Here is a 69,500-nt window from a genome sequence, read left to right as displayed (position 1 = left end):
AGGTCCTCGTGTAAGTGGAATCATACGGTGTTTGTTCTCTTGTGACTGAATTATTCACTGCACAATGCCTGTAAGGTTCATCCACATGGTAGCCTGTGTCAGAATTTCCTTTTTTTAAGGCTGAATAATACTCCATTGGATGACTATACTACGTTTTGTTTATCCACTCATCCTTTGATGGACATTTAGGTTGTTTTCACCTTTTGGCTATAGTGAATAAGGCCATGGCGTCATCAACACGACGGTGTAAATACCTGAGTCCCTGCTTTCAATTCTTTTGGGTACATACCTAGGAGTAGAATCGCTAGATCATATCATAAGTCTATGTTTAACTTTTTGAGGAATCACCAAACAACAGAAGCATTTTACATTCCCAGCAGCAGTGCACAAAGTTTCCAATTTTTCCACATCCTTGCCAGTACTTCTTATATGTCCTCTTTTTTAATGATAGCCATCCTAACAGGTATGAAGTGGTACCTCACCATGGTCCTGATTTGCATTTCTCTAATGGCTATTGATGTTGAGCATCTGTTCCCGTGATAATTAGCTGTTTGCATATCTTCTTTGGAAAAATGTCTATTCAAGTCCTTTGCTCATTTTTGAGCTGGGTTGTTTGTTTTTTGTTGTTGTTGTTGAGTTTTCGGAGTTTTTTTTGTTCTTGTTGTTGTTTTTTTGCGGTACTCAGGCCTCTCACTGTTTTGGCCTCTCCCGTTGTGGAGCACAGGCTCCGGACGCGCAGGCTCAGCGGCCATGGCTCACGGGCCCAGCCGCTCCACAGCATGTGGGATCCTCCCGGACCGGGGCACGAACCCATGTCCCCTGCATCGGCAGGCGGACTCTCAACCACTGCGCCACCAGGGAAGCCCAGGAGTTCTTTTTTTAAAAATTTATTTATTTATTTGGCTTCGTTTCTGTGCGAGAACTCTCTTTAGTTGCGGCGAACGGGGGCCACTCCTCATCGCGGTGCACGGACCTCTCACTGTCGCGGCCTCTCCCGTTGCGGAGCACAGGCTCCAGACGCACAGGCTCAGTAGTTGTGGCTCACGGGCCCAGTTGCTCCGCGGCATGTGGGATCTCCCCAGACCAGGGCTCGAACCCTTGTCCCCTGCATTGGCAGGCAGAAGGAGTTCTTAATATCCTGAATATTAATCCCTAATCAGATATATGATTTACAAATATTTTCTCCATTCTGTGTTTGTCTTCTCACTCTCTTGATAATGTCCTTTGATGCAGAAAGGTTTTAGTTTTGATGTAGTCCAATTTATCAATTTTCTTTTGTTGCCTGTGCTTTTAGGGTCATATCCAAAAATCATTGCCAAATACAGCATCACAAGGATTTTCCCCTAATTTTCTTCTAAGACTTTCATAGTTTTAGCTCTTACATTTAGGTCTTCGATTTATTTCGAGCTAATTTTCATATATGGTGTCAGATAAGAGTCCAACTTCACCCTTTTGCTTGTGGATATCAAGTTTTCCCAGCACCATTTGTTGAAAAGCATCCTTTCCCCTATTGAATGGTCTTAGCACACTTGTCAAAAACCAATTGACTGTGTGTGCCAGGGCTTATTTCTGCACTATCTGTTCTATTCCATTGGTCTACGTGTCTGTCTTTATGGCAGTACCACAGTGTTTTGAGTACTGCAGCTTTGTAATAAGTTTTGAAATCAGGAAGAATGAGTCTTGCAACTTTGTTCTTCTTTTTCAAGAGTAATTTGACTATTCCCTTGAGATTCCACATGAATTTCTGTATGGATTTTTCTATTTCTGCAAAAACACCATTGGGATTTTGATAAGGATTACATAAAGTCTGTATATCTCTTTGGGTAATATTGTTATCTTATCGGAATTAAGTCTTCAAATCCATGGATATGAGATATTTTTCTACTTATTTATGTATTCCTTAATTTCCTTCAGCAATGTTTGTAATTTTTAAAATAAATTTATTTGTTTAATTTATTTATTTTTGGCTGCATTGGGTCTTTGTTGCTGCACGTGGGCTTTCTCTAGTTGTGGCGAGCGGGGGCTACTCTTCATTGCAGTGTGCAGGCTTCTCATTGCGGTGGCTTCTCTTGCTGTGGAGCACAGGCTCTAGGCTCATGGGTTTCAGTAGTTGTGGCACTCGGGTTCTAGAGTGCAGGCTCAGTAGTTGTGGCGCACGGGCTTAATTGCTCCGCGGCATGTGGGATCTGCCCAGACCAGGGCCTGAACCTGGGTCCCCTGCATCAGCAGGAGGATTCTTAACCACTGCGCCATGAGGGAAGTTCCAGTGTTTTGTAATTTTCATTGTACAAGTCTTTTGCCTCCTTGCTTAACTTTAATCCTAAGTATTTTATTATTTTTGATGCTACTGTGAATGGAATTATTTTCTTAATTTTCTCTTTGGGTTGTTCCTTGCTAGTGTATAGCAACTTGCTGAATTCATTTATTAGCTCTGTCTTAATCCATTTGGGCTGATATAACAAAATGCCACAGACTACGTTGTTTATGAACAACAGAAATTTATTTCTCACAGTTCTGGAGACTGGAATTCAGCCAGCATGATTGGGTTCTGGTGAAAGCCCTCTTCCTGGTTTCAGACTACCCACTTCTTGCAAAGTCAACAGGGGCTAGTGATCTCTCTGGAGCTGCTTTTATAAGGCACTAATCCCATTCGTGAGAGCTCCACTCTCATGACTTAAGCACCTCCCAAATGCCCCACCTCCTAATACCGTCACCTTTGAGGGTTAGAATATCAACATATGGATTTTGGATGGAAACACACCATAGCAAGCTTGAATAGTTTTGGTAGAATTTTCAGAAATTTCTACATATAAGATTAGGTCATTTGGGACCAGGGATAGTTTATTTTCCAATCTGGGTGCCTTTTACTTCTTTTTCTTGCCTAATTGCTTTGGCTAGAACTTCTAATACTGTGTTGAATAGAAGCAATGAACGTACGCATCATTGTCTTGTTCCTGATTTTAAAGGAAAAGATTTTATCTTTCACCATTAAGTATGACATTAGCTGTGGGCTTTTCATGTATGGCCTTTATTATATTGAGATAGTGTCTTTCTAGTCTTAGTTTGTTGAGTTCCTAATCATGAAAAGATATTTAAATTTGGCAAATTCTTTTTCTGCATTAATTGAGATGTGGGTTTTTTCCCTTTTCAATCTATTAATGTGGTGATTGGTTGGTTTTTGTATGTTGAACATCCTTGCATTCCTGGAATAAAACTCACTTGATCATGGTGTAGAAACCTTTTAATATACTACTGAATTTGTTTGCTAGTATTTTGTTGAGGATTTTTGCATAACTATTCACGAGGGATATTGGTACGTAGCTTTCTTTATTTGGACCAAACATAGTTTCTTTTGTTGTTTTTTTTGAGGTTTTTGATTACTGATTTGATCTCCTTCCTAGTTAAAGGTCTATTCAGTTTGTCTGTTTCTTCATGAGTAAGTTTTGTTAGACTATGTGTTTCTAGGCATTTTTCCATTTCTTCTAGGTTATCAAATTTGTTGGCATGCAATTGTTCATACTATTCCCTTTAATCATATTTTTTAGTATTATTTGTATTATATTTATTTCTTTGTGATTTTAGTTTTTAATATACTATATTGCCCTCGTTAGATTATACCTTCATATTCATAGAACAATATAAACTAATGCCAGTAATAATAATATTGTGGTACAAAAGATCCTGAAGCCTTTTTTTTAACTGTTTTGAGCAACCATACATGGTATTATATTTATTTCATTCTGTTATTTTAATTTTTTATTTAAATATAGTTGATACACAATATTATACAATTTACAGGTGTACAAATAGTGATTTACAATTTTTAAAGGGTATGCTTCATTTATAGTTATTATAAAATATTGGCCATATTCCCCATGTAGTACAATATATCCTCATAGCTTATTTGTTTTATACATAATAGTTGGTACCTCTTAATCCCCTACCCCTATGTTGCCCTCCCCCCTTCCTACTCCCCACTGGTAACCACAGTCTTTTCTCTACAACTATGAGTCTGTTGTTGTATTGACTAGTTTGTTGTATTTTTTGGATTCCACATATAAGTGATATCATCAGTATTTGTCTGTCTCTGTCTGACTTATTTCACTTAGTATAATACCCTCCAAGTCCATCCATGTTGTTGCAAACCTTTAATCACATTTATCTCTATAAAATTGACAGTAATGCCCCTTTCATTTCTGATTTTAAATTTTGATTCTCCTTCCTTTTTTTTCTTAGTGCATTTAGTTAAAGGTTTGTCAATTTTGTTGATCTTGTCAAAGAACCACCTTTTGGTTTTGTTGGCTCTCTGTTGTTTTTCTATTCTCTATTTTATTTATCTCTGCTCTAACCTTTACTTTTTCCTTCCTTCTGCTAGATTTGAGTTTAGCTTTCTCTTCTTTTTCTAGTTCTTTAAGGTGTAAAGTTAAGTTGTTGGTTTGAGATCTTTTTTCTTTTTTAATGTAGGTTTTACAGCTATAAATTTTCTTCTTAGCACTGCCTTTGCTGAATCTCCTGTTTTGGTATGTTGTGTTTTTGTTTTCATTCATCTCTAAGGATTTTCTCATTTCTTCTTTGACCTATTAGTTGTTTAAGAGTGTGTTGTTTACGTTCCATGTATTTGTGAATTTTACAACTTTCTTTCCATTATTGATTTTTAGCTTCATTCCTTTATGGTTAGAAAAGATACTTTATATGATATTAATCTTTTAACATTTACTAAAGCTTGTTTTAGAGCATAACAATTAGTTTATTCTGGAGAATACCCCATGTGCACTTGAGAAAATGTGTATTCTGCAGTTGATAGGTGGAGTGTTCTGTATATGTATGTTAGGCATAGTTGGGTTTTTTTTGTTGTTTGTTTGTTTGTTTTGCGGTACACGGGCCTCTCACTGTTGTGGCCTCTCCCATTGCGGAGCAAGGCTCCAGACGCGCAGGCTCAGCGGCCATGGCTCACGGGCCCAGCTGCTCCGCAGCATGTGGGATCTTCCCAGATCGGGGCACGAACCCATGTCCCCTGCATCGGCAGGTGGACTCTCAACCACTGCGCCACCAGGGAAGCCCCCTGTAGTTGGTTTATAGTCTTGTTCAAGTCCTCTGTTCCATTATTGATTTTCTGTCTTGTTGTTCTATACATTATTGCAAGTGTGGTACTGAATTATCCAACTATTATTAGTAGTTTTATTATCTAGCTCTCCTTTCAAGTTGGCCAATGTTTGCATCATATATTTTGGGACTATACTGTTTGGTGCATATATCTTTATGATTGTTATATATTGTTGAATTTTTTTCTTTTATCAATAAATAATATCCTTCTTTGTCTCTTATAAACTTTATTTTAAAAAACTTAAAGTCTATTTTGTCTGGTATTAGTGTAGCCACCCCAGCTCTCTTTTGGTTGCTATTTGCGTGAAATATCTTTTTCCATCCTTTCACTTTCAACCTATTTGTGTCTTTAGTTCTAAAGTGAATCTCTTGTGGACAGCATATAGTTGGATTTTTGTTGTTGTTGTTGTTGTTGTTGTTGTTTGCGGTACGCGGACCTCTCACTGTTGTGGCCTCTCCCGTTGCAGAGCACAGGCTCCAGATGCGCAGGCTCAGCGGCCATGGCTCACGGACCCAGCCGCTCCACGGCATGTGGGATTTTCCCAGACCGGGGCACGAACCCGTGTCCCCTGCATCGGCAGGCAGACTCTCAACCACTGCGCCACCAGGGAGGCCCTGTTGTTGTTGTTTTTAATCAATTCTGCCTTGTGAATGGAAAGTTTAAATCGATTTACATTTAAATTGATTACTGATAAGGATGGACTTACTTCTGCCATTTTGCTATTTGTTTTCTGTATGTCTTCTAGCTCTTTTGTTCCTCATTTCCTCCATTACTGCCTTCTTTTGTGTTTAGTTGATTTTTTGTAGTGACAAATTTTGATTCCTTTCTCATTTCCTTTTGTATATATTATGTAGATATTTTCTTTGTGGTTATCATGGGATTACATATAACGCCATAAAGTTAAAACCATCTAATTTGAATTGACACCAATTTAGTTCCAACTGCATACAAAACTCTAATCCCATATAGTTCCTTTCCCTCCTAATGTTATTGTTGTAACAGATTAAATCTTTATGCCTTGTGTGCTAATAACATAGATTTGCAATTATTTTCATGAATTTATCTTTTAAATCATAGAAGATAAAATGTAGAGTTACAAACAAAAATTACAGTAATACTGGCTTTTATATTTGCCCACATATTTAGCTTTATTGGATATCTTTATTTTCTTATAGAGCTTTGATTTACTGTCTAGTGTCTTTTCATTTCAACCTGAAGGGCTTCTTTTAGCATTTCTTATACGGTAGGTTTAGTTTTTGTTTATCTGGAAATGTCTTAATTTTGCTCTCACTTTCGAAGGGCAGCTTTGCCAGGTAAAGAATTCTTGGTTGATTGTTTTTTCTTTCACCCTTTCAGATGTATCATTCAGTGCCTTAATGGCTTCCAAGGTTTCCAGTGATAAATCAGCTGATAATCTTATTGAGAATGAATTCTCTTGGTACTTTTGAGATTTTCTTCTTTGACTTTCAACAATTTAGTTATAATGTATGTCAATGTGGACCTCTTTGAGTTTATTCTACCTGGAGTTTGTTGAGCTTCTTAGAAGTTTTCAGCCATTATTTCTTCACATAATATCTCCGCCCCTTTCTCTTCTCTGCAGGGACTCTCATTATGCATATGTTGGCCCACCTGATGATGCCTGACAAGTCCTTTAGGCTCCATTCACTTTTCTTCATTCTTTTTTTCCTGCTCCCCAACTTTGATAATTTCAGTTGTTCTGTCTTCAAGTTCGTTGAGTCTTTCTTCTGCTTGCTCAAGTCTGCTATTGAGCCCCTCTAGTGAATTTTCCATTTCAGTCACTGTATTCCAGAATTTCTATTTTTTTTAAATAATTTCTATCTTTGTGTTAATATTCTCATTTTGTACATGCATCATTTCCCTGATTTCCTTTGGGTTTTGTCCATGTTTTACTTTAGCTCTTTGAGCACACTTAAGGCAGTAGTTTTAAAGTCTTTGTCTAGTGAGACTGATGTCTTGACCTCCTTATGGATGATTTCTATAAATTTATTTTGCTCCTTTGAATGGGCCATATTTTCTTGTTCTTTGTAAACCTTGTGATTTTTTGTTGAAAATTGGGAGGTAACTCTGGAAATCAGATTCTCCCCTTCCCAGCGTTTGCTATTCTTTTTCTTTTCTTTCTTTCTTTTTTTGTTGTTGAAGGATGTAGCGGTCCATCTGTTTTGAGACTTCTCCAAAGTCTTAATTTTTACAAAGACTATTCCTTGTTGTGTGTGATCACTGAATCTTTGCTGGTTTAGCTTGTGTTCAGCTGGTGTTTGGGCAGAGTTTCCTTGAGTAGCAGGAGCCTTTCCAGTCTTCACAGCCTAGCTCTGTCTTTCAACACTTAGGCAGGCTTGCTCTGAGCCTGGGGACCAGCCCAAGATGAAATCTTGCCTGGGCATGAGTGTGTCTTTCTAAATTCCTGCATGTGCATGGCTGCTTTTGAATGCCCAAATTTCTCAAAGGGTCCCACTTCAACTCCTCCAGGTCTTAGATGGTCCATTATATGTCTCCAACTGTAATCTCTTGCCCCAGGAGTCTGTGGGTCTGTAGTCACTTCGCAGGTTTTATGAGCAGTGTCTGCCACTTTTGCCACTTGAATTCCAGGTTAAGCAAAACAGAGATGCGTGCCTTGCATCATTCCTTCATGAATCCACCAGATGTTCACAGTAATTTGCAAGTATGGTATTCTCTGCTCCTTCTGGCTTGGGGTGGGGGAGGGGAATGGAACTGGGCTGGCAACTCAAGACCAAAACTGCCACTGCACTGGGGAGGGGCAAGGGTGAGTGAAAATGCCACAAAACTTTCCTATCCTTCTGAAGATGGCCTTTTCTGGATTGGACATTAGCTTGGTTGCTGTAAACCTCTGACTATCTTCTAGAGCTCTGAAGACAGTTATTCCAGACAGTTTCTCCTTGTCCTTTTCAATGTTTCTGTGGAAAACGAGACCTTAGAGCTTCCCAGCCCACCACAGAGTCATTCTGAAAATACAAGTTCGTGAGGCTAAATGGATATAAATGAATAAATGAAAAATAAATAAATGGAAGAAAAGAGATATCTCTTCCTACTGCAGAATGAAGGTAAGAAGAGTGGATGTGATTAGAAAAGCATCAGTGGGTGCTAACACTAAAGGGAGTGGGATCCTTACATGGTCCCAAGCCTCTCCCACAAGACCCTTATTAATTCCAAGGGGGGAAATGGCTACTTTCCAGTGGAAAACTTGACAGACCCACCCTGAGCCAAAGTGAACTCCCAGTGGTGGATCCAACCGACATCACGTGCCTCCAGGTATAAGGAACCGAGAAGGACACAGCTTCACTCCTGCTGAGTGTGTACTCCAACCTCGACACAAGGAAGCCACAGACAGACCCAGATTTGGGGATGCTGCACCATGTAACCGGCCCACACTACTCAAAAAGGGCATGGTCAAGAAGCCCAGAGAAAGGCTGGGGACAGATTCCAGGTTAAAGATGACCAAGAAGGCTGCACTCACGTGACACGCAGTCCTGGGTCAGACCCCAGACTGGGAGGAATGGACACCAGCAGGACAAGCGAGGGGTGTAGCGGCCTGAGGACGGCAGGTGGTGCTGCATCTTCACAGACCCCACCCTACTTCTGGGAGACACACCCCCATCTATTTAGGTTGAAGGGGCAATCTTCTTAAACTCCAGTGAAACAGAGAAAATATGTAGACAGAGAGAGAGGGGAGGGCAGGCACAGCACAGCCCAAGAGCAAACAGTACAGCAAAGGGAGCAAAATACAAACCCTGGAGAATCTGGGCTAAAGGCAGACAGGAGCTCTTTATACTATTTCTGTAACTTATCCATAAATTGGAAATTGTATCCACAAGTTCTCCAGAAAGCTCCATGCTGGCTGTGATTTGGGGAATGGACTAGAGGGAGGCCATTGGGGGACCACTGCACCTGTACATGGCAGGGACACAGTGGTGAGGTGGGGGAGGGCCAAAGGGAAAGGGGGGAAGGGGGAGGGGCAGGCACCCTATCTTCTGGGCAGAGCCAGCCTGAGCAGGGGCCCCGTGACGTGGCAGGTCCCCAGGCAGGTGCAAGAGGTGCCTCCCTGTCTCCTTCTCCCCCCTCCCTCTCCACCCCTCCCCCCTCCTCTTCCCCAGCCCTGTTGTGAATCTCCTGGAGAAGCAGCACCCCCATACAGGGCCAAGGTCTTGGGGAGGGTCACAGGACCCCCCGAGGGGGCAGAGCCTGGGCGAGGGGGCAGGCATGGCCCGGCATGGGCAGGCAGATGTGGACAGAGGAGAAGCTTGGGCCTCGGGGCCCACGTTTGCTCAGGATTAAGGCAGCGTGAGGGAGAATAAACAGTAGCGGGTGGGGTGTCCTGGCCGCCAGCAGAGGCGACCAGGTGTCAGTGGGCAGCGTGCCCTCCTCCCTCCAGGAACCCCAGTGTTGACTCAACACCACAACCTGGCAGAGGGGCCCGACGCAGCCCCACACAGCCCGGGGCCACACCCCCCAGCCAGTGCTGAGGGGCGCCTGGCCCTGAGGCTACGCAGGCCGGTCATCCACATCCAAGCCCCGCCTGCTGCCCTCTCCACCGGCCTCAAGGCCCCAGCAGTGACCAGTGACCGGAGAGGGCGGCCGGGGGACACACCACCGTCCTGGGCCATGCCGCCCTCGTCTGGGCTCAGGCCCCGGGGTGGGGGAGGCCCAGCCCTCCTGGGGGTCACAGGCCCAGGCCTGATCTCTGACCCCTGGAGGCCCCGACTTCACTCTGCTGCATTTTTTTGGGGAGGCTGAAGGGGTTCCCTCGTGTCTGGGTATCTTGTTCGTGTTCTGTCAGGGCCCCCGCCTAGCCCCACGTCTGGGATGTGGGTGATGCAGCAAGTGGGGTACACCCCAGCGATGGGTGAGTTTGAACTCCGGACTGTAACAGGAGGGCGGGGAGGATGGCTAACGGCAGCGATCCTGGTGGCCAGGAAAGTCCTCGAGGCACGAGCTGGACTAGCGGGCTGTGGGGGGGTTGGATGGAGGCTTCTTGGAAGCACCAGCCGGGGGAGGAGGCGCTAGAGCCGCCTCGCCATGTCTGCCCCCACATCTGCCCAGCAGAGCTGCTGCCAGGCCCCTCAGAGCTCAGGACCGCTCGGGATGGACCTCGCTGGCCAGCAGGACGGTGGGACCCGCAAGGGACAGCAGTGGCCAGAGCGCCTTGCCCACAGCCCCCTGCCCCAGCCCCCTTCCCCGGGAGGCTGCCTGGCCTCTGCAGGAGGGGTTTCTGCCAGCATGTAGTCCCTGCCCTCCGTCCCCAGGGCTCTGGTGTCCACGTCTGCAGGTCTGGCCAGGGACTGTGTGAGTGACACGCACACCCGGGTGCCACGTGAGCAGAGACATAGGTGCCGTGGCTGGAGAGACACCGTCTCCCTGATGCCTAGGGTTAGGGGTGTGGCCGCCACCCCAGGGGCAGCTTCTGCAGGGGCCCTGGGAGGAGACGGGGGCCGGGGGGAGCTCGCTGGGCCCCACCAAGCATGGCTTAACCTGGAGCAGCAGGACAGGGTCCCTGCTGGTTCCACACACGCTGAACCGCCCCCTCGTGGAACCGTGGAGGCTCGGCCGTCAGCTGAGGACACAGCATGGATGCAGCCAGCAGGAGGCAGAGACCCCACCCCAGGGACGGAGCTCCAGGCCCCACTTCCTGGGGCTGGAGGCTAAGGGCCGGGAGGGTGTCCAGGAAAGGACAGGTCTGGAGACAGGGCGCGAAGTCCCTCCACCCGAGGGCTCAGCCTGTGGCCTGCGAGATTGAGTCTAGGGTCCATGAGGCCAGGCCACCCTTCCCACCTGGGGGACAGTCTCCAGACACCCAGGCTGCCATGGGGCCGCTGGCTCTGTGGACTCTGTGTGCCCCCAGGGCTGGCTACCCTGGTGGAAGCAGGAAGGGCCGGGGCCCAGGGCGGGGAGGGCCCCCCGGGAGGGGCTGGGCGGGAAGGGGGCCACCTCATGCCCCCGGGGATTTCGCGCCCCTCGCGTCCTCCAGTGGGCCGGGTGCCTTGCTCTGAAAGGCCTCCTGAAGTGGGCAGCACCCGCTGACAGTCTGTGTCCCCAGAGGGCACCGTACCTGCTCCTTCGTTTCATGGGTGTGGGGGGCTGTGGCACTCACAGGACAGGGTGGCCCTGAGCTTGGCATGGGTGCTGGGGTCCCCTCAGGGCCTGTCAATCTGGGAGTGAGGGCGCCAAGTTCCCTGAGCCCTGCGGGGGCTGGGGGCGCCCAGGCTGTTTGTCTTGGTGGAGGGGCGGTTCCCATTCAGCTGCGTCAGCTCTGACCTGCCCTGGCGACCCTCCTGCCCAGCCCCCCAGGCAGCCCCCTGCTCGGCAGCTGGACACCCCTGGGGTGGATGCTGGGTTGTGGGGGTGTCCTGAGTCCCAGGCTGATCACTGATCGTGCAGAGCCCCCCGCTGCTGTCAGAAACACACCTAATCGTGCCCATCATCCGAGTTCCACGCTGGCTTTCCATCTTTGTTTTTGTTTGCAGCTCTAGGCATCTTCCACATCCCTCTGTCCATCCTTGCTTGGCTCCGGGAGCCATGCTCTTTGGAACATCAGTCATAAACACATTTTCTTCTGGGAGCCGGGACACAGGGGCTTTACAGTGGTAACACGATGATGTTTTATTTTTATTCTGTTCTGTAAAGAAAGAAAACCCTGGCGTGCCTCTCTATAGGTGGGTTCTATGAGCCACGAGAAAGCCACGGGTGCAGACAGCGACCCCAGGTATGTCACCCTGTCCACGGACCGCGGTGAAGGGGAGCCACAGAGTTTATGTCAGCGAAGCCCAGGGCTGTTGCCAGCATCTACTGTTTTACATCTCGCGGAAGGGCTCCCTCCCCACTTCCCGTCACAGAACCATCTCCCACAGCTTCCCTGGGGCTGCAGGGTCCTCACCTGCGAGGTCTTGAGCCTCCTGGAGTCCAGAGGAGAGGAGACCTACCTCCCGCCTCCCTCCCCCCGCTTCCCCTCCCTTTCTTTTCTATCTGCACTCACTCCCTTGACAATCTCCCGAGCTGAAGAGCTGAAGCTCCGACTTCTCCCATCTTTGCCTCCCGGTGAGGGCAGGCTCCAGCCCTGGCCCCCCCGACTCACATGTCCACCTACCACCCTGACCTCTCCACCGGGCATCTAATGGTCAAACACAGTGTGACCCCACCAAGCTCCTACCCACCCCAATGCCCTTCCCCAGCCACCCCATCCTTCCCCGGCCCCCCGATGGAGGGTGCTGTCTATTCACCCACACTCCACAGCCGGTCCATCGCCAAACAGTCACCTTCACCACTGACCTACCCCCCAGCTCAGTCTCCTGCTTCTCTCAGCCCGTGTGTCCGTCCTCACCCTGCAGTGGGGCCTGAAGGGAAAGGCAGGGCTCTACAACCTCTGCCCGGCCCCCCAGGGCCCTTCACTCAGGGCTAAGGCCCGGTTCTGGCTCACCCTGAGGCCCCTCACCCCGCCCACCTCGGGCACAGCCATGTGCCTGCAGCTCCGCTCTCCGACCCCGCCAGGCCCTGCCGGGGCACCTCCCCCAGACATGCGTAGGCTCCCTCCTTCCCTTCCTCCCTCCCTCCCATGACAGCCACTGAGCAGGACCCCACCAGCAGAAAGGGGTTCTCTGCTTTACTCCCCCGTGGCACTAACGCGTGGCCTCATTCCCAGTGATCTGTCCACTCTGTCCGCCGTCGCCAGGCTCCCGCTGTGCGTGGCTCTGCTCATGGCCCGGTCCCTGAACGCGGCTCGCCCTGGGTCCCGGGCTGCCACGTGGCACAGCTCCTGGCGCAGCCCTGGCCCCGAGATCGCCGCGGTACTTCCCACGCTGGCGGCAGCGCCCTCACTCTTTGTCAGTTGACCCGGATATCAGGACCTTTGACGTCCATGCAGATTCTGCAGTGAGTTTGCTGACTTCCTCTGAAGACCGGGCCACGAGGCTGTCTGGGCCACGCTCACGGAGACGCCTGTGTGATGGCCCAGGCCCCACGTGTCCCCACGGGGTTGGCTGTGAATCGCCAATCCGCTGCCCAGGGCCCAGGTCAAATAGGTCAGAGCTGTGACCTGCATGTGCCCAGGACCAGGCCGGCCGCTGGCGCCCAGCTCTGGCCTCAGACCAAGCAGCCCTCTCCAGTGGTTCGGGCCTGGGTGGGAGTCCAAGTGTCCCTGGATGGGGTGGGCTTGCTGGGGGCAGAGGTCAGGAGAGGGCTGCAACCCGACCTGCCCACCACGGTCACAGGCTCCCCAGTGTCCTGTGTCCCTGTCCATCTCCTTCCCCATATCCAGGAGCCCCCAGCGCCCTTTATCTGGAAAGAAGCTGCCCCCAACCAGGTCCCCCCAGCATGAGGGTGGACGCCCCTTCCCCATCTGCCTGGGGCAGGACCCAGAAACGAAGGGGTGGCCCTGCCAAGGCCAGACTCCACGGGGGCCAAAGGGGGTGGGGTGTGAGCCGCAGAGGCCAGCCCTGGCCCCGGGACCTCTTCTGGCCATATGTCCCCACCCCCGTGGTGACAAATCATCCCCCCTCCCCCCCCAGCATCCAGCAGGTGGGGGCCCCAAGCACAGCCTGGAGGAGCCGCCCTGCAGGCAGAGCCGTGGACGCCTCGGTGGGCCGAACCCAGCCCTGTTGCTCTTCCTGGCACCACCTGGCCAGGGCTGCGGGTCTGGGGTGGCAGCAGGGACCCGTTATCTGGTTACTCTTGCTGCCTGGTCACAGTTCCCGGCAGGGGAGGGGTTGTGCACTCCTTGGGGGGTGGAGGGTTAGTCACTGTGTTGGCGTCCATCCCAGCCAGAGAGGAAGAGGGGCCTCCCTCCGGCACCCGGTCCCCCCGGGGGCACTGGCACTGACTAGGGTACCACCTGCGGCTACAGGGCCAGCCAGTCTCTGGGGCAGCAGCTCCCAGAGCCAGAGGGCCGGGAACTTCCTGCTCCCAAGGAGGGCGTCCCATGGGGGGGGCAGTGACTTCCCTGCCCGGACCTCGTTGCCACGCCCATCCACCTCCCACTCAGGCTGTCTCCTGGGCCCAAGGGGTCGTGGGGTCATGGCTGTGGGAGCGCCTCGGCCCCTACCTGGTCTCTGACAGGAGAGGTCAGGCTGTGAGGTCAGCTCCACTGCCCACACGGCCGGCCGGAGCAAACAGCCGGGTCAGGCGGGCCATGGGGGGCTGGACCAGGGCACCGGGCACTTGGCACTCAGGACGGGGCAGACAGGGGTGGGAGTGGGCAACGCCGGCCAGAGGGGTGTAAACTGTAAAGGGCAGTCCTCGCCCTCATCCAGGGTCCTGGCGGCCCTGTGGACCTCAAGGGGCGGCCCAGCCTCAGAGGACGTAAGCCGCCTCCCTGGACCCCTGAGACCCCTGACTCTGCTTCCTGAGCCCCTGGCCCAGCCGGAGGCGCCAAGACCACTGTGCTGCCACCTTGTGGCAGTTCAGGGACTGCAGCCGGGTCCTGGAGGTGGGACTTTTGGTGCCACCAACCCCGGACCCACCCGGCCCCGAGACCCAACTCAGCCTGGCCCTGGTTCTTGTGACCAAGGCAGCGTGAGGTGGACGCAGTGGGCATGTCTAATTCCAGGAGCCGCAGCAGGGACATGAGGACATGAGTCCAGCTTCCTGTGTTTCCACAGTTGACCTCCAGCAAGCTGCCCTCCCCAGGCCTAGATTCCAGCAGGACAGAGAGCCTGCTCCCATCCCCCATGTCGTCGTGGAGGACAGGTGGTGAGGCATCCGCCCCTGCCCTGCATCCACGCCTGGCCACTCGAGCCCACTGCCCAGTGTCCTCAGGTCCCCGAGGCCTTCTCTGGGCCAGCAAAGGGGGGCCAAGATGCGCGGAGCGGTGGGAAGCTCGGCAGGACTGTTAGCTCCAGGCGACCCTGGTGGCCGGCACGGTCCAGCCTGGCAGCACCCGCCCCGTCGGGGTCCAGGCCAGGCTGGCCTCCCAGCAATGGCTGGGGTGGGCGGGCTGGCACCTGGCCCCGTGGGCTTGTCTGCTCTGGGTGCCCCTTCCTGGCACTCAGGCTTGGGGAGCTCGGGACACCCTGTGCATTCCTGTGCTGGACAGGCAGCCCCCCTCCGCTGCCCTGTCTGGGCAGCAGGCTCCCTCCATGCCTGGAGAGGGACATCCGCACGGCCCTTGCCCACCCTCCCAGTGCTGTTGTGGAGCTGCGTCCAGCCTGAGGCCAGTGTGTCACCGGGGGTGTCGGGGACTCCCCTGGGGCCTCTGAGGAAGAGGGGGCTGGGCTTTCGAAACTTGGAGGTTCTCAGGGCAGGGGGCAGGGGTCACAGAGGGGAGGGCAACAGCACTTCTGGGGGATTGGTCTCCCTTGGGCCTGCGTGCACACACACATGTGCACACACGTGCACAGACACAGGTGCACCACACACCGAGCTTGACTTTGGTGTGACGGGAGAGTCCAGAGATTTGTAGAGAGAAGATGGAGCCTTCCCAGTCTGACGGCTCAGCTGGGTGGACCCACGGGACTCCCGTCCTCCGTCCGGCCAAGTGCACAGAAGACCAGGCAGCTGGCCTGCCCCGCCCCGGGCCCACGTCTGCCCTCTGACCTGCTCCCAGCTTTTATGGACAAGCTTAAAAATCACACGGAGCCCACGAATTGCAAATGCTCCAAGTTTATTTCCGAAACCGACGGCCCTTTCCTGAGGCCCAGGGCGGGGCAGGGGTGAGGCTCTGCCTCCCAGTGGCCGGCCGAGCAGTCAGTTGCTGTACCTGAGGGACCGCTGTGGCTCAGGCCCTTACGGGATGCTGAAGGCCGGGGCCAGCAGGCCGGACCCACAGAGGAGCCTCCCCCACCCCCTGCCCCCCGGGCTGGTCCCGAGCAGGCGGCTGCGAGCCCGTCAGGGCCGCTGCACACCCGGGGCCGCGGGACTCGGAGAGGGACGAGAGGGGTGGACCACGCGTCCTAGGCTTGGGTCACCTGGACCGGGGCTCAGGTTCCACCGGCCCTGGGGGCCGAGATTGCAGCGAATACAACCGTTCTCGTGGGCCTGTCCTGGAGGGACAGGGCGGGGCTCCAGCCCGCCTACTGCAAAGGCCGGGGAGCCAGGGCGCCTCTGCTCCAGCGCCTGAGCCCCGCCTCCCGGCTGTGCTCAGCACCCTGCACCTCCCCTGAGCGGCTGGGGCCCCCGTGGGAGTCGCAGGGCAGGTCCACGCAGCCGCACTCCTGCACCTCGGTGTAGCTGAAGGCCTGGCTGGAGCCGTCCTCACAGCGCAGGGTCACGTGCCGCAGAGAGGCCCGCAGCTCCCAGCAGCACCTGCACCTGTGCTCCACGGCGCGGGCCTCCAGGGAGTACCTGCGGGCAGGGGCCGCCTGAGCCAGAGGTCGCGGGGGCGTTTAACAGTGGCTCCCGCGGGCCAGTCACGGCAGCTGAGGGCCTGTGGTTCCTTCTGAGCCCCCAAAGGCTGGGGGGGGGCCCAGCAGCCTCTCAGCAACCACTTGACCAGCAGGTCGCCAATGGGGACCCCGAGTCTGGGGTCTCAGTAAAGAGAAGAGTGTGAGCCCAGACAGGCCGCGAGCCGTCCTTGGCCCCCGGCCCCCCATCCTGCCCCTGTCTGCCCGCCCCAGGCCCTGCCCTGCGGGAGCCCTCTGTGGGCCGGGGGTGCGGGAGTTGCGGGTCTGCCCTGGGCAAGTCAGGGACTCACGTACATGGAGGTGGTGTCCCCACAGTTGCCCCGGCAGTAGGTGAGGCGCACGGGCCCCACGGAGCTGCAGCCTGGCTGCCGGAGGACCTGAAGCTCGTGGTACACGGCGCAGGTCGACCCTGAGGAGGGACACAGGAGGCGGCGCAGAGGTCAGCCCTGGCCAGGCGCCCCCCGCCCCCCGCCCCCTCCTGCGTCCCCCGCCCCTGGCAGACACACCCACTCACTGTTCTGGGCTGGGGGTTGGGGGCAGGAGAGGCAGCAGCCGTCCTCGCTCAGCCGAGCCTCGTCCTGTGAGGACAGAGATGCCGTTGGCGAGGGCAGGGACGCAAGACGGTGGCGCCCACTCCCATGCAGGGCCCCATCCTCCCGTGGCCACTGTCGACCCCCCTGGGCAGGGCAGGCGGGCTCCCAGGACTCACCGCTGGACAGCCGAGGGGGGCACACGCCTTCCTCGTGGTCACCACCACGAGCCCATCCCGCTGCTTCTCACACTTGTGTGTCACACAGCGGCTCCCGGGGTCTGACCAGGACTCGCCGGGCTGCAAGGAGGCCCAGCCAGCAAGTGAGTGGCCCTCCCCAAGGCCCCCCTTCCAGCAGGGGAGGGTGCTGCATCCGTCTGTCTGTCAGCCCCCAGCCCACGGGCGTCCAGAGGCTTCCGCGGCCTCTGCCCTGCGCCCGCCTTGCACTGACGGCTCCCCAGGGGCCCCAGTGCACCAGGAAGCCATCCACCCAGCACCCCAGCTGTCGCTGTGTGCTCCCGGCGGCCTCCCTGTGCAGGGGTGGGGCTGGCCCCCCTGGAGCCTGTGGCCGGCCCCGCCCGGAACTCACCCCAAGGCCCCGTGACCGCTACTCACGTAGAAGAGGTGAGCAGAGCTGTTGCTGGTGTTCGTGACACAGGCCACCTGCACGCACTCGCCACAGCACTGCCCGCTCTGTGTCTGGTACTCGAAGCCCTGGGAGGGGGGCAGGGTGTGTGGCCTGAGCCCCGGCTGGGCGCTGCGTCGGGGTGGGAGTGTGAGGGGGGGGCACTCACCACGGGGCAATGGGTGCTGCAGATCTGGGTCTCACAGCTGATCACGACCGTGTCCGACTGGGGGCCACCGGGCAACTCACACCAACACTTTTCGCACAGGTTCGAGGAAACTATGGCACCAGGCTGGGGGAGTCAAGGCGACAGTGTCTTCCCAGCTGGGCCTGGTGCCCCCGCCCTCCCGGACATCCCCTCCAGGCCTGCCCCCGCCAGGCAGACTCTTCCCCTGAGGTGACCCTCAGTAGTGCCTCCTGGTTGGGGTCCCGGTCTTGGGGACAGAGCCCCAAGGCTGCTTCTCCAGGGAGGTCAGATGCTCTGGAGGACCCGGCATGGGGAGAGAGAGGCTGGGGACCTTCTCAAGTTCAGGACAGGGGTTGTGGTCCCAAAAGAACCCACTGCTGCTCCAAAGGCCACCCAGGCCCGCAGGGACGCAGCCTCGGGGAGAAGCTGGCAGGACGGGGGGACTCTGGTCCCTGTGCACCAGGGGGCCTGACCTTCGGCTGGTTCTTACCTGGTACAAGGTGCCGTTGATGCTGCAGACGGTCCGGCCTGCTCAGGGGAGAAGGCAGACCTGCAGACCCACCGTCCCCTTGTCCCGCCAGCCTCCCGAGTAGCAGCTGCCCGCGCCACCACTACAGCATCCCAGTCCCGGGCGACGGCCCATGTTCCCCCCAGCCTGGCCGCCGCTGAGCCAGGACACTCACTGCAGTTTTGGGTCGGGCAGCAAGCCCCTTCCTTATAGGCCAGGATGGAGCGCGAGCCTTCCGGGCAGTCCACGGGCGCGGGGCAGTGTGTGGTGTTGCAGACTGCAGCAGACGGAAGGGGGCCGTCAGGGCACCTGCCTCCCTCCCAAGCCTGAGTGTCGCCTCTCCCTGGGGGTCTCCAGGAGTACTGACTACCCAGTGGACAGGTGGTAGGCTCTCCAGGGGGTGCCCACCGCCACGGGGGACGAGGCTTCTGCTCGGTGCTGACCTCCGTGGTAGCCCTCACCCTTGAGCCTTCCTGCTGGGGGTCAGCAGCTGAAGCCGCATACAGGGAGGGTATGCCCACCACCCGCCTGGGGTGTGCCGCCAGGTGCCAGCACCTCGGGACCCTTCAGAGGCAAAGCTGGCCAGCCCTGAGCCTGTGCATGTGCGCCCCCGCCCGGCCTGGGGCTCACCGCAGGTGTACTGGGGACAGCACTGGCCGGTCTGCAGGGCCGCAGGCACTGGCACGAAGCCGGCCTCGGGGCAGGCGGGGGGCGGGGCGCAGGGCCGAGTCTGACAGCTCAGAGTCCAGGTGCCGCCCTTGCAGGTGCACTCCTGGCAGCCCACGCTGACAGTGTGGCCAGGCTGTTAGGGGAAGGACATGGGACCCCCGGGCCCACGGCTGAGGGCCTGCAAGGGGTCTTCCAAAGTGTGGGCGGGGCTGAGGGCTGCTGGGGCTCTGGGAGGCCCATGGGGGCCAGGAGGCGGGGTGGGAGGGGGTTGTGCGGGCGACCGGCCTCCCTCCCCACCATCCCCACCTTCACTGTGTGGGAGCAGGGTGGGGGGTTGTCTCCAGGGAGGGCGGGATGCGGCCAGCCTTGGGGCCAGCACCCATCCTCCTCCAGGACCATGCAAGGAGGCCTCCTGAGTCTTTGCTCAGGAAAACCTGGCCCCTCCCTTCCCCTCCTCTGAGTCCCCCGAGAGTGCCACACTCACCTCCACAGGCTCCCCGTCGGGCCCCATGCAACCTGGAGGAAAAGAGAGGACGTCATTGCTGGGCTTCCATGGCCCCCAGCCCGTCACGGGCAGACCCGGTGTCGGGGGCTGGGGGAAACCTAGGCTGTGGTGGAAAGCCCTGGGGTCTGGCTGAGAAGTGCAGAGCCCGAGGGGCCAGCGCGTGGAAGCCCCAAGCCCAGCCCCAGGGACGTACTGCTGCAGTTGGCTGGCACGCAGACCTCCGAGCTTGAGCTGAACAGCGTCATGTCCTCCGGGCAGAAGCAGCCTTCTGTGATGGGAATGGCTTCCGGGAGGGCCCTGTGGGGAGCGGAGGGTGAGCGGGGCCGTGACCTCCAGGATGGGGAGAGGCGGCCTGGGGACACAGGGCGGGGTGGGTGTGTCCCAGAGGGAGAGGGCAGGTGCTTACAGGGTATTGGCACTGTCGTTCATGTAACAGTAGGAAGGATTGGACGGGCCGCAGGGCCGGTACACCTTGTCAGCAGGGCAGGTGAAAGCTGTGCGAAGGGTGAGGCCACACCTGAGGCCGGAGGGCACGAGAAGCGAGCCCTGGCCTGGGTCCCGCTGGCTGGAGCTCTTGGCCCAGGCACCTGCTGTGTGCCCTGCACCGCCCAGCCTGTCCGAGCCCTGGACCCCTGCACCCTGGGCCCAGGTGCTCTGACCTGGATGCCCCCTCTTGTCCCTCCAGGAAACAAATGCACTCCATCCTGGTCTCAGGCCTCCTCCTCCCGGAAGCCCACCCTGACCACCCAAGCCCACCCATGGATTGCCCAGTGTGTCTGTCCCCTCGAACATGCTGATTGCCACCGCCCAGCGGGACGGGGCACTCTGGGGCGGGGGGGAGGGGGCACTCACGGCACTCGTGGGTGGTCAGGCCCCGCCAGTCGATGCACACGCTGAGGGACGCACAGAGGGCGGCGTACAGCTCCAGGCTGGAGCACCCCATGTCCACCGCGGGTGCGTGGCACTGGTCAAAGGCGCAGGCTTGGTAGTATGGCCACGGGGGGATCACCGAGTGACACGGCTTGAAGACCCTGCAGCACAGAGACACACGGGTCATGGGGCAGCTCCGTGGTAGGGTTGCCAGGCTGTAGGCTTTCCCTAATGAAAGGCCCCGAGGGAGAGGCGTCACTGGGCCGACCTGTGTGCTGAGGGACCCCAGCCTCTTGGGCCATCTGTGTGCGGCGGGGAGGGTGTCTGGCTGCAACACAGCTTTTCTTTCTGCAAATTATCCGCTGGGCTCCCCCCGTGCCCTGCACGCCCGGGTGCTGCCACTGGCTGAGGACTTATGCCCGGAGCCACCATGAGCTGCCTCAGCACCTCAGAGGCCGACCCGCCACGAGCCCCGCTGGGCTCTGCGCCTGGCATTCCAGCAGCTGTGGCCCCTCTCCCTTGGAGCCCCCTGCAGGCCCGCCCACTTCTTCCTATCTCCCAGGCAGCGTGGGATCAGCAGGGCTACTCGACACCCCCCACACCCCAGCCCTGTCAGGGAATCTCACTTGCTCAGAATTAGCTGGCAGACTGGCGAAGGTAGGCACGAGGTGGACGTTTTCTTGGGCTCAACTGTGGTGGGCGTCAGGGGAGGCCTGCTGCAGGATGGCTGGCCAGGGCGTGTCACATTCCAGTGGCCGGGCATGTCGGAGCAGGAGGGTACCACCGCCCCCCCGGGCAGGCGGCACTCGTCCTTCTGGTCATTGGTACAGGTGCCTGGGGCATGGAAGCAGCGGTCAGTCAGCCGGGGAAAGCAGAGGCACCCTCACCCTCCCTTGGGGCGCTGGGGGCCGGGCCCCAGCGTCTCCGCGCAGCACTCGATGGGTTGCTGTGGGACCTGTCCCCTGACCTCCCTGTGCTTTCTTTTGCCTCCAAGAAGCCAGACCCTGGGGCAGTTCCCAAAGAGGCCTCACATATGGGCCACATGGCCAGGCCCCTGGGTCGTGTGGCCGCACATTCTTGGTGCAGCTGGAAAGCAGAATCACCTGGAGGCTCCGCGCCACACGGGCGGCCTCACCCCCAGCCAAGAATGCAGTTCCTGGAGGGACACACCCGAGGCCGACCCTTCACACACCAGACACTCCCGGCCAGAGAAAGGGCCCAGAGTCCGGAGGGCCAGAGCGGGGCTAGGGCCGAGCGCTCACCGCACTGCCCCTCCGTGTTGTTGGCGAATTTGCTGAAGGGCAGCTCCACGGAGAAGATGAGGCCACTGAACATGACCTGGACACCAAGGGCGGGGATGGTCACGTACATCTTGATGCCGATTTGGGAGACAACGATGCCGTCTTTCTGGAAGCCGGGTCTGACCACCTCACTGTTGAAGATGATCTAGACGGGGACCCAGCGAGGGAAAGAGAACCGGGTGGCGATCAGCCAGTGCCTGGCGCCCCTAGTCCGCCCGGCACAAATGGGGGCTGCCCGGAGGGCGTCCCCACCTCATTGGTCATCACCCCTCCGACGGGCTTGCGGGTCAGCACGACGCGGTCCTGCTGGTACTCGATGATGATGGACTGTAGGCAGGGCAGCCCATCCTCAGCATCACAGAAGTAGGTGTCGATCAGCACCCGGAAGTGTCCGAACACGGGCACGATCTGCTGTACCAGCACATACGTGCAGTTGTCCAGAAACGTGTAGTACATGCCATCAAAGGTGACGTAGTGGGGTTTGCCCCAGCGGCTACACACGCCTGCGGGAGGACGAGCCGCCTTACCTGGCCGCACTATGGGCCTCCTCCCACCGCCCCGGGGCTCCCACAGGGGCAGGTGTGTCCCGCGCCAAGCAGAGCAGGCGACTGCCCTGTTGTCGGGACCCACACGCCAACAGCACATAGAACTCTGTCCAGTAGGTGCCCAAAGAGGCCAAGAGGTGGGACAAGACTCCGGACGCCCCCTCGCGCCTGCGTGGCCCGGCTGCTCTGGGCTTGGGCAGGGTTCCGCCGGGCACCTGGGGAGGAGGCTGGGCGCCACCACCGCTGCCCTGACCTTGGGAAGTCCTTCCTGGGTCCCACCGATTCCATCCCGCCTTTTCTGCCATGGCTGCCACCCCCGGCCCCGCCAACTCACACTTGCACTCGTAGAGTGGGCAGCAGTCCTCCGGGTTGGCCACTATCACAGCGGGGTAGCCGTTGGCACAGATGGGCTTCTGCACCTTTGGACACTGGCGCGCCCTTATGGTGATGACCCCGTTGCCCACACAAGTGGCCTCAGAGCAGTTGGGCATGGCCCAGGTTTCGCCTTTCTGCGGAAGCAAAGACTGCTGCAGGGCCTTGCCCTGACCCGGCGCCCACCCCTCGGGGCTCAGGGCTCGCCTGGGTCTCCGGGGAGAGAAGAGCCACCGGGATTGGGACCAATACTTACACCAGGCCTCTCCTCCCCCAGCACCCCCCCGAGCACCCGGCTGACTGGGAGGGGTTCCGGGTGTTGGAGGTTGCCCCCTTCCCCCTCTGCCCATTTCCACCCACCCACTGTTTCCACTCCTTGGCCGTTTGACCCTGTCCGGAGCATCAGTCACCTGCTCTAGCCCCCTTTATAGGCAACAGAGTCTCAACCTCGGGCCCCACGCTCCTGGCACCCCCTTCCAGAAGTTCTGGAGGACCAGAAATGGCCGCTTGCCATGGTCAGCCTACATCAGCCAAGGGGTCACCAACCTTCATGCACCCTTGATGCCACAGCCTACTTTGAATGATGCTGAGGGTCCCTGCCCTGGCCGCCCCGAGCCCCCGAGAAGGGCAGAAAAGGTGAGGTTACCGTTCTTGGGGGGACTGCATTTGGGCATCCTCGCTGAGTAACGGGCACAGAGGCAGGAGGGGAGGACGCTGGTGTGGAGGTGGCCGGGGCGGGAGGTGGTGTGCTGGTGGGACAGGTGTGGTCGGTCCGCCTGACCACGTGGCAGTGCAGGCTGCAAAGGGCATAATAGCAGTGCCCAGAGAGGTCCGTCTGCTGGTAAATGATGGATCCTGCAAGAAAAGGAACGGGAGGGCACTAGGAGAGCCGAGAAGCGATCACCAGGAGGGACTCTAACCAGGCTGGTGGTCCGCCTGGGTGCTGGGCTGGCAGGTGGCCTTCCTTCCCAGGTGTAGATGGCATATCCTCAGAGACGGCTTACTGCCTTCCTATACACAAGACCTAGCCCTTTCGCAAAGACAAGGCACCCCTCCCTCCCCTTAACACCGTAGTTTTGTGAACAGGACAAGAGTGGCCAGGGCCAGCACACACCACACACCCAGGTAGAGCACACGTACCTGCGGAGTATAACCTGGAGGCCACACTGCAGTAGCACGTGGATGTGGAGGGCGCTGCAGAGCTAGGGGAGGTCACCAGGGAAACCGTGGGGGTGGTGAACTCTGGAGAGAGTGAGGGCTGGGGACTTGGAGTCACAGAGCTGACAGGGCAGCCTTTCTGGGGCTCACAGCACAGCACGCGCACCTCGTAGTTGAGGCACATCCTGAACTTGCCCTTCTGGTCCCGGTTCCGACACACCAAGCCCACTTCCGGGCTGCACTGCACCACCTGGTCCAGCCTCTGGATGCCGACGTCTGGGTGGTTCTCGGCTCGGCACTCCAGGGCGCTGATGTATTCGGGACGGCGGCAGATCTTCTCTCCTCTTCTGACGATGTTGCTGTAGATTTCAAAGTCTCCTCCGTGGGGCCCAGGAGATGGGAAGTCCTCATCGAACCACTTGGTCCATGTGCACTGTGGCTGGCAGGATGTGGTCCAGGGTTGGGAGTGGGTTGTTTCAGGTATAGAGACAAAAGTTGTGCTGGTTGTAGGAGCTGTGGTTGGGCTGGTTGTCTCCACAGTGGTGGTGCTGGTTGTAGGAGCTGTGGTTGGGCTGGTCGTCTGCACAGTGGTGGTGCTAATCGTAGAAGCTGTGGTTGGGCCGGTTGTCTCCACAGTGGTGGTGCTGGTTCTACGAGCTGTGGTTGGACTGGTTGTCTCCACAGTGGTGGTGCTGGTTGTAGGAGCTGTGGTTGGGCTGGTTGTCTCCACAGTGGTGGTGCTGGTTCTACGAGCTGTGGTGGGGCTGGTTGTCTCCACAGTGGTGGTGCTGGTTGTAGGAGCTGTGGTTGGGCCGGATGTCTCCACAGTGGTGGTGCTAACTGTAGGAGCTGTGGTTGGGCCGGTTGTCTCCACAGTGGTGGTGCTGGTTGTAGGAGCTGTGGTTGGGCTGGTTGTCCCCACAGTGGTGGTGCTGGTTGTAGGAGCTGTGGTTGGACTGCTTGTCTCCACAGTGGTGGTGCTCGTTGTAGGAGCTGTGGTTGGGCTGGTTGTCTCCACAGTGGTGGTGCTGGTTGTAGAAGCTGTGGTTGGACTGGTTGTCTCCACAGTGGTGGTGCTGGTTGTAGGAGCTGTGGTTGGGCCGGTTGTCTCCACAGTGGTGGTGCTGGTTGTACGAGCTGTGGTTGGGCCGGTTGTCTCCACAGTGGTGGTGCTGGTTGTAGGAGCTGTGGTTGGGCTGGTTGTCTCCACAGTGGTGGTGCTGGTTGTAGGAGCTGTGGTTGGGCTGGTTGTCTCCACAGTGGTGGTGCTGGTTCTACGAGCTGTAGTGGGGCTGGTTGTCTCCACAGTGGTGGTGCTGGTTGTAGGAGCTGTGCTTGGACTGGTTGTCTCCACAGTGGTGGTGCTGATTGTAGGAGCTGTGGTTGGACTGGTTGTCTCCACAGTGGTGGTGCTGGTTGTAGGAGCTGTGGTTGGACTGGTTGTCTCCACAGTGGTGGTGCTGGTTCTACGAGCTGTGGTTGGACTGGTTGTCTCCACAGTGGTGGTGCTGGTTGTAGGAGCTGTGGTTGGGCCAGTTGTCTCCACAGTGGTGGTGCTGCTTATGGGCACTGCGGTTGAACTGGTTGTCTGCACCGTGGTTGCACTGGATGTGGTCTCATGGGAGGTGGTCCCTGTCTGGCTGGTGACACTCATACTTGAGGTGCTGGGAACTGTGACATGTGTGACAGGGCAGCCTTTCTGGGGCTCACAGCACAGCACGCGCACCTCGTAGTTGAGGCACATCCTGAACTTGCCCTTCTGGTCCCGGTTCCGACACACCAAGCCCACTTCCGGGCTGCACTGCACCACCTGGTCCAGCCTCTGGATGCCGACGTCTGGGTGGTTCTCGGCTCGGCACTCCAGGGTGCTGATGTATTCAGGTTGGTGGCAGATCTTCTCTCCTCTTCTGACGATGTTGCTGTAGGTTTCAAAGTCTCCTCCGTGGGGCCCAGGAGATGGGAAGTCCTCATCGAACCACTTGGTCCATGTGCACTGTGGCTGGCAGGAGGTGGTCCAGGGTTGGGAGTGGGTTGTTTCAGGTATAGAGACAAAAGTTGTGCTGGTTGTAGGAGCTGTGGTTGGGCTGGTTGTCTCCACAGTGGTGGTGCTGGTTGTAGGAGCTGTGGTGGGGCTGGTTGTCTCCACAGTGGTAGTGCTAATTGTAGAAGCTGTGGTTGGGCTGGCTGTCTGCACAGTGGTGGTGCTAATTGTAGAAGCTGTGGTTGGGCTGGTTGTCTCCACAGTGGTGGTGCTGGTTGTAGGAGCTGTGGTTGGACTGGTTGTCTCCACAGTGGTGGTGCTGGTTGTCTCCACAGTGGTGGTGCTGCTTGTAGGAGCTGTGGTTGGGCTAGTCGTCTGCACAGTGGTGGTGCTAATTGTAGAAGCTGTGGTTGGGCTGGTTGTCTCCATAGTGGTGGTGCTGGTTGTAGGAGCTGTGGTTGGGCTGGTTGTCTCCACAGTGGTGGTGCTGGTTGTAGGAGCTGTGTTTGGACTGGTTGTCTCCACAGTGGTGGTGCTAGTTGTAGGAGCTGTGGTTGGGCTGGTTGTCTCCACAGTGGTGGTGCTGGTTCTACGAGCTGTGGTGGGGCTGGTTGTCTCCACAGTGGTGGTGCTGGTTGTAGGAGCTGTGGTTGGGCTGGTTGTCTCCACAGTGGTGGTGCTGGTTGTAGGGGCTGTGGTCGGGCTGGTTGTCTCCACAGTGGTGGTGCTGGTTGTAGGAGCTGTGGTTGGACTGCTTGTCTCCACAGTGGTGGTGCTCGTTGTAGGAGCTGTGGTTGGGCTGGTTGTCTCCACAGTGGTGGTGCTGGTTGTAGAAGCTGTGGTTGGACTGGTTGTCTCCACAGTGGTGGTGCTGGTTGTAGGAGCTGTGGTTGGGCTGCTTGTCTCCACAGTGGTGGTGCTCGTTGTAGGAGCTGTGGTTGGACTGGTTGTCTCCACAGTGGTGGTGCTGGTTGTAGGAGCTGTGGTTGGACTGGTTGTCTCCACGGTGGTGGTGCTGGTTGTAGGAGCTGTGGTTGGACTGGTTGTCTCCACAGTGGTGGTGCTGGTTGTCTCCACAGTGGTGGTGCTGCTTGTAGGAGCTGTGGTTGGGCTAGTCGTCTGCACAGTGGTGGTGCTAATTGTAGAAGCTGTGGTTGGGCTGGTTGTCTCCATAGTGGTGGTGCTGGTTGTAGGAGCTGTGTTTGGACTGGTTGTCTCCACAGTGGTGGTGCTAGTTGTAGGAGCTGTGGTTGGGCTGGTTGTCTCCACAGTGGTGGTGCTGGTTGTAGGAGCTGTGGTTGGGCTGGTTGTCTCCACAGTGGTGGTGCTGGTTGTAGGGGCTGTGGTCGGGCTGGTTGTCTCCACAGTGGTGGTGCTGGTTGTAGGAGCTGTGTTTGGGCTGGTTGTCTCCACAGTGGTGGTGCTGGTTGTAGGAGCTGTGGTTGGACTGGTTGTCTCCACAGTGGTGGTGCTGATTGTAGGAGCTGTGGTTGGACTGGTTGTCTCCACAGTGGTGGTGCTGGTTCTACGAGCTCTGGTTGGGCTGGTTGTCTCCACAGTGGTGGTGCTGGTTGTAGGAGCTGTGGTTGGGCCAGTTGTCTCCACAGTGGTGGTGCTGCTTATGGGCACTGCGGTTGAACTGGTTGTCTGCACCGTGGTTGCACTGGATGTGGTCTCATGGGAGGTGGTCCCTGTCTGGCTGGTGACACTCATACTTGAGGTGCTGGGAACTGTGACATGTGTGACAGGGCAGCCTTTCTGGGGCTCACAGCACAGCACGCGCACCTCGTAGTTGAGGCACATCCTGAACTTGCCCTTCTGGTCCCGGTTCCGACACACCAAGCCCACTTCCGGGCTGCACTGCACCAACTGGTCCAGCCTCTGGATGCCGACGTCTGGGTGGTTCTCGGCTCGGCACTCCAGGGCGCTGATGTGTTCGGGTTGGTGGCAGATCTTCTCTCCTCTTCTGACGATGTTGCTGTAGGTTTCAAAGTCTCCTCCATGGGGCCCAGGAGATGGGAAGTCCTCATCGAACCACTTGGTCCATGTGCACTGTGGCTGGCAGGAGGTGGTCCCCAGAGGGGACTGCTCAGTTGTTCTGGTTGTGACCCTCGTTCTTGTGGGCACATGTGCCAAGCTGGCAGTGCTGTGTTGTATGGAAGACGAGAAAGTTGCAGTGGTCCAGGCAGTCCTGGTTTCACCTGTGGTCGTCTGTGTGGGCCCAGGTGTGGTAGGGGGTGTGGCCTTTGTTCTGCAAACGTCCACCATCTCACAGCACAGGATCCGGATTTGGTAGTTGTAGCAGATGGGGGGCAGCTGGTCTGTGTTCCAGCAAATCAGCCCCACGTTTTTGTCACAGATCAGGTTCTGCCCCAGTGCCTGCAGTGAGGTGTTGGGAAAGACTTCCGCCCGGCATTCCACGTTCTTGGGGTTTGCACAGAATTTATAACCTTTGGATCTCAGATTCTGAAAACTGTCAAAATCTCCACTGTTCCTTCCTGCCCCAGGGTAGCTGCCGTCAATCCACTTGGTCCAGGTGCACGTTTCTTGTAAACAGGTGACCTGGGTTGGCTCAGATGAGGTCCCCTTCGAGGGCCCGGGGGTTGTGGTTGACACAGAGGTTGTGGTTGAAACTGTTGTTGAAACTGGCTTTGGGCTAGGAGTCAAGGGGGTTATTTTCCCAGTTGTTGAGGTACCTGGGCCAGGTGTTTTGTTAGTCGTAGAGGCAGTGGTTGGGCCAAGTGTGGTGACAGGGGCTGAGGAACCTGCGCTCCCTGTCGGCACAGATGTAACCCTGCTGGGTCCTGGCGTGGGCCCAGTTTCAGTTGTGCTGAGGGTCGCATGCAGGGTGGTCTCTGTGCTGCGGGGGGGGCAGGCCCGGGAGAAGCAGCACAGGATCCGGATCTGGTAGTTGTCACAGCGCCCAGAGGCCTGGTCCCTGTTGTAGCAGGTCAGCCCCACCGTCGGGCTGCACTCCACGCGCTGCCCCAGGACTTCCAGCGGCACCTCGGGGGCACTCTCGGCTCGGCAGTCCACCGCCCTCGGTGCTCGGCAAACCTGGTACCCATAGGCACGGAGGTTCTCCAGCGTGTCGAAGTCACCGCTATCTATGCCCCATCCCGGGCGGCTGACATCCAGCCATGGCGACCACTGGCATTCCTCCCCACAGCGGGGCCGGGACGAGGGCGGGGCGGAGGCTGTGGGAGGGGTTGGTCCAGGGGATGTGCCCGGGGTGGTGGCCGGGGCCAAGCTTGGAGCGCGTGCTGTCTTTTCGGACGGGCTGTGGTGTGTGCTGGGTGGAAGCGTCGAGCTCACGACTGAGGGCAGGAGAGAAAGGGCGAGCATCAGGGGCCAGGGCTCCCCACACTCCTTGAGGACACCACCCCCCGCCCCCTCTGTCAGTGTCAGCTGCCTGTCTGTCTCCACCCATGACGGGAACTTGGGAGACAGGGCAGTCGCCAAGCATCCGGGATATGCCCAAACCTGGCAGGGGTAAAGCTCACCGCAGCTGAGTCAAGGGGTGAATTAAGCTCCCCGGAATCTAAAGCCAGAGCTACAGGGGCTCTTCACCCTCGGGGGAAGCTCTAATAAGGCCCTAAGTCACCCTTAGAAGAGGTTAGGATGCGGAGGTGCCTGGCCCTGGTGCGACACAAGGCGATCAGAGAGCAGTGGATCCAGGCAGGGACTCCCCAGCCGGCTTCCCGTGGTCCTCTCCCCAGGAGCTAACCTGGGGTAACTTTGCTCCCAGCCCCTGCCCCATGCTGGGTGCCACAGCCCTGAGAGCATGACTGGGGACACGGGTCCTGCCAGCCTCGTGGTGGCTGCGGGCTGACCGGCACAGGGACATGCCCTCTGTCCCGTCCCAGCTCCTTCCTGCCGCTTGGGGCCAGGGATGGGGGGACGACACCACCCGGTTGGCACCCCGCCTGTCTGCCTTACCGATCGGTGTAGAGAAGGCGAAGGTGGTTTGGGGGGTGGGGGTGGTAGCACTGCAGTCTTCGACCCTCCTCTCGATGGTGCCGTTAGCCCCACAGTGGGCGAAGATGCAGCCCCCCGTGCCGTCTGTCGTGTGGTAGATGACTTCCCTGGGACGGAAGCGCCTCCCATCGTAGGTGCAGACACAGGCTGTGGGGAGGACAGCAGCCAGGCGGTTAGGGGGCCAGGGCGCAGGCGGGGACCCGAGACCCCGGGCGCAAGGAGGGCCGCCCACCGCTCACCCTCAGAGCTGTAGGTGCACTGCACGCCACTCTCGGTGCAAACGCTGGCGACAGAGGGGAGATGAGTCTGGGGGCGGAGACTCACCCAGGGGCAGGCAGGCAGGGGAAGCCCCGCTGGGGTCCCTGGGGGCCACGCCTCAGCCCCAGAGGTCACGCCCTCTCAGGGAGCCCTTCCTATCAATGACCAGAGAAGGCAGCTCGAGCATGGCCACTGAGCCCCCTGGACCTTCTGAAGGCCACTCCCTCTCCAGGGTGTCTTCCCAGAGGTCCTTGGGCCATGTCATGACTCAGCTTCCCCTCTGGCCCCTTTCTTCACCCCCAGACCCCCCACCCTCATCCTGCATAAAGGAAGCTCCCTGTTGGACCCCACAGAAAACCCAGGCCGGGGGACCCTCTGGCCCTGAAGGAGGGAGGCTCTGCTGGGGGGTGGCCAGGTGGGGCCTTTCCCCAGTAGCGGAGGGCTGGGCGAATCCCCCACGTGCTCCAGGGTCCTCGCGGCTCCCGCCAAGCGCCTCACCAGTAGTGGCAGTTCTTTTCCGAGGGCACCACAGAGCCCGGCCGGTAGGACTTGCCCTGGACGCGGCAGGGCAGTGGTGGGGTCGGGGTTGGACATGAAGCTACACATCGCATCTGGTCCTCATCGAAGATGGGGGCCTCTGATGGGCACTTGGGGTAGCAGCCTGGGGACCAGAGAGGCCTGAGTCCCAGCCACACCAACTGCCCACTGCCTCAGCCCCGCCTCGACTCAGTCCCCAGCCCTGGACCCCACCACACCGTGGGGAGCTTGAGGCGATGGCCGCAAAAGCACCACGAGGGGTCAGGAGCCGCCCAGCCTGGCCGAGGGTCCCAGGATCCCCAGGACAAACGTTGGCCCCAACCACCGTCTCCCCAGCACAGCCCCACCCAGACCAGCAGGGCAGCAGCGCACCTTCCAGACCACGGACGTCGTGCAGGTACTGGCCGCGGGGGTTCCGGCAGGTCCTCAGGCAGGGGGCCCCGCAGGGCTGATAGTGCCACTCGCAGTGGCCCTTGGGGTTGTAGTAATCGCAGAAGAGGGCTGCGGACAACGGGGGCAGGCTCAGGGCCAGGCGCTCGGCCCAGGGGGCCCCAGGCGGAGTGCCGCCCTTGCAAGGACAGCCCCGGGGCGCTCCCCTGTAGCCCGATCCTTGACCAAGTCCTGCGAGCTGTTCTGAAGACACGCCCCTCCTCTGTGCCTCCCAGACGCGGCTTTAGAGGACATGGGCCTGGGATGCCCAGGGGCAAGAGGGGGCAGTGGGGAGGGGGGCTGGCTGGCTTGTCAGGGACGCCCACCCACTGAGGCCAGGCTCCATGGAGGGGGGGTGCTCTGCTGATTCCCTTCAAGCCCTTCCTCCCCTCGCACATTCAATACCACTCTTGTCACTCCCTGTGTCTCCGCCCCACCCTGACGGACACATCCGTGGGCACTCACGGCAGATGTCCGGGGTCCGCCAGGACACGCACACGCCCGCTTCGCGGCAGGCCTGGGCGTAGGCGGCCACGGCCGTGCAAAAACACTCGCAGTCACCCCCCGAGTCGCAGGCGCACGCGTCGCTCACGCAGGCCTCGTAGTACCTGGCCGATTCCACCTACGGGAGAGAGAGGCTTCAGATGCTGAGGGACCCGCCATCCCTGTGGGCTCCGGGGAATCAGTGCAGCTGGTGTCGGCCTGGGCCGGTTTCCCCTGGAGCTCGTTGTCCCATGAGGCCAGCCAGACGGGTCCTCATGGCCACAGCTGGCCCTAGAGGGCGGCAAAGAGCCACTGCTCCCATTTCTGTCCCTTCTTCCCCAGGTGCCTGGAGGAGCACCCCGCGTACGTGGGCGTGGCAGGCGCTGAAGGTGACACCGTTGATGATGCTGCACTGCTTCTGGGCCCACGACTTGCGGTGCGGGTTGGCGGTGCAGGGGTCCTTGGGGGCCTGGGCGTCCGGGCAGGACGGGGAGAATTTCCAGCTGTTGCCGAACTCCAGCACGTCGCCCACCACGGACTGGCTCCGCGTGGTGAAGTCGTTGAGGGCGTTGTCGTCAAAGTTCCCACACAGCCCGCAGACCCTCCCCTGCGGACGGACAGACGTAGAGATGGCACAGGCTCAGGGCAAGCGCAGGAGGGGCCCTGCGACCTCACTCGCTCCCCCCACCAACCCCGGGGCCCTCAGGAAGAGCCCCGCTGGGCTCTGAAGTCTCCAGGAGGGGAGGGCACAGGAGAAGCAGCCTAGTGGCTACGGAGTGTCCCCCAAAGACAGGCTCAGGTCCTGACCCGGGACCCACGAGTGTGGCCCAAAGCGGAAGTAGGGTCTCTGCGGATGCAATCAAGTTAGGACGAGGGCATCCTGGACCGGGGTGGCTGAACCAGTGGCCGGTGTCCTTACAGGACGAGGGACACACAGAGCGAAGGCAGTAAAGGGACGTCGTATGCAGAGGTTGGGCTGATGGGGCGCCTGGGGCCACGGAAGCTGGAGGAGGTGGGAAGGATCCTCCCCTCGAGCCTCTGGAGGGAACGTGGCCCTGGGGCACCTGGTTGGACTTAGTGTCCAGACTGCGAGGGAAGGGCCACCAGCTAGGGTCATTTCTTCCAGCAGCTGCAGGACCCGGACACGGCCGAGGGTCTCCTACTGCCACCTCCTCTCTGTCTCTCTGCCTCTCGGTTTCTCTCTGTCTGTCTCTCTGTCTCTCTATATCTCTCTGTGTCTCTCTGTTTTTCTACCATCTCTCTCTGTCTCTCCCCCACCCGCACCCCCGTCTCCGGCCGGCCCTTGGTCTGGGGCGAGGGCGGCGTCCTTCCCGGGCAGGGCCTCACCTTGAACTCGGGGCTGAGTCTAAGGAAGATGCTGGTCCCCTTGTCCCACAGCAACACCAGGCTGACATCCGTGTCTACCACCAGGTAGTTGCCCATCTGGCGAATGGAGAAGGGTGGCAGCTGCCCCTGTTCCTTCTCGATCACCTCCATGTTCCCGTCACTCAGCTTCAGCTCGTAGCTCTGCGTGGGGCAGGACCAGCGAGTGTCTGGGTGAGGACCCTGGCTACCTGTCGAACGGGTCCATAGCCCTGCGGCCCCTGTCCCAGCTCGGCCATGGGAGCGCGGCCTTCCTGGGGGCTCCCCACCAAGGCCCCCACCCACTGCTCACCCCCAGGAAGATCTTGATGGCCTTGGAGCAGGTGGTCCCGGTGGTGCCACAGGGGACGTTCTCGGTGATGACATGGAAGCCGTCCTGGGCGCTGCCGTCCTGGGCGCTGCCGTCCCCCCCACAGTGGTCCTGGGGAGGCCGGGATGGGACTGAGCGTGCACCGCGGGGCAGCACAGCAGGGCTGCGGGGCGGCGGGAGGGCTCGGCAGCCACATACCTGAAGCAGCGTGTACTTGCAGTCCCCGCTAAAGCTGTAGCGCTGCCCATCGAAGGTGAGGTAGTGGCCGTCACCGTACACCGCGCAGGTGGCCGGGCAGGGCTGGTCTGTGCACTGCCACATCCTGCTCTTACAGGTGCTGGGGCAGGGGCGGCAGGCATCAGGCCCAAACCTCCCTCCTAGAGGCCCAGCTGCCTGCCTGGGTGGGGGCAGGACTTGCTGGCCGGGCTGTACCTCCCGCTGCAGGGAACCCTCCCCCAGTTGGGGTCCGAGCCCCTCCCCATACCAGGTGTTGCAGCCCACCCGGATGATCTGGCCCGGCTTGTAGCTGGCCTCGTTGTGCACACAAGGGCAGTCGGACACAGGGATGCAGCCGCCGTCGCCAGTGGCCACCAGCCCGTGGGGACACACACAGCCAGGCACACACTGGGAGCTGTACTATGTGGGGGGGGAGCAGACACAGCTTAGTGGACCCCCAGGGCCTGCAGCGGGGCCACAGGTATACAGGACCAGCAGCCTGCGGGCAGGGGTCCCCTGGGGCCAGTGAGTGGGCTTCTCCACAGGTGCCCATGGGGGCCGAGCAGGTGTGGGGTTGTTGGAGGGGGTCACCGGGGACACTTACACAGTCCATGTCCAGGGTGTGGCAGCTCTTCTGACAGCCAGCCCCAGCGGCCCCAAGCGTGGTATTGTGGCAGTCGAAGTAGACCATGGGTGGGGTACAGACTGGCGAGGGAGGGGCCATTCAGGGGACCCTGACGCCACCTACCAGGCTCGCTTGAGGGACGTGTCTCCCGACGGCAGAATTTGGCCGCCCCGGGGTGAGCGTGTGAGTGCGTGGGCAGGGTGCCCACACTGCTGAGCCCAGAGACGCTGATTGACACCCAGCAGCCTCGCTGACTTGTGGGCATTTAACCCCGTACTTAGGTAACTTTATGCAGAGATAACCGAGGGCCCCCTCCCCCACTCCGGGCTCACCTGGAGCTGGGGCATGGCCTCCAATGCAGGTCAGTGTGCCCTGGGTGCAGGTGCTGCAAGGAGAGAGTGGTCAGAGAGCCCCCCAGCCTCGCCCACCCCACCCACTCAGCAGGGGCTCTTACCAGACGACCCCCTGCTCGTGCGTCGACTCCCCATTGGGGACCACGGAGCCCCCATGGTAGCAGGGGCAGCTGGTGGCCGGCACACACTTGCCCGTATCACCCAGGAAGGTGCCGTCAGGGCAGGTGCAGCCGTCCACGGGGACGAAGCTGATGCTGCAGGTGACGTCCGCATCACTCCGGGCCCGGCAGGTGGGCTGGCAGGTGCTGATGTTGTAGAGGTAGGTCAGCGACTGGGGGCAGGTGGTCATGGCCTTTGCTGCACGATGCCAGGAGGGGGTAGCACTCAGGACAGGGCCGGCCCCCCTGGCTTCCCTGTTCCCGCCAGGCCCTTCGTCCTTGATGGGGTCCCGGGGCACCGGCCTGGGCGCTCCTTGGCCTCTGAGCCTGGTTGGGGGACGGGGGCCCTGGGACATCCACCCTGGGACACTCACTGCACACGCCATCCCGCCAGCCGCCGAGCAGCACGCCCCGGGCGGCGCAGGCCCGCACGTAGGAGGACAGGGCCGCGCACATGCAGTCCTCACTCTTCTCACAGTTGCACGTGTCAAACATGCAGTTCTGTGGGGGCGTCAGGATGTCAGGGACACCAGGCCACACACGGTGAGCTTCCCCCGTGCTGCTGCCGGAGCCCCTGCCTCCCCAGGACCCCTCCCCGAGCCTCACGGGGGTCCCACTAACGTGCACAGAGCATCTTGCCATCACGCCCCTGGGCTGGGGGGCGGGGGCGCTGGAAGGACCACAGCCCCTCATCTGTGTGACCCAGCGGCCCACCCCTATGTATTCAGCCTTAGACGCGAGTTTCTCATTGCACCCTGGGGCCAGCAGGCTACTCACGCCCTGGGCGTAGCCCCCGTGCCTTAGCATGGAGCTGGAGGAGAGGGCGGGCTCAGGGCCGCAGCAGGCGCGTGAGTGATGGGTGAGTGAGTGGATGAGTGAGTGGATGAATGAGTGAGTGGATGAATGAGTGGATGAGTGAGTGAATGAGTGAATGAATGAGTGAGTGAATGGGGGTGGGAGAAACTGGAGACTGAGAGACCTGCTGGGCCCAGACGCTGCTGCCATGGCCCCTGGGACCCTGAGGGTGGCCGAGTGGTCCAAGGGCAGAGGCAGGTGGGTGGCATTACCGAGTAGTAGGCGCTGGGGCTCACAGCAGCGTGACACCGGGTGAAGGGGCCGTGGGGGTCTGTCAGCCGCGAGCACCAGTGCTGAGCGTATTTCTCTGTGGACAGAGGAGGGGGCGGTCAGCGAGGCTGGAAGGTCACGTCAGGCGGGAGCTACATGGAGATGAGCAGCTTTCCTTTTAGCCGGAATCCCTTATGCTCCGTGTGAGGGAGTGCCAGGTGTCAGCAGACCCAGGCTGCTTCCCGAGCGTCCCGCGAGCCCGGTCCCCCAGGAGAGCAGGCAAGGAGGGTGGGCCTCCACTCCCCCCAGCACCCTGATCCTCTCCTCCCGGGGCTCACCGGCCAGAACAACGCATGTTGAGTCTGCCTGTTTACCTACCACCGGACGCCCCCTTCAGGCCGGGCCCCCAAGGAGCGCATGCTCAGACCTCTGGCCCAGGGGCCCCAGCACCAGGTTGGCCCGCGGGGCTGCTGGACACACATACCGTTCTCCACGCTGAGGGAGCAGGGGTCCTCCAAGCTGTTCTTGACGTTGGGGCAGGCAGCCTGGGTCTTCCAGGTGTTGGCGAAGGCGGCGGCCGTGCCCTCCACCACGCCGCTGATGGTCCGGAAGTCGTCGGCCTGGTTCTGGTTGAAGTTCCCGCACAGGCCTGGGGGCGGGGGTGGCGTGAGGCCCCTGTGTGCTGGGCTGCGGAGGGTGGGCTCGGGTGCTGGGTGGTGACCCTCTTACCGCAGGTCTGCCCCTGGAGCTGGGGCGCCAGCTTCACGAACACCTGCATGACGGGCACCAGCTGGATGTCCAGCTGCAGGCCCAGCTGGGTCTGGGCGATGATGAAGAAGGTGGAGGGTCTGAAGAGCGTGACGTTGGCTGCAGACACAGGGGACCAGGTCTCAGTGGGCGGGGCAGGGGGCTGTCAGGGGGTGGGGCTGTCAGGGGGCGGGGCAGGGAGGCGCCCTCACCTGCCGAGAGGGGCAGCTGGGTGTAGATCTGGTTCACAAACACCTCCCCGCTAGCCTTTACCACGAAGACCTGGAGAAGCACATGACAGGGCTCACGATGGCCTCCCCAGGGCAGAGGAGGGCTGATGACCTGGCCCCCCATCCCCCAGGCTCAGCCTGCTCCGCTAAGCTTTCCGCGAGGACCGGACCGCTTTTTGGCGACGTGAAAACCAAAGAGATTTACTAAAGTAAAAAAGTCGACTTCAGCAGAGAAGCTTCCTGGCCTCACGGGGGAGGTGTGGAGGCCCCCTGCCAGTCCCTGAGCTATTCCCTTTGGGGATGGTCACTCAAAAGAGCCACAAGAGGTGGAAGCAGGGAGTCAGTGGGAGGGTCCTCGGGCCATGCCTCGGCCACCTGCTGCCCATGTGGGATCAAGGGCTCGGGCAGAGTTCACTTGCCGTGAAGGACACCCCCAACCCCAGGGTCTGCACGCACCATGTGCCCCCCGCCCAGGGTCAGCGTCAGGCTCTTCAGGCAGGTCTCGCTGTCGGTCAGTCCACACCTGCGCAGCTCGGCCAGCACGGTGAAGGCGCTGCTGTCACAGGGCTGGAAACACAGGTCCTCACACAAAGCGCGGCGCCCCCAGCCCGCCTCATCCTCTCCCCTCCCCACCATCCATCCGCCCGACCAGAGCTCCGGTGGTTTCCTGGAGGACTCGGCGTCGGGGATCCCAAGGTGGCCCCAAATGCAGCACCTACATGCAGCCCAGGCTGGGGAAGGACACGTGGACCCATGACCTGAAAGCCGCTCTGTCCGGGGAGGACCCTGGGGCCATGTACCTTGGCCAGCACGTAGCTGCAGTCCCCGTGTACCGTGTACTGCCTCTCGTCGAACGTGGAGAAGTGGGCACCGCCCAGCACCGAGCAGGTACCCGGGCACTGCACCTCCTGGCATCTCCACCGGCCTCCAGAGCAGGTGCTGAGAGCAGGGAGCGACCACGTGGGTGCTGGCCCCCGGGAGCAGCCCGCCCCCGCAAGACGGCAGGTAGACTTGCCCAGGCCTGCCTGCATCACCACATAGACTGGAGCCCATCAGCGTCTGCCCAGAGAGCCACTAGCCTCCACCCGGGGACCCGCGTGGGAGAGGACAAGCCCCCAGAGGGGCCGGCCCGGGCACATCTAGGGGGACCAGAAGGCAGGGGCCGTCCCTGGGCATCTCCGGGGGAGGGGAGGGCAGGGGCCCAGGGTCCTACCAGTTGGTGCAGTCTGTGGAGTAGCCGGTCCCTGGAGTGTAGGTAGCCCCGTTGTACACACAGGAGCACTGGGGCACCGGGATGCAGCCAGTGTGGCCGACGTCATCCAGCACCGTCCCTGCAGAGGCAGGCAGGCCACGTGGCAGGTGCCGGACTGTGCCTGCCATGTGGGTGTGTGGAGGGGACAGGCCCTCTGCCCACAGTGGCCCTGCCCTGGAGGGTTCCTCAGACCCAGGGGTCCAGGGACACCTCGGGCCACGTCAGAGGGGCCTTCCTGCCTGAGCACCTACAATGCATCTGTGTAATTCTGGGGGGCCAGAGGGGGTGGGGCTCCGGCTCACCCTCAGGGCAGAAGCAGCCGGCGACGCAGTGGTCCTCGCAGAGCTGGGAGTGCTCCAGGTTGGAGCAGGTGTCCGCGCAGGGCGACCCGCACTCGCGGTACTGCATGTTGAGGGGGCACGTCTGGGCTGCAGGGAGGAGATGGGGCGCATGTCACGCCCTGCCCCTGCCTCCGGCCCGAGAAGGGACGGCATGGCTGGGCTGGGCTCACACAGGGCACTCACGGCAGAGCTGGGGGCCCCGCCAGTCCAGGGGCAGCCCCCCGGCATGGGTGCACTGGCGGGAGTACTCAGCAAGGGTGTGACAGAGGCAGCTGGTGAGGTTGGCCTGGCCACAGTGGCAGAGATCTTGCCGGCAGGCCTCCACGTAGTTGCTGGCGTCCACCAGCGCGGCACAGTCCAAGAACGGCTCGCTGCTCAGCATCTCCTCGCAGATGCCCTGGGGCAAAGCCGGGGCACTCAGTCCAGGCTCTGGAACATCCCCTGGCTCACGGCCCCCTCCTCGGCTTGTCTCCGGGGCCGTGGGAGCCGGACGCCACCCCCGTCCACTCTGGGACTTACAAAACCGGTCAAGCAGTTCACGGGGGGCTCAGGGGCAGGGTCCTGACACTGCTCCGTGGGGCCGTCCATCTTCTGCAGATTCCCAAACTCGGTGGCGGTCAGCTTGATGTCTGACAGAAGCACAACACCGGGCTCTTTGCAGGCTCCCAGCGGCCCTCGCTCGGGGCGACCGGGCTACGCTGGCCTTCCCCTTCCACACCGCCAGCTTAAGCAGTGGCTACACAGGACTTTCGGGGAGTCTGGAGATGAAATGAGGAACTCCCGGGCATTCAGCGCTGCAGGGCAGCGGGTTGAGGTCCGTTAACTGACGCTCCGCTGGCCCAGGGCTGGAGAGTGACCCTGGGCCCCTGCCGGCCACTGCTGGGCACTCGGACAGGCTTCCCCTAAGGGAGTCCCTTACGTATGGGCTCTGCGTGGGGCTTCATGGGCCTGACAGTGGGGACCCTGGGATCGGGGCTGCAGCGGGTGTGGGTCACATAAAAGACCACTGTTTGGCAAAGTCTTAAGGACCAAGAAGCAGAGACAGGGTCTGGATGGAGGCAGGTCTTCGATTTCAGAGGAGGGTGTGTGACAGGCACTGAGAACAGGAGGGCTCAGCGGGGGCTGCCCCGCCAAGAGCGTGTGCTGGGTGAGATGGGGTGGGGGTGAGTGCACGTGAGCGCACGCCGTGCGTCTGCGTGCGCTGGGGCATGCCCGAGTCTGTGCACATGTGCGTGGTGTAGGTGAGCGTGCATGCTGGACCTCGAGTGTGTGGGTCTGCGTGCACGTGTGGGTGCGTGCACGTGTGTTAAGACTGAGACCTCTGACTTGGGACCCTGGAAGGCAGGCTTCCAGGGAGCACAGAGCTGGAGCAGGCGGCAGGGAGGGGGGCTCGCGCCCCGGGGCTTACTGTGGGAGAAGAACTCGTTGAAGACGGGGACGCCATTGAAGTCTCCGCAGAGCCCGCAGGTCTGGTTGGCGTACTTGGGGTCCAGCTCCAGCTGCAATGAGAGGACACATCAGACTCCAGCCGTGCCAGGGACAGCCCCGGACCAGAAGGACAGACGAGGTTCCCCAGGCTGGAGCAGCTGGGCCTCCTCACAGAGGACCCTCCCCATTTGCTCCACGCGGCTGGGACCCGGAGCAGGGGGTCTGTCCTGGAGGAAGCTACCCCCACACGCAGGGTCTCCATCAGGGGTGTGGACCCTGGGGCCCCGTTAGCATCTGGGCCCCATCCTCACTGCCACGGGGCTGGGGGTGTCTGGCTTTCCCACCCTCCTTCGCCCAGAGCACCTTCCTCCCTCCCTGGAGAGGCTGTCAGGCTGGAGGCATGTGCCTGGTTCCCCGAGCCCGGCCCCCCACCTCACCAGGAGGCTGTCATCCTGGTTCCACATGAAGACCAGGCCCAGCCTGGCCGCCACCTTCACGCCGCTGCTGCGTTGCTCAATGAGGACTCCGGAGCGGCTGAAGGGCAGCTGAATTCTGCAGAGAGAGGGCCCAGCTGAGGCGCCATAGGGCACGAGGGGACGGGCAACATAGGTCTGGACTTCAGGCAGGGAGGGTCCCTTCAGTCACACGTATGACAAGGTCAACATGCCCACAAGAGCCTGGAGCTCTGGCATCAGAAGAACGAGGAAGGGGCCGCTTCCAGGGGCAGAGGAAGAGCCTGAGCCCCTGGGTGGGGCAGGGGGCCAAACATGGGGGCCTGGGGGGCACCGCTCCGGGACCCACTCTTGGGACAACCGCACTTCCCTCCCCCGACGGCCCAGGAGCATCCTCGCCGTCCAGGGCCCAGACTCACGGGAGGCTGTTGACCAGGACGGAGCCCTTGGTCAGCTCGACGACCATGCCGTCAAGCTTCATGGTGACCCTGCTGGGCGCGGTGGCATTGGGGCCTGGGCCGCGGCGGAGCTGGAGGTTGAAGTCCTCGTAGGCGGCACCGCAGTGCGCGGAGAAGACGTAGTTGCACAGCCCGGGGAAGCGGAAGACGTCGCCGTCGAAGGTCTTGTAGTGGGAGTCGCCCCATGTGCTGCACACCCGCCCACGGTGCGCCGCGTTCAGGGCTGTGGGCCGAACAGAGCAGGGCCTTTCCGAGGGCACCGAGTCTGGGACACCCGGACCTCCCGAAACCTGGGCCCTTATCCACCTGGGAAGCTGCGGTCCCCCTGCCCGCCCCCCAGGTCTGACGAGGCAGAGCTCGGCCAACACGGCCCCCCCGCCTGGCCTCTCGGGGTCTCACCTCGCACCAGGGGGGTGCTCCTCAGAGGCGGGTGGATGGTCGCCCCGCGGAGGGAGTTGCCTGTGGAAACAGGGCGGGTGATGCACAGCCCTCACCCCCACCGCCCAGGCACAGCTCAGCCCCCACGAGAGGCTTTGGCGGCTCCGCGACTGCTCGGGTCTGGCGGACTCTAGATCCGGCTCCGGGTTCTGCCGTGTATATGGCCTCCCGGCCGGTGTGAACACCAAGGCCAGCGGGGACCACTGTGGGCGGAGAGCAGAGCACCCCAGGGGCCCCAGCTCTCACACCCCGTGGCCCAGAATGCTGTTTGCACTGGGGCTTCCTTGCTCCCGGAATCTCAAAAATGCCTGAATCAATACCTGGAGACTGTCATGCAGAGTGAAGTAAGTCAGAAACAGAAAAACAAATATCGTACGTTAACACATATTCATGGAATCTAGAAAAAGGTACGGATGAACCAGTTTGCAAGGCAGAAATAGAGACACAGACGTAGAGAACAAACGTATGGACACCAAGCGGGGAAAAGGGGGTGGGATGAATTGGGAGATTGGGATTGACATATATACACTAATATGTATAAAATAGGTAACAACTGAGAAGCTGCTGGATAGCACAGGGAACTCTACTTCGTTTTGCTGTACAGTAGAAACTAACACAACATTGTAAAACTACACCCCGATTAAAAAAAACAAACACATCAGCAGCTACGGGCAATCCCTCGGGTGCTGACGTCAGGCACAGGTGCGCCTCCCTGGGAGCCCCTTTTGGGCACATGCAAACTGAGGTGGCTGGGTCTGTCCCCAAGCCTCCCCTTGCTCTGGGGCGTCTGGCCGCGCTGGGGGCTGACCCTCACCCGCCCTGCCACCACTGGAGTATCAGGTGTTAACTCCAGGAAGAAAGGGACGTTCTGTGAGCTCCCAGCCAGCCTGTCACCCTGTCTCAGCCACACCGGATGGGGATGGCAAGCAGCCTGCAGGGCCCAAGGCGAGTGACCCATGGCCCCTCAAGGGCTCTTTGACTGCTGGGGGGGGGCGCTCTGACAGGTGGGGGATCCACTCACCACCAGGCCCCTGGGGGGCAGGAGGGAGGTCCGGGTACGCATAGCCGAGCTCTGCAGTGCTGTCCCGGCCCTGGCCTTTGGGAAGAGGAGAGGGCGCTGGGCCTGAGCCGGCCAAAGGACAGGCACGTCCCCTCAGAGGATGCACGGAGGGAGGGGCGGAAAGTCCAGATGGTGGGATTCTCTGTGCGGACGGGGGCACTGGGAGGATTTCTTCCAGGCTGCCGAGCCTTGGAGGTCACCCGGGCCCACGGCTGGGCCACCACTCCCTTGACCTCCCCCTCAGGTGGCCCCATGAGCATGTGGGGGTGTCCCCGGCCCCATGAGCATGTGGGGTGACCCCGGCTGGTCTCTCCAGGGGCCATTCCTTTGTTCACTGTTCATTCATGCCCACTGAGTAGGGGGACAGGCAGCCAGCCCCTGTCCAGGAGCATCATCTACTGAGGGAGAAGACAGTAAAGCCGCGGGTCTGCTGCAGCTGGTCCAAAGCAACCAGAGCTCTGGAGGAAAATTCAGAGCCTGTTGGGGATCTGGGACCAAGAGTGGGGACAGAGCTGCACCCAAAATGGGGTGCTCAGGGCCACTGCACGGGTAGGGGCCCAGCACCATGGAGGTCAGGTAGGCAGGGCCCAGGGACAGGCAGTGTTGGCCTGGAGGCCACCCCAAGAACCTCATTTCTGGGGTCCTCAGAGGCCGTTCCAAAGGTGCAGAATGTCACCAGACACAGGCTTGCCATGATCCTGCACAGAGCTGGCATGGCAGGAGGGTGCCCAGCCCCCCACCCAGAAGGGGAGGCCCAGCCCTCCTCTGGATGGGGGGCTGATCCAGGGAGCACTGCTTCACTCACTGGTGTCCTGGCCCCATTTCTCAGGTCACCTGGGACAACCTGGACTCATCCTCGCCATGTGTCCAGGGACCATCCAGTGGGGCAGCCTTGCCCGGAGTACTCAAGAGAGAGCTTCCCAGTTCTGAGACTGTCTGGTGGCAGCGGGAGACTGGGGACCGGGATGTGTGAGCCGCCTGGGGCAGTGGGGACCTTGGGTAACACGGCATGTTCCCCAAGCTGCCATTCCAGGAGCCTGGGAGCCACCCCTCACCCATCCAGGGCCCTGCTATCCCCTGGGAAGCAGAGGAGGGAGGTGCAGGCCCATACGGGAAGGGGCCTCCGAGGACCGTGGGGCCTGTGAGCCGCCCTCATCACACCCTCCACCTAGGACTGAGCCCACCTCAGAGAAACAGACAGGGAAAGCGAGCTGCTGAACCAGGGATGCACGGGGTGGGGGGGTGGGGGGTCCCAGGCAGGTGGGCAGCTCTGCCAGGCTGGGCCAGGAGTTCAAGAGTCTGCTCAGACCAGGCTTGGCAGGGGGCAGGGGGCAGAGAGCAGCAGAGACGCACGTGTGGATGAGATTCTGCAGCCAGGGGCTCATAGATACTGGGCTGCTCCCAGCCCTAACCCCCACATGGACCCCACAGCCCCCAAGAACCCCTCCCCAGCCCCACAAGCTGGAAGAGCAGCTCACGGATGCACTCAGCTTGACCAGAGCCCAGGACAAGGCCTCAGAGCTGCCTGCTGCCCGCCGGGGGCCAGGGCCACCCTAGGATTTGGGGGGGCCACAGGGGTCCCAGGCCATGGTCAGGGCCAGCCTGGGAAAGCCAGCACGAACCTTACCTGTGTGCTGGGCACAGGCCAGAGTGAGGCCCAGGGCCCAGAGCAGGGCCAGCTTCCTCCGGCCGACACCCATGGTGTGTGGGGGGAGAAGTCCCCAGGGCAGCCTCTGAGGAGGGCTCTGCGTCTGCGGGAGCCTTTTGTAGTCCCAGAGCTGGCTCCAGCCCCACGGGCCTCACGTGGGAGGGTGGGGCAGGGCCTGTGGTTCCCCTCACCCAGGTAAACAGTGGCCACTGGCTACGGGCTGGCCGGCAGCTGAAGACAGGCAGGGATGGGTGTGTCTGCCGGGTGGGACGTGGTCCCTGAGGGTCCGCCAGTCCTGGCCTCAGGCATCCTCCACCACGCCCCTGCCCCTGGACCTTCCCTGGGCACTCTGCCGCCGTGCCGCCAGACCCCTGAGTTCCTGGCAGCTGGAGTGGCCACTGGCCTCTTCCCTGCTGCCGGGGCTGCTGTGGCCAGCCCCACCCTCACTGGAGAAGGGCTCAGGGCACGGCACCCCCAGTGACAGGACCCCGCCTCACAGTGCAGCCCCCCGACCCGTACTGCCTGGGAGCCTGGCTGTGCCCCAGCTGGGCGGGTGACCCAAGGCCAGCTCCAGTCACAAGTGGGCCTGTGGCCTTGAGGGGCAGGGGTGGCTGAGCCCACTGCGCTGGAGAGATGCCGACTGAACGAGCCCAGAAACTGGCCCAGTGGTCTTGGCCCTGATGGGCTCTGGTTGAGAAAGCGCCCGGGTGTGATGGACACGCAGCCTCAGACAGTGGGCCTATCAGGGAGCCAGGCGCTGCGGCTGGACTTCCGTCCCAGGGGTCCGCACACCCCCCCCCCAAGGCTGGGGTCTCCACTGCCACAGGTGAGCCCAGCCAGGAGGCTCTACCTGGGACGGAGTGGCAGCAAGGTGAGCAAGGTCCCCACCATGCTGGGGCGGGGCCTGGGGCCAGGGGGCTCCCAGGAGCTGCTCTCAGCATTTGCTTCTGGCTCACTTGGGGCCTGTCCCAAGCTCCTTCTGGTCACCTGGTTTTGGCCCCTGAGCCATCCCCTCCGCATGCCCCAAACTGGCCCTGGTACCTGGTAGAAAGAACGCCTCACACATAACAGGAGAGTGGGGGAGGGACATGGTGGGTGAGTGAACGAGTGAGTGAACGAGTGAGTGAATGAATGACTGAGTGAATGAACGAGTGAGTGAATGAATGACTGAGTGAATGAACGAGTGAGTGAATGAATGACTGAGTGAATGAGTGAATGAATGACTGAGTGAATGAACGAGTGAGCGAATGAATGACTGAGTGAATGAACGAGTGAATGAATGAGTGAGGAACGAGTGAATGAATGAATGAGCAAGTGAGTGAATGAGAGAGTGAATGAATGACTGAGTGAATGAACGAGTGAGTGAATGAATGACTGAGTGAATGAACGAGTGAGTGAATGAATGACTGAGTGAATGAACGAGTGAGTGAATGAATGACTGAGTGAATGAGTGAATGAATGACTGAGTGAATGAACGAGTGAGCGAATGAATGACTGAGTGAATGAACGAGTGAATGAATGAGTGAGGAACGAGTGAATGAATGAATGAGCAAGTGAGTGAATGAGAGAGTGAATGAATGACTGAGTGAATGAACGAGTGAGTGAATGAATGACTGAGTGAATGAACGAGTGAGTGAATGAATGACTGAGTGAATGAACGAGTGAGTGAATGAATGAGTGAATGAGTGAATGAATGACTGAGTGAATGAACGAGTGAGTGAATGAATGACTGAGTGAATGAACGAGTGAATGAATGAGTGAGGAACGAGTGAATGAATGAATGAGCAAGTGAGTGAATGAGAGAGTGAATGAATGACTGAGTGAATGAACGAGTGAGTGAATGAATGACTGAGTGAATGAACGAGTGAGGAACGAGTGAATGAATGAATGAGCAAGTGAGTGAATGAATGACTGAGTGAATGAACGAGTGAGTGAATGAATGACTGAGTGAATGAACGAGTGAGTGAATGAATGACAGTGAGTGAATGAATGAACGAGTGAGTGAGTGAACGAGTGAATGAATGAACGAGTGAGTGAATGAATGAATGAGCAAGTGAGTGAATGAGAGAGTGAATGAATGAGTGAGTGAGTGAATGAGTGAGTGAGTGAGTGGGTGGGTGGGCGGGTGATCACATAGCAGGGGGCGTGGATGCTGGTTGAAGGGAGCTGGCGCCACCTCCGTGCCCCCCTGCTCCCCCACCCACCCTGCAGGCTGGTGTATCACATTCTCACCCTCCCCCACACAGCTGCCTGGCTCTAGAGCTTGACAGCACGTCACCTGGTGCTGAGCAGGGCAGGCCCCTAGGGGCAGGCTGAGGGGACCAGTCTGGCTCCAAAGGGCTGTGTGGGTTTTGTGGTTAGGATATTGGACATTGGGAACCACTGCCTTGGTGGGGAGGCTCAAGGGTCTGCAGCTGGGGGCCAGGCCCAAGCTGAGGGAGGCATGAGTGACTCGGGTCTCCCCTCCTCACGACCCCAGGAAGGCAGGAAGGTTACACGTCAACCAGTGTCCATGCTCCCTGCGTAGGGCACAGGCCTGAGTCCACACCTCGCCCCCGACCCATCTGAGTCACCAGGCACGCCCTGCACCGGGGTTAGCATCCCTTCCCAGGGTGGGGGAACCCCATAAGAGGGACCCATGGAGAGGGGGTCTGGAGTCGGGGCAGGTGTGGGACCAGTGACCCAGCCTTGAAAACCAGGGGCCTTCTTCCCTGTGACCTCCCCGAGCCCAGTGGGGGGCTGGAAGGGGTCCCTTAAAGCAGTGGGGCAGTGATTCCACCCTCCTGCTCTCAGGGGCCTTCACGCTTAGTGAGGGCAGCACAGGGGAAGGGGCACGGCTGGGGTGAGCCTTGGCCACCCTCAGTTTCCTCACCTGAAAAGGGGGTCCATGAAAACCGCTGCAGGAAGAGGGTTCATGTCCAAGGGTTCACAGTAGGGTGCTGTCTGTGGCAAGCGGGAGCCACACATGGGGGTGTGGCTCGCCCAGGGCAGTGGCCCCAGAAGCCTTTGTTCCCCCGGTTTCCCGGGGGACTGCACAGCCTGCACCTGGGCTGCTGCCAGCCCCCCACCCAGACCTGCTAAACTAGCGGGTTTACTGGGGAGCAAGGCAGTGCCTGTTTGGATAGAGGGCTGGGGTCCAGCGCTGACAGGACCGCCCAAGCGTTGCCATGGCAACAGGAGGACGGTGGAGGGATGTGGGGATGGGATGCAGGCCAGGACGCTGACTCACTCTGGCAGCTCTGATTTGGGACCAGAAGCGGGCATCAGATAGCTCCTGTTTGTATGGGGGACTGACCCAGGTGAGGATGAAACGCCCACCAGCCCGGATCCGGCCAAGAACAGGGCCCCACGGGTGGGCAAGGAGCCTATGGGTGGGAGGTGCGAGTCCAGCGCTTTCCTCTTGGGGCGGGTGGTGTCCTGGGACCCCCAGGGGCAGCATGTTCCTCACAGCTCTCTCCTCGGACACATGACATGATGGAGAAGCGGCCCCCACGACCCTCAGGACCCTGGGCTGCCTGACCCTGACCCTGATCCTGACCCTGGCCTAGCCCAGCCCAGCTGTTCCTGGCCAAGGCGACCAAGGCAGGGCACACTGGCTTCAGCATTGCCTGCCCAGGGCTGGCACTCCTCCCCCACGCCTGTCCCTTCCTTTCCAGTTTCTGGGCGTGGCCGAGGTCCCAACGCAGGTGACCTGCAGGGCCGTTGGGGTCACTCTGCTGTAGCTGCAGGACCTGGGGGCTGAGCCGTCCCAGCAGCCTTCTCCAGACCCGACACTCCCACCTCCCTCAGCCCACGCAGGCTGCAGGGCAGAGGCTCTGTCCTGGTGGACAGGTACAGCTTAGGGGCAGCTTCACAGCCCTTCCCGTGTGGGACTCTGTGGGGTTGGCTTCCTCCCCTCCAGGGCAAGGAGGTGAGAACAGCGGGGTCTGACTGGACGCGCAGACTGTCCGGCTGGAGTGGCCAGGCAGCCGGACCCAGACCTTCCTCCCCTATAGCCCGGTGCCCTCAAGGGGCTGCAGTGGGGGAAGACTTGAACTTCCACCCTTCCACCTGGGGCACATCTCCAACCCGGAGGTCCACACCCACACCCCAAACGCCAGGTCCCTCCAACCCCCTGCCCTGGGGAAAGAGCCAGGCCTGGACCAGCCGCACGTCTTAAAGCAGACAGTCAGCTGTGGCTCCTGTTTTCTGCCGAGACTGCGGAGTGGACGGGTGTCTCCAGGCCCCTCCGGACACTTTGCCAGCCCCGTCTCAGACGCCAGCCTGGTGGCAGCCCTAGTGGGCCGGGCACACTTCTTGAAGGCTTCACTGTATAATTCAGTCCATAGAAAATCAAAAACTCCTGAGTGGTAGGAACTGTGGTTATATCCCTGCTTTTTGGATGACACAGATGGGAGGCACCTGACCTCAGAGGGACAAACTGGAATTCGAATCCAGGGCCTGGGGCTCCAGACACTGGGAGGAGATGGTATCCTGGCCCTGAAACCCCTCAGCTGTGTAGCCCTGAGCCAGCACATCACCTTCTCTGTGCCTCGGGCATCTCATCTGGAAAATGGTGATCATAGGAGCACTGCTCAGAGGACTGTTGCCCCAAGGACAAAACCAATTGATGCATCAGGGAAGCATCCTCTGAGCTGTGTCTGGTCCCCCGGAAGAGCCCCTGCCGCCCTTGCAGCGGTCGCCTCCAGGAGGCTTCAGGCAAGTTGAGGGACCTCATGAAGCTCCTGCTTTCTCTTCCTGAAACGGGGTGATGATGCCGCGCTGGGTCGTCCCTTCGACTTTCTGCACATTTTAACGCATCTGGAATCTCGGTGCATTGTCAGCCTAACCTGCACCATGACAGTCAAACAGGCAGCACCTTCCTCTCTTGGCTGCACCTAAAATCACAGCACAGTTTCTCATCAATGTTGGCTTAGCATCCGTGACCCACAGTCACTCCTGACGCAGGGGACACCGTGAGGCCGAGGGTGCGGCCTGATGTCATAGATGCGGAAACCAGCAGTTTGGGGAAAGTTTACCACGTATCCCGCGTGACAGAGAATGATTTCAGGACAGAGACAGATGGAACCCTTCTAACCCACGAAGAGGAAGTGGGCGCCACCTCGGCAGGAAGGCGCTGGGAACCTCTGATAGCTTGCAGGAATTATCATGCTATTGACAGAAAGGGCACGGTGGCTTCAGAGTTGCTCCAAGCTGGGAACTTCCTTGATAAGGAGGACGGTGTCCTAATCCCTCCTGCTTGGCTTCGGGGCCCAAGGGGGAGAGAGCCATCTGGAAGATGCCCATGGGTGGGGTCAGCCTCCCCGGGCCAAGGGGCCAAGACCCTCCCGGTACCGGCGGCGCGGGCAGGGGGGGCAGGGGGGGCAGCGGGGGCATGGGGGATGCTCTCTGGGCGGCGGGAGAAGGGAGCAGAGAGTAAACTTGGTTTTATGGCAGGGCTGACCTGATTTGGAGGCTTCCTGCACGTGTCTGTTTACCTGCATCACTGGGCAGACAGAATTCCTCCCAAGATCTGACCTGGTGCCCCAGATCCACAGCTGTAGATGAAGGGCAGTGAGACCCCGGCTTGCTGCTGACAGTGGCTCCCCCCTCCCCCCACAGCTGAGCCCCTCTCTGCCCAGGCCTGGGCGGGGCAGTGCTGGCCCTGGAGTCCCTCATCGCCCTGGGCCCAGCTCGGCTCCTGGGAGCCCCCGCGCGCCCCCTCCTGCCCCAGAAAACACAAAGGCCCTCAGCCCCTCCCCACCATGCCCTCCTCCAATGCCTCTGCTCAGCGGTCACCCCTCCACCTCCTTGGGGGGACGGAGGGGACTGTCCGTTGAGGTTGTTTCCTGGAGGCAACCGCATCTGTGTCCCTCCTAGCTTCCCAGGCAGCCTGGGCACCCAGGGGTCAGGTAGCAGCTGACACTACTAGAATCCAGCCTCCTCTGCTCTAAGAGCACTGTGCCAGCCCTCCCCCAAACACCGCCATCTGCAGGCAGGGAACTGCCCGCCCACCTGCCCGCATCAGGACAAGGAAAAGTCACCCTTGACGGTCCTGTCAGCCTCTAGGGAGAGGGGAGGATGCATCCAAAGTGAGATGCCGCCCAAACAACCCTGACTGTGGCCCCCAGGGTCCTGACGTGGAGTGGGCGCCTCTGACCCCAGGACAAAAGGACATCGGCACTCGGGGGGCTGGGGATTGTCTAACGCCATCAGCACGTTTAAAAGGTATTGTTCACAGTGTAAAATCGTGCTCATAGAAATTAAAGCACCACTTCTGGGTGTATCCCAAAAGAATTGAAAGCAGGGCTTCGAAGAGATATTTGCACACCTGTGCTCACAGCAGCCCAGAGGTAGAGGCAACCCAAGTGTCCATCGATGGATGAAGGGATACACATGGTCCATCCACACAGTGAGATATTATTCAGCCTTAAAAAGGAAGGAAATCTGACTCAGGCTACACAAGATGAATCTTGGGGACAAGATGATCAGTGAAATATGCCAAACGCAGGACAAGTCCTGCATGATTCAGTCACATGAGGTCCCTGGAGGAGTCACATCCATAGAGACAGAAAGTAGACGGTGGGGATCAGGGGCTGGGGGAGGGGAGGGGAGTGAGTGTTTAAATGGGGACAGAGTGTCCGTTTGGGAAGATGGAAAGTTCTGGAGTGGATGGTAGTGAAGTTTGCACAATGATGTGAATGTACTTAGTGCCTCTGAAATGTACACTTAGACGTGGTTAAGATGGTACATTTTGTTACATGTATTTTAACACAATTTTTTTTTTTTTTTTGCGGTACGCGGGCCCCTCACTGCTGTGGCCTCTCCCGTTGCGGAGCACAGGCTCCGGACGCGCAGGCCCAGCGGCCATGGCTCACGGGTCCAGCCGCTCCGCGGCATGTGGGATCTTCCCGGGCCGGGGCACGAACCTGTGTCCCCTGCATCGGCAGGCGGACTCTCAACCACTGCGCCACCAGGGAAGCCCTAACACAATTTTTTAATGGGAAAAAAAATGAAGCAAAAGTTGCCACTCTCACCTCGAGAAAATACCTGTAAATAATCTGGTGTCTGTGTTTGCACATCTTGAAAGCAGGCTTTTCACAGCACAGTCTTCTGAGCCTCCGCTGGTGGCGGCCCAGCCCCTCCTCCCTCCAAGACCGCTTCCTGTCCCTTTTCCGGGCTCATATAAATACAAAGAGATCAGACACATCTCCAGGAACATTCATTAAAATCATGGCTTGGAGGGGAGCTGACCCACAGGGGGGCCAGGCCAGCACCCCTGAAATGCTGGTGGAGCCGAGCCTTCCCAGGGCTGGCGGGATTCCACCTCTAAGAGCACACATGCGTGGCACCCACTTCTGGGGCCAGAAACCCAGAGATGCTGGGGAACCACCCTGCCTGGAACTCCCACTTGGCAAACACCAGCCAGGAGCATCCACCCACTCACACCTGGAATCTCTGAGGACCGTGCAGGCAGGCGAATAACCACCGCTGACCCGGGCACACCTGCTGTGAGTCACTGCCCCCCAGGCCCGGCCGGCGGGGCCTCGAGCCTCCAGCACTGACGGAGCCTGGACTCCACCGCCCCACCTCCCCGGGCCAGGCCCCTGGGAATGGTGGAGGGACCAAGGGCCCAACACGCTTGGCCCAGCGGGGGACAGGGACAATGCTGTCTCCACCCAGGGGGACCAGGGACGTAAGCGCCAGGGGCCCAGGCAGCCGGGCAGTGATCTGGAGAGAAATGCTCAGCAGAGCATCACACTGGTGCCTGCACTACCCCAGATTTGTAAAGATAAGACCAGAAAGATGGAAGGAAATCACGGCAGTGACTGCTCTGGTGTGGTCGGTGGGGCTGTGGGCGGGATTTCCTTCTGAAAACAAGCGCAGGAACAATAGAGCTGAAACATTGTAGCTGGAACTGAAACATTGTCTCAGTAGCTGTCAAAGCAATCACACACCCCCACCAAACAGGCAGGAACACGCGTGCAAATACACACGCTCACAGGCACACACAGCGGGCAGGGGAGGCAGTGAGCACGACTCCTCAGTGACGCGGTCCCCACAGCCCAGGCTGCCTCTCTCCCCTCATCTGCTCTGCAGAGCTGGGGTGTGCAGAGGGACCCCTGACACCCTCCCTGGACAGACCCTGGAGAGCACTCGGGAGCCCCAGGGGCAACACAGGCCCCTCCCGAGCCCGGCACATCCAGGCTCCACGCCCAAGGCTGGACACCCGCTCTGAGCCCTGGGCTGCAGGCTGAGGCAGCACAGATTCTGGGACCCCCAAGGGCTGGGCCAGGAGCTCGGCCCCCGCGGCCAGGCGTGTGGCAGTCACCCGGGACCACACGCCACTGAGCTGAGGAAGCTCAGCGCGCAGACAGGGAGCCACTTAGAGCCTCCGCCCCCTCGCCCATGGGCCACAGTCCCTTGGGAAGTCGTCCCCAGGCCGCTTCCCACCGGGCAACCTCACTCCCTGCTGAGGCCCCTCTCCTCTTCCACGCCCCACGTCCCTCTGGCCCAAGACCCCTCTCTCCATCCACGACCCCTCAGCCCTGCCCCTGGCTTTCCTGTGGGATGACAAGTGACCCCCAGTGAAGGAGCGGAAGGGCCCCTTCGGGGAAGGAGGTGTCCCAGCTAGAAACTGGATCCAGCGGACATTCCTGGGCTGCAGACGGCCTGGGCCAGACCCCAGCACCCTCTCTCCCAGGACTTCTGCTCCCCTCAGGATGACCAGTAGTCCCAGTCTGCCCAGAGCATTCTGGTTTTAAAGCCAAAAATCCCACATCCCAAGAAACCCCTCAGTCCCCAGGGACCAGAGCAGTGTGTCACCCTCGCCCTGCCCGCAGGACTCCCACTGACCACTCGGAAAGCCATGGGGCGGGAGCAGGCGGGGCTGGGGGTCTTGGGGGTAGGGGGTTGCAGGCAGAGCCCTCTGCCCTGCACATGGCCAGGCCAGGACTGAGCCAGAGCAGTCACTGGTCACGGCTGGCTGTGTCCGGCCAGCTGACCCACAGAGCCTGCTCTGGGAGTGTTCCCGTCAGTGACCCCCACGTGGGCCGTTCTGCTGGGAGCAAGGTGGGGTCCAGGACCACCAAGCTGAGCTTCTTCCCACACGTGCTATGACACTTGGAGCCCCTCTGCTGCAGCGCAGCAAGACTTGGCCTATTTCTTTTTTTGTTTTTTCAATTAATCTTTTTAGTCTTTTATTTAAACCCTAAGTCTTTGGTTTGAAATCACCGTGAATGTCAAAATAGAGCAATCACATGTAAACACTTGCATCTGTTAATAATTTATCAGATCACAAAGTTTGCAGAAAGATCAAATGTTCAAAAATCAATTAAAGGTTCAATTATTTAACTATCTGGATGAAAAAAAAATAGTTGTACCCATAAGATATGACTCACTAAACTAATTCCATCGCGGGTAATTAATATTTGAATATTTAAGATAAAATTATTTTGGTAACTAGAAAAATATAGGTGAATCTGTTTATAATTCCCAAATAGAGAAAAACGTAAGAAGCATAAAAGCAGTAGAAGAAACTTAAAAGAAAAAAATTTAGGAAATTTACACTCATACATTTCAAGACACCACCATCCATAATAGTCAACAAATGGAAACAACCCAATGCCCACATACAGTAAAATAAACAAGCAAAGAGTGACATTTCAAACGCCCATTTTTTCCAAGTTGGTTTGTTTTTCTTTTCTTATTGATTTGTAAGAGTACTTTATATATACTTGATACAAGTTCTTTGTCAGAAGCTCGTACTGTGAGTACTTTTTTTAAGTGTGTTTTGATGAAGTTCTTAATTTTGATGGAACACAGTTATCCTTTTCTTTCTTTCTTAGTTGATGTTTTCGTGTTCTAAGTAATCTTCGTCTAACTCACAGTCCTGAAGACACGCTCCCACGTTTTCTCCCAGAAGTTTTCTTGTTTCCCATTCCACATATGGGACCGTGATCCAGCTGGAATCCTGTCTGTGTGTGGTGTGGCCTGGTCAGGTTCATGTTTTTCCATCCGCTGTCCAAGGGCCCGAGCACTGCTGTTCGTGGTGTGTTCGTCACAAGCCAAGTAGCCACATGTGTGGGTCTCTTCCTGGGGTCCCCATTCTGCCCAGATGATGGAAGGGGGAGGGGAGGGGGGAGGGGCTGGGGGCTAACCACACCGTTAACTCGCCAATTACACTGTTTTGCTTTGCTTGAATTTTTGCTGGACCATGGCTAACATTTCATAAACAAGTAACATTTATTATCTTTGGAATGAGTTGCAGTTTCCCCTGGAGACTAATATAGATTAATTTCTGTGACTATCTTCTGGACTCTAAAAATGAATGAATGTCATCTGTATTAGGGAATAAAGTTAGAAACGTATGAACAAATAAATCTTATGAATCACATAATTGAAATCTTGCCTCTATGTCTGTCTATCCGTCCCTCTTGCACCTGTCATGGGGTGGGACACTACAACCACCTCTTCGCAATTCCTCTGTGCTCTTTTTGACATCAACTCTCTGTATATTTTTCATTGTTTATTAAGGTGTAATTTATACACAGTAAAACTCTCTCTTGTTCGTGCAGAATTTTGGGAGTTCTGATGAATGCATACTGTTGTGTCTAACAACCACCACCCAGGCATGGGTGACTGGACCCTACGGTAAGAGTACGTCTAGCTTATAATAAACTACTGGGCCATATTCCAGCAGGGCTGTGCCGTCCTGGTTCTGCCAACCGTGTGGCAGCCGGGCCACTCTGTGCGAGTCTCCTTGTAGCTTTCATTTGAATTTTTCTCTAACAGCTTTCGATGTTGGGGATACTTTATATCCGTGTGTCTTCTTAGCTGAGGGGACCGTCAACACTTTGGCCAATTTTTAAATTGAACTGTTTGCTTTCTTATTGTCGAGTCTTGAAAAACCTTTGTGTGTTCTGAACACAAGTCCTGTATCAGACATGTGATTTGTCAAATTTTCTCCCAGTTCATGGTTGATCTTTTCACTTTTCAGAGCGTCTTTCAAAAAGCAAAGGTTTTTAATTGTGATGAGACCCGATTTATCAATTTCTCCTCTTATGGGTCTTGCTTTTGGTGTCATAGCTAAGAAATTTTGCCTACACCAGTGTCACCAAGGTTTTCTCTTGCTTTCCTGCATAAGTCTTGTAATTTTAGGTTCTACATTTAGATCCTCATCCATTCTGAGTTAATCTGTGTGTGAGGTGTGATGTACGGATTGGGTTTCTTTTCTTTCTTTCATTTTTTTGCATGTGGGTGTTCAAGGACTTCAGCACCATTTGCTGAAAAGACAGTTTAACATATTTTGATGCTATGGGGTTTTTTTCAATTAAGCTTTTTATTTTGAGATAATTGTAGATTCTCATGAAGCTCTAAGAAATAATCCAGAAAGATTCCAGGTACCCTTTACCCAGCCTCCCCCGATGGTGACATCTTACAAAACAACAGTGGGACATCTCGACCAGGATGTTGGCATTGATACAGCCGAGACAAAGAGCATTTCCAGCCCCACCAGGATCCTGCCTCTTGCCTTTGCTCTCACTGCCACCACCTAGCTAACCCCCGACAACCACAAGTCTGTTCTCTAGCTCTATAATTTCGTTGTTTCAGGAATTGTATAGAACCTTTGGGGACTGTCTTTTTTCACTCAGCATAACTCTCTGGAGATTCACTCAGATTGTTTTATGTTCACTGCTTTTTACCGCCAAGTGAGATCCCAGGGCGTGGATGGACCACAGCTTGTTCGCCTATCCACCTGTTGAACGACATCTGGGTTGTGGCCAGGTTTTGGCTGTTACAAATGATGCTGCTGTGAAGATGTGTGCACGGGCTTTGGCGTGAACATAAGATCTTGTTTCTCCGGGATAAATAAATGCCTTCGTGCAATTGTTGTGCTGTACAGTAGTTGTGTGTTTAGATTTTTAAGAACTCGACAAACTGTTATTATTACTAGAGTGATTGTATTATTATTTTTTGTTTTGTTTTGTTTTTTGCGGTACGCAGGCCTCTCACTGTTGCGGCCTCTCCCGTTGCCGAGCACAGGCTCCGGACGCGCAGGCTCAGCGGCCGTGGCGCACGGGCCCAGCCGCCCCGCGGCATGTGGGATCTTCCCGGACCGGGGCGCGAACCCGCGTCCCCTGCATCGGCAGGCGGACTCTCAACCACTGCGCCACCAGGGAAGCCCTCTCCTTGTGGTTTTAATTTACATTTCCCTCCAGGCTAATGATGTTGAGCACCTTCTCATGTGCTTATTTGCCTTCTGTATGTCCTCTTCAGAGAAGTGACTCTTCATGTCTTTTACCCATTTTCTAATTGGATTGTTTGGTTTTTAATGTTGTTATGTTGAGAGTTTGTTATATATTCTAGATACTAATCCTTTGGTGAATGTGTGGTTTGCAAATATGTTCTCCCAGTCAGTACCTTCTCTTTTTATCCCGCAACAGGGTCTTCCACGGAACAGAAGTTTTTAATTTTGATAAAGTCTAATTTACCTTTTATTTCCTTCTACGGATCATGCTTTTATAGTGTCAAGACTAAGAACTCTTTGCCTAATCCTAAATCCTGAAGATTTTCTCCCAGTTTCCTAAAAGTTTTAGAGTTTTGCATTTTACCTTTAAGTGTGTGATCCATCCTGAGCTAATTTTTGCATAACACGTGAGTTAGGTCCACATTCTTTTTTTTTTTTTCTTTTTTCTTTTTGGTCTGTGGATGTCCAATGCCTCCAGCAACTTGTGGAAAAAACAACCCTTCATCCACTGAATTGCTTTGGCACCTTTGGGCATATTTGTGTGGGTCTGTTTCTGGGGTCTCTTTTCTGTCCCACTGATCTATCTCTACCCCTCTACCTATACCACATAGTTTTGGTTATCCAGCTACATAAGAAGTCCTGGAATCAGGTACATTGATGTCTCCCAATTTCTTCTTATTCACAGTTGCTTTGCCTACTCTAGTTCCTTCATGTTTCCATATGAATTTTAGAATAATCTTGTCTATATCTACAAATATTCTTGCTGGGATTTTGATAGGAATTGTATTGCACTTGTATGTTAATTTGAGGAGAATTGACATTTTTACCATGTCAAGTCCTCCAGTGCATGAGCATGGCATGTCTTTACGCAAGTGCGACCCTGTGGGGCCTTCCTGGGACAGACCCTGCCCTGTCCTCCGTCTGCCTCTTGTTTATAGAAACGTAGCTTCCTAGGCCTTCCCTGAGTTCCAAAGAATAAATTTAATCAGAGAAGTGAGAAAATGAAAAAACAAAGGAAAACAGTCAAACAAGATGAAATAATAATAGTTTAGCCATTAAACAAAGTCAAGGACCTTTAGTTCCTCCTCCAGGGCTATAGATAATATCCTGAGCCATATCCTTTGAGCTGTTTTGCAGATACAGAAACTGGCACTGAATGGAAAAAGCTGACTGCGTGGTGACCAGACTGTAGCCATGACATAAGCTGCTCCATCTTGCACAATTCCGAGAACTGGCCTCAAGGAAATGGGAAAAAACCGACCCTGGAGTTGAAGATTAACTGTACTTAAAACAATCAAGATGACGCTGGGGCTTCCCTGGTGGCGCAGTGGTTGAGAGTCCGCCTGCCGATGCAGGGGACGCGGGTTCGCGCCCCAGTCCGGGAAGATCCCACATGCCGCGGGGCGGCTGGGCCCGTGAGCCACGGCCGCTGAGCCTGCGCGTCCGGAGCCTGTGCTCCGCAGTGGGAGAGGCCACAGCGGTGAGAGGCCCGCGTACCGCAAAAAAAAAAAAAAGATGACGGTGATCAGACCACTGCAGACCAGTTTCAAAATGACTTCCAGAGCTGACTCCGCTGTTTCTGCATTTAGCCCCTCCCTCTGCCTATACAACCCTGAAACTCCTCTTTAAAAGCTCTTGCCCTCTGATCAGCAGCTGAGGAGTCGGTTCTTCGGGACACGGGTCCACATTCTCCCCAGGATTGCTGGCTTCCTCAATAAAGCTACCTTCCTTTTAGCCAACACTTGTCTCTCAGTATTGGATCCTTGAGCTGACGAGCAGCCGAACCTGAGGTCGGTGACACTTCCATCTGTTCAGATCCTCTTTGATTCCTTTCATCAGTGTTTTGCAGTTTGGGGCACACAAGTCCTATATATGCCTTGTTAGATCTACACCTAAGTTTTTCAATTTATTTGAGCAATCGCAAATAGTATTATATTCTTAATACAATGGTCAGTGACCACGTGGTCATTGGTAAGATATAGAAATACAGCTCATGGGTGTATGTTTATCTTGTATCCTTGAAGCTTGCAGAATCAGCTTATTCTTAGGTTTTTTTAATAATAGATTATTTGGAATGTTCTGTGTAGACAATTGTGTCATTTGCAAATACGGACAGCTTCATTTCTTCCAAACTGGATGCTCTTTGTTTCCTTTCCTTACCTTACTGCACTGACTAGAATTTCCAGGCCTGTTGGAGAAGCGTGGTGAGAGTGGGCATCCTTGCCTGGCTTCCAGCACTCATCTCTCCCCAAGAAGTTCAATGTTAGCAGTAGGTTTTTTGTAGACGGTCTTCATCCAGCTGAGGAAGCTGCCTCTATTCCTGTTTCTCTGGGAGCTTTTATCATGAATGGATGCTGAACTTTGTCATGTGAAGTGCTTTTTCTGCATTAATTGATATGCTCATGTGATTTTTCCTCTTTGGCCTGTTAATATAGTTGATTTCATTCATTTTTGAATATTGAAGCAGCCTGCGTCCCTGGAATGGACCCCACTTGGTGAAAATGTATAATTCTCTTTATGTACTGATGAACTCTGTGTGCCGTTACTTTGTAAAACATTTTTGTATCTATATTTACGAAAGATGTTAATCTGTAGTTGTTGGTTTTGGCTTTTAATTTTTTCTGTACTGTCTCTATAATTATGGTATCTGGGTAATACTAACTTCATAAAATGAATTGGGAAGTGTCCCCTCCTCTTCTCCTTTCTGGAAGAAATTGTGCAGACTTGGTGATAATTCTTCTTTAAAAGTTTGATAGAATTCTTCACTGAAACCATCTGAGCCTGGATTCTCTTTTTGGAGTTTAAAATTATGAATCTAATTTCCTTAATAGTTATAAGGCTACACAAATTATCTATATTGAGTGAGTTGTGGTAGTTCTTGCTTTTTGAGGAATTGGTTTATTTCATCTAAGTTGCCAAGTTTCTGTGTGTAGAGCTGTTCCTAGCATTTGCTCATTACGCTTTTGACGACTGTGGGTTCTGTAGTGATATCCCCTGTTCCATTCCTGATATTGGTAACTTGGGTCTTCTCTCTTTTTTCTTCTCAGCCTTTCTAGAGTTCTGTAAATTTTATTGATATTTTTCTTTCTTTCATTTCATTTCTTCCATTTGAATGAGTTAAAATTCATTCATTTCTTTCCCATTTTCCTGTTTTCAATTTCTCCGGTTTCTGCTGTTGTCTTTGCTTTTTCCTTCCTTCGGCTTTGAGTCCCTTTTTCTCTTCTTTTCCTATAGGTTCTTGAGGTGGGAGCTTAGTGTACTGATACGAGACATTTCCTCTTTCCTAGTATACGCCTTTACTGCTATAAAATTCCCCCAGCACTGCTTTAGATTTATCCCTCAATTTTGATTTGTTGAAAATTGATATGTTGAGTTTTCATTTCTCTTCAGTTCAGTGTATCTTTGTGCTTCCCTCAAGTCTTCCTCACTGGTCCATGGATTATTTAGAAATGTGCTTCTGAGTATTTGGAGATCTTCTTGTTAACTTTTGGTTACTGGTTTCTAATTTGATTCTATTGTTGTCAGAGAACAAACTCTGTGTGGTTTCCGTTATGTTAAATCTGTTGAGATTTGTTTTATGTCCCAGGATATGGTCCGTCTTGGTATATTTTCTGTGGGCACTTGAAAAGTGTGCGTATTCTGCTACTGTTGGGCGGAGTGTTCTGTAAATGTTGATTAGATCCTGTTGGTTGATGGTATTAAGTTCTTCTACATCCTTGATGATTTTCTGTCTAGTTGTTCTATCAGTTGTTGAGAGACAGGGGTTGACATCTCCAGCCGGAATTGTAAATTTATATATTTCCCCTTTCAGTTATATCAGTTTTCAGTTCACAAATTTCGCAGCTTTTAGAGTATATCTTATGGTGACAGATTCTCTAGCTTTTCCTTCATCTGAGAATGGCTTGTCTTCCCCTTCCTTTCTGGAGGATATTTCCACCGGGTTAAGCATTCTGGGCTGGCAGTCCTTTTCTTTCGACACGTGGAAGATGTCATGCTTTTTTGGCCTTCATGATTTCTAACGAGAAATCGGCCGTCATTCAAATTGGTTTTTACCCCTAAAGGTAAAGTGCTGTTTCTCTCATTGCTTTCATTTTTTAAATTTTCTTGCCTTTAGGTTTCAGAAGTTTGACTATGATATGTCTTGGTATGGCTTTCTTTGGGTTTAACCTGTTTAGGATTCACTCAGCTTTTTCAATCTGTGGGTCTTTTGCCAAATTTGGGACGTTTTAAAACTTTATTTCTTTGAGTACTTTTTCCAGGTCCCCTGTGGCACAGATCCCACAGGTTTCTGAGTCTCTGTTCATTTTTTTCCCCATGTATTTTCTGTTGATCGGATCGGATAATTTCCGTTGTTCTACAGTCCAGTACAGTGATCCTTTCCCTCCATTGTGCTGGTGAGCACATCCTTTGAGAGGTTTTTCTTTGTTGGGTTGGCTTTTATTTCATTTATTGTAATTTTCGGTTCCAAAGTTTCCATGGGTTCTCCTTTATATTTTCTCTTTCTTTGCTCGCACTTTATACTTTTTATTCGTTTCAATGTGTCCATAACTGAAACATTTTTTGGCAGCTGCTTTAAACTCTTTGCTGGATAATCTAACATCTGTGTCATCAGTGTTGGCCTCTGTTGATTGTCCTTTCTCATTCAGTTCGAGATCTTCCTGCTTCTTGTCATGATGAGCAATATTTTTATTGAAACTTGGACATTTGGGGTACTGTCATGAGATTCTGGACCTTATTTAAGCCTGTTTAGTTGGCTTTCTCTAGCGCAGATTTACCAAGGGAAGGGGAGAACCAGATGGGGGTCCAACCCTCTGTTGACACCCAAGAGGCCTTCTCATTACTGCTGGGTGGGGTGGGAGTCCTGGCTCCCCATGAGGCCTCCCTGGCTGGGGGGGCAGGTGTTCCTCATTAGTGCTCCCCTGCACAACCTCCACGGACACTCTGGGGGAAGGTGTTGCCTTTCCCCTCTAGCTCTCCTGTGGCATGATTTTTAGATATGTCTCTTATAAGCATGTAGTCAGCCTGTAAGTGTTCTTCTCCCTTTCTCACCCCACCTCCAGCTTTGTGCTCAGGGGAAGTTGGATGTGCCTTTATTCTCATAGGTAAGAGTGGGCTCTCCAGCCACCCTGTTGGATGCATCCCTGCCTCTTTCTTTGGCCTCTGCCCTTCTCATGCCATTTGGCTTATGTTTACTTTGCCTTTTCTGCCCTGTGGCTATTCACTGAGTAATGTTACCATAGAGGCTATCTTTTTCTATCAGCAATATTGAGTCACCACTGTGGATGGCAGAGAAACCACCACCCTTCCATTCTTCCAGGCCTTGTTCTGGAATGTTCACTCTGGATTGTAATAACAATTTCACCCCTGTGTCTGTCCTGCAAGAGTTACTTCTGATCTTTGCACTCAGGGCTATTGCCACAGCACACAGCCACCTGGAGCAGCCCCTAAACCAGACAGTTCCAGGGCTCTCACCAGGCTTCTTAGGTCAAGCCTTTCCCTTTCTTGAACATGCTACTGAGATTGTATCTTGATGGTATGATCTCAAAGTACGTCTTCAAGTCCGTTTAGTTTCCAGGAAAAGTATGTGGGAAATATTCTTTCTAATCCTTAGACTTGACAGTGTTCAGAAGGCCCGTTCCCTCCCACTCCAGGCTGCACGTGCTTCTGAGCACCTGTGTCTGACACCTGTTTCTGGACCCCCATCCATTCCCCGCTGACCTCCGTCACCTGTTTAAGGGCACTGTCTCTGGCTCTTCTCTGCTCCAGGCAGGCTCACCTCCCCAGGATGAATATTCCCACAGAATTATCTTCCTTTTGCAATTATACACAGATTAATGAGACTATAGAACCAGAAAATGATGTTCCTGCTAAACTTTACTTCCTATGACAGCAAGGATTTTGTCTATTTTTGTGACCTTTGTTCAATGAAAAGGAGAGGTTCTCAAATAGCTAAACAAATGAGCAAAACTGACAGCTTGTGGGCTTCCCTGGTGGCGCAGCAGTTGAGAGTCTGCCTGCCGATGCAGGGGACACGGGTTCGTGCCCCGGTCCGGGAAGATCCCACGTGCCGTGGAGCGGCTGGGCCCGTGAGCCACGGCCGCTGAACCTGCGCGTCCGGAGCCTGTGCTCCGCAACGGGAGAGGCCACAACAGTGAGAGGGAAGCGTATCATTAAAAAAAAAAAAAAGACGTCTTGCTTCAGCTCAAAAATGTTTTCTTTTATCATATCTTCAATCCAGTTATGTGATTGGCACGGTTGGGTTTAAGTCTATCATCTTGCAATTTGTTTTGTGTTTTACCCACCTGTTCTTTGTTCCTCTTTCCTGGTTTCTTTTTGGTTAATCCGTTTTTTCTTTTCTCTTAGACTAAACTTTACTGAGATGTAATTCACACGCCAGAAGATTAATTCACTTCAAGTCAATGTCAGTGCGTTTCAGCAAGTGTTTACACTCAGGAAACCAGCATCGCGATCAAGATGCATTTCCATAACCTCAAAAAATTACTTCGTGCCCCTTCCCAGTCAACCCCGCCCTTACTCCTGACCCAGGCAACCGCTGGTCTGAGTGTTGTCCCTGTACCTTATTCGTGTCTGCTCTGGAATGTCACACAGATGGAATCATAAGGAGTAACTCCTGGTGCCTGGATGTCTCTGAGACTCACCTGTGCTGTGGTGTGTACCCGCAGATCGTTTCTTTTCAGTCTTTTTTTTTTTTAACTAATTTATTTATTTTTGGCTGCATTGGGTCTCCGTTGCTGCAAGTGGGCTTTCTTTAGTTGTGTTGAGTGGGGGGCTACTCTTTGTTGCGGTATGTGGGCTTCTCACTGCAGTAGCTTCTCTTGTTGCGGAGCACGGGCTCTAGGCGCACAGGCTTCAGTAGCTGTGGCACCCGGGCTCACTAGTTATGGCTCATGGGCTCTAGAGCGCAGGCTCAGTAGTTGTGGCACACGGGCTCAGGAGTTGCAGCTCGCGGGCTCTAGAGCGTAGACTCTGTAGTTGTGGTGCACGGGCTTAGTTGCTTCACGGCATGTGGGATCTTCCCGGACCAGCGCTCGAACCCGTGTCCCGTGCATTGGCAGGCGGATTCTTAACCACTCTGCCACCAGGGAAGTCCCCTTTTTAGCCGTCTTTAATCGTCCGCCTTTCCCTTCTTGTTTCAGAGTCAATGGTTTCTTGAATTAATAGATACTTCCTAAAATATACTTTATTTCCCTGTCGTAACTTTTTTTCTTACAAAACTATGTGTCTCTCCTGTCTCTCATACCAGCTAATGACTCTTTCCAAGGGCCCCACTTCAGTTGCTTTTATTTGTTTGTTGTTTGCTTGCCATGAAGTGGCTTCTCCAGGCGTCTGGTACTTTCCTGTTGAGGGGACTGCAGGGTCTCCTGGCCCCTGGGCTCACCGGTTGGTCAGTGTATCAGTCACTTACTTAAAAGTCTGAAGCTTAAACTAGCCAAGCTCCACTCGGGACCCACACGACACATCTGTCGTGGGCTCACTGTTCTCGCTGCAGGACCCAGGCTGCTGGAGCATTGCCATGTGCTGTGGCAGAGGGCAAAGCCTGGCCCAACAGTTTTGCTAAAGATGCCCCTTTTTCCATATCTTTGTTGCCCAGAGGGGTAAAGTAATCCTGAATGAGTGGAGATCTGTGCATGAATGAGAAGGCTGGGGTGCCAGGGAGGAAATGGCCCTCAAAGGGTTAAATCCTGAGGGGGCTGAGGTGGGACCTGATGGAGTAAGAATGTGGGTGATAATGACACAGGGTCTCCAGAAAGTCTAGAGATACGTAGCCAGCACGGTCGAGATGCAAGGGAAACAATGCCCTGTGGAAAAGGCAGACCTGGCCCGGAGGGCCGCAGAGAATTTCCAACGGTGCGTGCACAGCTGGGCAAGGAAAGCATGGAAGGTGTTCCTTGTGCAACACCAAGCAGATACCGGCACGGTGAGGACCCGGTGGGCTGGGATGCAGTGAGGACGTGAGGGCATGCGAGGAGGAGAGATCAGAAGCTGGTGTGGTGCGCGCCGGTTCCCATACCAGAGGGTCTGAATTGCCTGTGGCAGAGGCTGGGCACCACTGGAGCACAGTGAATGGCAGCCAGGCACCTGGGGTGGCTGCATCACCTCACAAGCCCTTAGCAGGCCCCGCAGACGGCTCCCCTGTTGTGGCCCCACTGGAGGAGCTCTGAGGCTAGTGGGGGGTGGGAAGAGACAGGAGGGGGGCCACATCCTCTTGGCTTCCTGGAGGAGGTGGCCGCGAGAGGAGGAAGGGCGGGAGGAAGGTGACAGTGTGGGACCACGGCCTCGCCTCTCCCCCCTCTGGCCCCTCAGCGGGTTCCAGGCTCCCACAGCCTCTGTGTCTCTGCCCTCCCCTGTGGGTGGGCAGTCTAGGCTGCAGGCTCCTCGACCCCCCCTCCCAGAGTGACGCAGGGCTGCGGCAGTCTCCCGGGATGCACACGCAGATGCGGGGCTCGGCTGGAGGACCTGGCCTGGGGGCTTGTCCTCAGAGCCTGTTGCCCATCTGTGGACGAGGGGCGGGTGGGGTGAGGACGGACAGGGGACATGGAAGGGCTTCACGGAGGGGCGTCCGGCAAGGCTTGGTTGCAGGGTGAGACTTCACTAGGTGGACATGGGGCTGGGAGGAGGCAGGGGTCCCGGGGGCAGATCCAGAACAGGACTTTCAGGGAGTGAAGAAGTGGGGGACGGGGCTCAGCCTGGCCGGGGTGGGCAGACGAGGAGGGCCCCAACGGCTACGGGTCTGCGGCCACACCAGCCTCCTCTGTCCTCCTGCAAGCCCACCCAGGGCTCGGCCCCTCCCCCGGGCCCCCCAGGCCACCCTGGCTCCCCCTCCCTGTCCATGGCCCTTCTCCTCACGTCCAGCCAGGAATGACAGGAAGGCTGGGTGCCAACACCCTGCCGCTTGCGAGCAGGGCCCACCTGAGCGGTACCGACTGTCCGGCCACCGGCCCGGCTCTGTCCAAGTCCCCGTGTCTGCATTGCTTTCCCCCAGTTTCCTCTCTGGGTTTATTATATTTTCCCAGCTCGGCAGGGATGAGGTGAGGTTCAAACCACCACCCAGTGACCTCAGGCCAGGCAGCCGAACTCCCGACACCGCCTCCTCATTTGCTGGTGGAGGTCCCCTCTTGAGAATCCATCCAGACGGCATGTGGGTGCCCTCGGTCGCCCCAGGTGCCCCCAATACCACTGCAGACACTGCCCCGCTGATGCCCGAGGCCCCTCCCCACTGGGTGCCCTGAGCAGGCCGGGCCCCCCCAAACCCCAGCATCCCCCTCCCGGTCTCTTTGTCGGTGCCCCTGACACAGGAGCTCAGGAGATGCACGAGTGGATGTTCTGTGAGGACGAGCCAGGAAGGGCAGGCCCGATGGGGACCAGAGGCCGGAACACCAAGCAGTGGGCCCCCTGCTCCCCTCCACACCCTGGCCCTCCAGGCTCCTGGCCCTGCCACCTCCCAGCCATGGGGTGGGGTAGGGAACGCCCTCCTCACCTGGGCCTGTCCAGCCCCACCTGAGACAACATCCCCACTTGATAAGGCTGACTTCACTGATTTCACGCACTGGCACACACAGCGCTAATCTCCTTAACTGTGGGCCGCCAGGCCACACCTGAGAGGAGCTCCTGGGCCTGATAGGGGAAGGGGAAGGGGCTCTCTCTGCTGCCCCAGCTTGGCTATCCTGTCCAGCAAAGGCCAGAGCAGAAGGTCCAGCATGTTCCCCTCCCCCCTTCCCTGCACCCCACACCTGCAGCCATGTCCACCTGCACGACACCTGGGCCAGGAAGTAGCCACCGTCCATGGTAGCGGCCAGAATCCGGGCCAGGGAGTGCCTGTTTGTGGGAGGGAAGGCTCAGGACGTCCTAACCCCCTCCCGTATGGCTGGACGGTGTCCACACAGCCCGGGCTTTTGCCCCTCCCCACTGGGCAGCTCTGGGCAGGGCGTGCTCATGGGTGACATGGCCTCACGCCCCGGGTGCACACAGAGCATCGGGCGGGTGCACCTGAGGCACCCCCACCCCGGGGCCACGTCCGGCTGGCGTGGGCACTGGCCACCCAGGGGCAGAGAAGTGAGGGCTGCCTGCCACGTGGAGGGGGCTGGGAGACTGAGGGCCAGCCCCTCCCGTGGGGACCAGCAGGATGGTGGGCCAGAAGTGGTTGGAAAGGGCAGCTGGAAGGGTTCTGGGGGCAGCTGTCGAGGGGGCAGCAGGGCCGCACTTGAGGGCTACGTGCAAGTGGGTAGAGGTCCTGAGAAGCTGGACCCCTGTGGCCGCAGTTGTCCTGCGTGGTGGCCTGCGGGGTGCCACCTGGGCCCCTCAAGGACCACGCCCTCTCCCCCTGCCCCCGGCCACTAGGAGTGCTGGCTGCAAGGACTCGGCCATCCGTCCCCAGGAACTGCCCCCCCGGAGACCCTCCCAGCCCAAGGCTGAAACACCCCCACCCCGGGCACAGACGGCCCACAGAGCTGCTCCGAGCGCAGCCGAGTTTTCCCCAGATGGCAGGATGCAGGGCTGGGGGTGCCAGCGGTCAGCCCCGCTCAGGGCTGCCCGGGGGGGCAGAGTCTGTCCTACATCGTGAGGACTCCGACCGCCACCCCTGGGGGCTACTTCGAGGCTGAAGGGGGGAGGGCGTGTGGATGAGCCTCTGTTTCCTTCATTCAGGATTTCGGCCAAGGGCCCGCTCTGGGCCCGGCATGTTCCCGCACTGGGGACACAGCACAGAGCAAAGCAGACCTCGCTCTCGTGGCTCTGACGCGGGGGGCAGGGGGCCCACAGGCCGGTGAGTGCACAGGGCAGTGTCGGCTGGTGACAGACTCTCTGAAGAATTTGGACCGGGGTGGTGTGGGGCAGGTCTGCGATTTCAGAAGCACAGTCACGGGGCCTCTGGGAGGGGACATGTGCTCAGAGGGCAGGGGCCAGGCGTGAGCACTGATCCCACAGACGCCCCTCCCCCCAGCACAACTGACTGGGGGCAGGGGCGGCGCCGGGTCAGCATGCAGGCCGGGTGGGAAGGTGAGCCATGCACAGAGCCTTTGTTGCACTGTGGGGCCTGAGACACCTGGCTGGGAGGACTTAGACAGGCAGAGCCACCAGGCGTGGACAGTGTCGTCCCCAGATGGCCAGGAAGTCCCAGGGATGCTCAGCCCCTGGGTCTGGTCTGGGGGACAGAGAGGGGGCTAGAGAACGGACACCTGAGGGTCTCCCGGGACCGTGCCTCTTCCCTCTCCAGAGCAGGGCCTGCTGGCTCCCAGAGGCTGTGGGTACGCCCGTCGGGGATTTACTCTGCAGGTGCAGAAGTGAAGGGGGGCCGGGGCTGAGCGGGGGACGTGGCTCCGTCTCCAGTGCTTGAAGGACCTTAGTGACCTGTCACACAGCTCAACGGCCCAGGGTCTTTGTCCCAAAGGGGCGGGGCCTGGGGACTTTGTGGAAAGTGCCCAGCGGCCCAGGGGAGCTGTGACGGTGACCTGGCGGGGTCAGGCCTTGGGGCAGCGGGGGCCTCTATTCACATCAGGCTGTGTGGGATGTTCTCCTAGAGGGTGGATCCTCCTGAGTCAGACCCAGCTCAGGGCCCGGCTTGGGGTGGATCTCTGTGCTCAGCACGTGCCAGCCTCAGGGAGCTGCCAGGATCCCCCACCTGGGAGTCAGGTGCACCCCGCCTGGCCCGGGCTCAGGGGCGTCCATGGGCCAGGGCACCGGTGGGCAATACCCTGAGCTGCTCGGAGCAGAGCCTGCAGGTCCTCAGAGTGTGAAGCCTCACTGCCCAAGGGGCCGAGCCCCCAGGGTGGGATTCCCTCCCATCCTGCCTGGTGGTTGGATTGGATGGACTACCTGCCCTGCCCGCCCCGGGGAACCGTGCTGTCTGGGCTGTGAGTCCTGAGGTGAAGCCAGGTGAATGGTGGCCCCCAAAGTACATGCTCCACACCCCAGCCCCCAGAAGCCATGAGTATGTGTATTTGGGAAAAGGATCTTCACAGGTGTAATTAAGTTAAGGACCTTGAGGGACCTTCATCCTGGGCTCCAACTCCAATGGCAAGGGTCCCAGTGAGCCCTGAGAAACAGAGACCACGCAGGGGACGTGGCCATGAAGACAGGAGCAGAGACAGGAGGGAGGCGGCCACGAGCCCAGCAGCGCCAGAGCCCCCAGGCCTGGGAGAGAGGCCTGGAGCGACATCCTCGGGGGCTCCAGCTCCCTGACCTCTGGCCCTGAGGGCCTCCACGGGCTCCCCCAGGCCCAGGACCCTCAGGGATGCACACCGTCCTCCAGGTGCCCAGGCCGGGAGGGGTGGTCCCATGCAAAGCAGCTGCCGGCACCCTAACGGGGGACAGGCCAGGAAGGCCACACAGCCAGGGAGCCGGCCACGGCCTGGAACCAGGAGGCTCTGCGGGACAGCCAGGGCCGTGTGCTTGCGGCTGGCTCACCTGCACTCGTTCACCTTCCCTCACCCATTTATTGCACAGTGTTTATGGGACCCCCTCCCTCCAGCGCACACTGCGATTTGGGGGGCAGACCGTTCACAGGTCGTAACACAGCAGTGTGAAGAGGAGATGCGGGCTCAGAACGGAGGGGCAGCAGGGCCCCTGCCTCAGGTGAGTCCTTCAGAGGCATGAGCCCAAGTTCTAGACCCCCACTGGGTCAGAGAGCAGGGGCTCACACCTCTGCTTGGACACCACGACTCTGGGTCTCCAGGGCCGGGAAGTCCTCTGTCCCTGGGGCAGGGGTGTCCCCCACCCCTGGCACACGTATGTCCCGGTTGCCTTCCAGGAAGCTGTGAGGATTATACCAGCCCAGCCCGGTGGGGGTGGCCCAACGCCGGGACCAGAGGGGATGGGGCCAGATCACCCCGTCTGCACTGAGAAGCCCCTGCAGGCCTCGCCAGCCCCTCTGTCCGCTCCCTTCGCCATCACTGCTCAGAGAGTTTAGAAATTCCAACCCGAGGACAAGCGCCCAGCGGGAAGACTCGACCCCCCCGCCCCTCCCCGCTGACTGGGCTCGTGGGAACCGAGGAAGTTTGCCCTGGAGGGTTAGAGCGGAAATCAGAGTTCTAGGAGTGGGGGTGGGTCAGCGGGGGGCTGGAGGATGCTGGGCCTCGTAGGAGAGAAAGCAGTGCCGTCTCCCCAGGCCGGCCCAGCCCAGCCTGGCACAGAGAGCAGCCGGGCCTGGGGCGACTCTGAGGACACACAGGGCTGTACACAGTCCCTCACACACTGGTCAGCTCTTGGCCTCAGCTGCCTTCGGCCCCAGGGTCAGGCCGAGGTGCACTGCTGATCTGAGAGCGGAACCTGGGGTTTTCAGGGACCCTAAAGCCCGTCCCAAGACCGTTGGCGGCTGACGCTGCCCCGCCTGGCTGCCCGCCCCGAGCCCACTGGCAGTGCCTTCACAAGGCAGCGGTCCCCAGGGACTCTTCCCAAACTGGCAAGACGTCTCAGGCCGTGGCCCCACCTGAGGGACCTGACCCTCTGCCAGTGGCTGTGCTCCCACTTCCCTGGGGTGCCTAGCAACATCTGGCAAGGCGCTTCCAGCAGGGCTGAGCACATCCAGCTGGGCCCACACTGGGGGCTGCAAGCCTGCTGCTGGGACCCTCCGTGTTTCTCGCGTGACCTTAGATCACGCCGGCCTGCTCGTTACAGAGCGTCGGCCCCTTGCACACCTGTGTTCGCGGCAGTGCTACCGTCACCAAGAGGTGGAGGCAGCTCAGTGTCT

At 57.5% G+C, this 69,500-nt stretch overlaps 1 protein-coding gene across 1 annotated transcript; it reads right to left on the bottom strand.

Moving 5' to 3' along the window:
* Positions 1 to 16,650: 16,650 nt before the first annotated feature.
* On the bottom strand, positions 16,651 to 43,618 carry MUC5AC (mucin 5AC, oligomeric mucus/gel-forming). The gene is given in 48 exon segments (XM_089914209.1): positions 16,651 to 16,876; positions 16,982 to 17,045; positions 17,177 to 17,296; positions 17,612 to 17,710; positions 17,791 to 17,913; positions 18,299 to 18,336; positions 18,492 to 18,593; positions 18,947 to 19,118; positions 19,470 to 19,501; positions 19,684 to 19,787; positions 19,897 to 19,984; positions 20,343 to 20,521; positions 20,987 to 21,194; positions 21,623 to 21,806; positions 21,914 to 22,164; positions 22,541 to 22,715; positions 23,225 to 29,034; positions 29,657 to 29,842; positions 29,935 to 29,978; positions 30,452 to 30,614; positions 30,863 to 30,991; positions 31,385 to 31,541; positions 31,770 to 32,009; positions 32,750 to 32,929; positions 33,078 to 33,206; positions 33,294 to 33,432; positions 33,580 to 33,731; positions 33,916 to 34,016; positions 34,269 to 34,321; positions 34,391 to 34,646; positions 34,822 to 34,948; positions 35,515 to 35,609; positions 35,997 to 36,161; positions 36,242 to 36,379; positions 36,472 to 36,541; positions 36,946 to 37,056; positions 37,290 to 37,428; positions 37,703 to 37,820; positions 38,044 to 38,169; positions 38,266 to 38,479; positions 38,602 to 38,711; positions 39,491 to 39,581; positions 39,948 to 40,062; positions 40,382 to 40,643; positions 40,820 to 40,879; positions 41,880 to 42,010; positions 42,974 to 42,995; positions 43,546 to 43,618. Coding segments are annotated over 48 exon segments (11,976 nt in total). The 3' UTR covers positions 16,651 to 16,745.
* Positions 43,619 to 69,500: the final 25,882 nt, after the last annotated feature.

This window comes from Delphinapterus leucas, chromosome 7, assembly GCF_059928025.1.
Source record: "Delphinapterus leucas isolate spDelLeu-1000000601 "Yukka" chromosome 7, BTC_Dleu_Yukka2, whole genome shotgun sequence".
Lineage (NCBI taxonomy): Eukaryota > Metazoa > Chordata > Mammalia > Artiodactyla > Monodontidae > Delphinapterus > Delphinapterus leucas.
The sequence above is the reverse complement of the archived record's forward strand: the minus strand, read 5'-3'. Positions and strand labels throughout refer to the sequence as shown.